General features: G+C 38.5%; 8 protein-coding genes and 1 pseudogene across 13 annotated transcripts; all 9 read right to left on the bottom strand.

Moving 5' to 3' along the window:
- Positions 1-8,320: 8,320 nt before the first annotated feature.
- On the bottom strand, positions 8,321-10,426 carry LOC116201823 (UPF0481 protein At3g47200-like). Of its 2 annotated transcripts, none has more exons than XM_031533251.1 (3): positions 10,299-10,426; positions 9,159-9,978; positions 8,321-9,055 (listed from the first exon to the last, which is right to left on the bottom strand). In XM_031533251.1, the coding sequence occupies exons 2-3, from the start codon at positions 9,902-9,904 to the stop codon at positions 8,527-8,529; spliced, it is 1,275 nt and encodes a 424-aa protein (XP_031389111.1). In that variant the 5' UTR covers positions 9,905-9,978; positions 10,299-10,426; the 3' UTR covers positions 8,321-8,526. The 2 variants fall into 2 exon arrangements, with proteins under 2 accessions (XP_031389111.1, XP_031389103.1); XM_031533243.1 differs by lacking the exon at positions 10,299-10,426 and adding an exon at positions 10,104-10,292.
- A 1,438-nt stretch (positions 10,427-11,864) lies between these two features.
- On the bottom strand, positions 11,865-17,002 carry LOC116201834 (annotated as a pseudogene).
- Positions 17,003-21,038: 4,036 nt separating this feature from the next.
- Positions 21,039-22,912, bottom strand: LOC116201842 (UPF0481 protein At3g47200-like). The gene is made up of 3 exons (XM_031533273.1): positions 22,766-22,912; positions 21,821-22,640; positions 21,039-21,717 (listed from the first exon to the last, which is right to left on the bottom strand). Exons 2-3 carry the CDS (start codon positions 22,564-22,566, stop codon positions 21,189-21,191), a joined length of 1,275 nt encoding a protein of 424 aa, XP_031389133.1. The 5' UTR covers positions 22,567-22,640; positions 22,766-22,912; the 3' UTR covers positions 21,039-21,188.
- A 989-nt stretch (positions 22,913-23,901) lies between these two features.
- LOC116201914 (probable trehalase) lies at positions 23,902-28,516 on the bottom strand. Its single transcript, XM_031533375.1, has 11 exons — positions 27,930-28,516; positions 27,665-27,784; positions 26,753-26,868; positions 26,534-26,634; positions 26,334-26,443; positions 25,574-25,646; positions 25,313-25,480; positions 25,141-25,225; positions 24,848-24,947; positions 24,528-24,741; positions 23,902-24,451 (listed from the first exon to the last, which is right to left on the bottom strand). Exons 1-11 carry the CDS (start codon positions 28,391-28,393, stop codon positions 24,362-24,364), a joined length of 1,641 nt encoding a protein of 546 aa, XP_031389235.1. The 5' UTR covers positions 28,394-28,516; the 3' UTR covers positions 23,902-24,361.
- Positions 28,517-32,431: 3,915 nt separating this feature from the next.
- LOC116201886 (UPF0481 protein At3g47200-like) lies at positions 32,432-34,610 on the bottom strand. Its single transcript, XM_031533340.1, has 3 exons — positions 34,270-34,610; positions 33,272-34,076; positions 32,432-33,168 (listed from the first exon to the last, which is right to left on the bottom strand). Exons 2-3 carry the CDS (start codon positions 34,039-34,041, stop codon positions 32,625-32,627), a joined length of 1,314 nt encoding a protein of 437 aa, XP_031389200.1. The 5' UTR covers positions 34,042-34,076; positions 34,270-34,610; the 3' UTR covers positions 32,432-32,624.
- Positions 34,611-35,546: 936 nt separating this feature from the next.
- On the bottom strand, positions 35,547-40,244 carry LOC116201874 (probable trehalase). Of its 2 annotated transcripts, XM_031533319.1 has the most exons (12): positions 39,617-40,244; positions 39,334-39,453; positions 38,415-38,545; positions 38,367-38,381; positions 38,178-38,278; positions 37,978-38,087; positions 37,260-37,332; positions 36,999-37,166; positions 36,827-36,914; positions 36,531-36,630; positions 36,211-36,424; positions 35,547-36,124 (listed from the first exon to the last, which is right to left on the bottom strand). In XM_031533319.1, the coding sequence occupies exons 1-12, from the start codon at positions 40,114-40,116 to the stop codon at positions 36,035-36,037; spliced, it is 1,710 nt and encodes a 569-aa protein (XP_031389179.1). In that variant the 5' UTR covers positions 40,117-40,244; the 3' UTR covers positions 35,547-36,034. The 2 variants fall into 2 exon arrangements, with proteins under 2 accessions (XP_031389179.1, XP_031389187.1); XM_031533327.1 differs by lacking the exon at positions 38,367-38,381 and having other exon boundaries at positions 35,671-36,124; positions 38,430-38,545; positions 39,617-40,243.
- Positions 40,245-44,091: 3,847 nt separating this feature from the next.
- LOC116201895 (UPF0481 protein At3g47200-like) lies at positions 44,092-46,239 on the bottom strand. The gene is made up of 3 exons (XM_031533352.1): positions 45,924-46,239; positions 44,924-45,728; positions 44,092-44,820 (listed from the first exon to the last, which is right to left on the bottom strand). The coding sequence occupies exons 2-3, from the start codon at positions 45,691-45,693 to the stop codon at positions 44,277-44,279; spliced, it is 1,314 nt and encodes a 437-aa protein (XP_031389212.1). The 5' UTR covers positions 45,694-45,728; positions 45,924-46,239; the 3' UTR covers positions 44,092-44,276.
- A 1,731-nt stretch (positions 46,240-47,970) lies between these two features.
- On the bottom strand, positions 47,971-48,829 carry LOC116201906 (trehalase-like). Its single transcript, XM_031533364.1, has 4 exons — positions 48,756-48,829; positions 48,495-48,662; positions 48,323-48,410; positions 47,971-48,128 (listed from the first exon to the last, which is right to left on the bottom strand). The coding sequence occupies exons 1-4, from the start codon at positions 48,804-48,806 to the stop codon at positions 47,986-47,988; spliced, it is 450 nt and encodes a 149-aa protein (XP_031389224.1). The 5' UTR covers positions 48,807-48,829; the 3' UTR covers positions 47,971-47,985.
- A 1,929-nt stretch (positions 48,830-50,758) lies between these two features.
- On the bottom strand, positions 50,759-56,009 carry LOC116201852 (vegetative incompatibility protein HET-E-1-like). 4 transcript variants are annotated; one of them, XM_031533293.1, is made up of 8 exons: positions 55,704-56,008; positions 54,201-55,419; positions 53,992-54,082; positions 53,718-53,875; positions 53,563-53,614; positions 52,727-52,806; positions 52,539-52,632; positions 50,759-51,649 (listed from the first exon to the last, which is right to left on the bottom strand). In XM_031533293.1, exons 2-8 carry the CDS (start codon positions 55,380-55,382, stop codon positions 51,102-51,104), a joined length of 2,205 nt encoding a protein of 734 aa, XP_031389153.1. In that variant the 5' UTR covers positions 55,383-55,419; positions 55,704-56,008; the 3' UTR covers positions 50,759-51,101. The 4 variants fall into 4 exon arrangements, with proteins under 4 accessions (XP_031389153.1, XP_031389145.1, XP_031389160.1 ...); XM_031533285.1 differs by having other exon boundaries at positions 55,573-56,008; XM_031533300.1 differs by having other exon boundaries at positions 55,530-56,008.
- Between the last annotated feature and the right edge of the window lie 7,797 nt (positions 56,010-63,806).

The raw sequence follows: 63,806 nt of genomic DNA on the forward strand, positions 1-63,806 counted from the left end.
AGACACACTATTGATTTGTTGCTGCCATCCACGATTATTAAACATATTCAAATAAATATGTTTTTTTCTTTTTCTAGAATTCGTGACTGAGTTGCTAGACACGTACTCATGAACATTTACAATATATTCAGATAAGATAAAATATATATTTAAAAATAAAATTTACTCCAAATGGGGTCCAATAGTTCATACTTGAGAGATTTTCGAGTCTATCGATTTCTTTGATAAAAGTTAATAAGATATATTGTGGTAAAAATTATAAAATTAAAAGGGGAAAAAAAAACAGAGAGAGCGGCATTCATATATAGGAAGAGAGAGAGCGAAATATGGATAGAGGAGAGAATGGGAGTGATGGAGAGAATCAAGGGTGATTTTTAATGCACATTGATCATTATAAGTCTACCTGAATAATTGTTATTAATAATTAGTATTTCATCAAGGATTTTTTTGAGAAACTAATGGTTATACCAAAGAAGTTTTCTCTTTTTATAATGGCAATAGATAAGAGTAGTAACCACTATATGAGGGGCCCTTTAATCTTTATTCTATTAATCATGTCTTATATTATATAATTTTTCAAAATATGGATACTGTATAAAGATTAGGATATTATTTTTACTTTAATAAATAAAAAAACTTAATAATGAAAGAAAGAAACTACAGCCGGGAGAGGAAAAGGAAAATGTGAAGAGAGAAACAATGAAATTAGCAAGAGAGGAGAAGAATGTGAAAGTATAATGTAATGGATAGTTATTTATATGATTTTACCAATATATAATCTCATTCTAATGATATGAGTATTTTTAGAAGGTAAAAGTTATATCAACAGAATTCGTCATCAATAAAACTTACACTAAAAGGATTCAACTAAAAAACTTGCACCAAAGGAATCTCCCTTTATAATAATATAGGTAGATAAATTGGAAACGATATAAATGCTAATTTACTTGTGTAAACAGATGATTTTTTTTGGGTAATTAGGTGATAGACGAATTTATTACTCATTGTTTATCTAACATGTATGTTCAATTGAAACAATATTCGATATCTCTATTATTGGAAAGGCCGAAAATCTCATTTCGTCTCACTTTTAGTTTTTATTTTTACCCCTAATATTACAAATTTATTAACTAACCACCTTCAAATTTAGGGCATGATGATAATTATGATCAAACAACTACTCCACTCGCCATATTTTTCTCCCTCTCTTCTCCTTCTCCTCCTTTTCTCTTCGACTAGCGCCATTCCTCCCTTAAGTTATGTTATTAATTTCATTTATTTTTATAATTTATCATTTAATATTACTATTTGTTATGCAAAATCAGTATTACTTTATTGTCAAATTAGTATTATTTTATTATATTCTCTTTATCATTTTTTTAATTGTCTAGCGAATGCGTCCGATCTAGTTATTCCTAGCTAGCTAGCTAGTTCAGAAGAATAACTGAACATTGGCATGAGGGAACGTGATGAGAACAAAAAAGACTAGAAACCGAAGCGTCCTATATACATATATGTGTGTATATTTTCGGTCAACACTCTGATATTTGGAAGTTCAATTGATTTCTCACTAATCTAGTTCGAGTCGGATTGGTCTACTAATTAGGGGTAAAACTCTCCCATAATGAATTTTCCTCATTCACGATAATCAAATCTGAGACTTTAAGGAGAACAAATATAAAACCACTTAAATCAACCTTCATTGGTTGATATATATATATATATATATATAAATCAATAAAAATCGTACTAAATGAAAATCGAATCTAGATATCCTAAAACTCTACGTTGGGTAGAGGGCTTTACGTTATTGAAAATTGTTGTGAATTTCCTGACAAATGTGGAGAGATCTAATATGGGACAGCCAACTTCTCGATTAGATGCCCTCAATAAGGGATGGATAATTTTAAATGCTAGAGTACAGAGATAAACTTATTGTTTCGTGTCCAGTTTATTGATTATTTTTTCCCAATTAGATCATGGGTGGCGGAGATTACACCTATATATTGGGACATCACCTTGACCCAGAGAAAATTATGTGTGTAACAGTAATTAGTTATATAGTATTGTGTCATAGGACTCAATAAAAAAATAATTTTTTTAAACACTATTATGTAACATATTTGTAACACGTGCACTAATGTGTTGAAAATCAATTTATCATAAATTACGTTGAGCCAGTTTATACTGCAAGTAAATTCAGTCTAATAGGAGCTCGATTTACCGTTAAGCCATGTATTTGTAATTTATTAATTTTACTTTTAATCACTCAAATATTATATCTTATTGGTTTGCGTACATAATCTATATTGTCTTCATTAATATAATTAAATTATTTTAGTATATATATATATGGTTTTATCCTTTGGCTGAAGGATCGGTAAGCTCGCGCCCATCGAACGTTCTCAACTCGTTTACCTGTCCTTCTTCCCTTTTCTTCTGTCGCTATATCTATATACATACATCGATCAACTCAAATCATTGACCATTACCATAACCCTTGCAATTGTCAAATTTATTTCATTTTCTCTTCCATTTTTCAGCAAAATCATGTCACTGGTAAACAGGACTAAATTGAATCACATAAACTACCGAAAAAAAAAATGAATCACATAAGAAAGCGGGTCGCGTAATATCATGTCAAATTAAATGAAATATATATATGTGCGTGTATATATATCCACATGCATAAAGCATAATTAAGGACTGAACAATCACCTCATATTTCAATCAAATTTTTTTTCAAAAGTTTTTTTTATAAGTGTTTTTTTTTCAAAAGATTAAACATAACATCATGTTCTCTCAGATTTATATTAATATCATATCGGATAAGAAACTAGTGGCTGAGACCTGAGAATTCAAAAAGTAAAAGTACAAAACGAAGCAGTTTAATCTCGTCAGTATAGTTTTCCATCATCAAATATATATGGAGATCAATATACGAGCAAAATTAATTAGTGGTTAGCTATGTGGAACCACAGAAATCAAAGGAGAAGAAATAATACGATATCGTTAGCAAGTATATATATGTACCGCAGCTGTAAACCTTCTTGGCAAGGTTTGGGATCAGTCATATAATTTATCGAGAAACCTAAAAGCGACATATCGTCGCAGCTGCGCCATTATAATAAACCAAATGATGCACATTCTCGGGTTCAAGCATGAACCGTACACGTTTCTGTTGGGGGTGACATAGGAGACCGTATCAATCATGTGATGCTATAAGCACGTGTACTTTTGTTAAAGCTATGTATCATTAGAACGTACTCGGATCATTGAATGACTTTAAATCTTTGGAGTCTCTTACTCTTAGGGATTAACGTATCGAGGGGTTGGGGAAGTTGACGCGTTATTTATACGTATATTGTACACTATCAAGTCCTACATTTTCTTCTGCCAGTAGTTGTTTTTTAATTGGGTTAATCGTTCCCAGCCTGTCAAACTCATCCGTACATTGGATTATATAATTGAGCTACGAGACAACTTAGAAATATATGCCCGGGGCATGTGTTCGAAATGAAATGGCCCCTCAAGTGTACGAGGGCCCGTGTAACAGTATCCTATCATACCGTAACTCCTGATTTATATGGGCGCACTCCTGATGTATATGGGCGCATATGCTACCGTATATGCTTTAAACATTACGTACGCTTCTCAGCATTGAGTAAGATTTTTTTGTTCGGGATAACTAATGAGTAGTCAGATGTAAATATTTGTTTTAAGATTCAATTACACATATATCAAATCTCTCAGTTAATGGAAATGCAAAACCAATGCATGAGTATAGAGACTCTAATCAAAGCATTATATTATATAAAGAGAATGAATAAAGGTCCAATTTGCACTTTTTTTTTCCTCACCCGGCGTGTCCGGTCTTCGCCAACGAATTCCCGAGTCTCTATGAATCAACGGCAGCTCATAAAGCGGATAATCACGCAAAAAACGCTTTGATAATGCTAAAAAGTGTCGAATTCATGATCGGATGGATATATGATTGCATCTTTAATCGTTATACTAAATTCATAGAGGTTAAATCCAACTTGAAATGTGATGTGACCTTACAGGTGAATTGTCATGGCGGGTGGGGTCATTTGTCCCACTCGCACCTTTTTTTTAAATTTTATTTAATTTTTTAAAACTTTTATATTTAAAAATACCACTTTATTTTTTAAATTTTTTTATTTAAAAATAAAAGTTTATTCTAACTTTTTACGAATTTAGATAAACTCTTTTTATTTATACCATCACAAATGTTTTCATTTTATCTTATTTTTGGTGAAACACAATGTTAAGCCAATTAGTTGCTTGAGGCTAATCCTTATTTTGGCTTTAACTTGACAATGACCAAACTTAATGAATTTCGAGCTATTGTGCCGTAAGTAAAATTCGCGCACTTAAAATTACCAGGACAATTTATTTATTTATTATTTATATAAATATTAATAATTTTTAATAATTTCTTACGTATAAAACATTTATTTTAATTTGTCACTAATTTAAATGACATTATGTGTTGTGGCATCGAAAATGTCCTAATTTTATTTTTGATGAAATGCCCAGATATGCTGTCCTATTGACTAAGTATAGGTCCCAATTTGAACTGTGATGGTGAGTTGGGTCATTTATCCCACTTGAACCATTTTCTTTTTTCTTTTTTAAATTTCTTTTATTTAAAATTATCACTTTATTTTTAAAATTTTAAGTTTTTTTATATTTCTTTATTAAAAAATAAGAGTTTATTCTAATTTTTTACAAATTTAAGTAAATTCTTTTTATTTGTAATGTCAAAATGTCTTCATTTTATCTTATTTTTGGTTGAATGAAATATTACTCCAATCAATTGCTTGATACTAATCCCTACTTAAGCTTTTACTTGGCTATGACCACTTAATGAATTTTGAGCTGTTGTGCTATAAGTAAAATTCGTGCACTTAAAACCGAGACAATGTATTCTATTTATTTGTTATTTATATTAAATTTCAATACATTTTAATAATTTATCACATATAAAATATCTATTTCAATTTATCACCAATTTAAATGGCTTTCTTTTATGTATTGTGGCATTAGAAGTGTCCTAATTTTATTTTTAATAAAACGCATGGATATGATAGCCCGTTGACTGATATTAATTTTTGCTTAGACGTTAACTTTATTATGACCACTTAATGAATTTGAATTCTTGCACTGAAAATAACTTTCTTCCACTTAAAGTTAGTGAGAGCAGTAATTATTTATGTATTTATATATTTTAAATTTTATCATTGTTTTCCGTAATTTCTTTATTTGCGTCAATCAATCACCAATGTAAGTAGCCTCTATTCATTTGCAATGCTAAGAGCATCCTAGCCTTTTTTTTTTTTAAGTAAAATGCAAGGTAATATGAGCTTATTGACTAAGACTAATCCTTAATTGACTTTTGACTAATTGGTCATGGCCTTGAGATGGTCTGAATGAATTTCAAATCCATGTATTACAAGTAAAATTCATCCATTTAAAATTAACGGAGTCATTTAAAGCCTATTATATTTTAATTGTGGTTTGTAATAGGAACATTGATGTATTTTTTGCACCCGCAACGAAGCGCGTGTAACATTGCATGGTATAATATAATGCTAGCAGTCGGACTTAACCCCATATATATTATAACATAATTCCATGTGATTATAGCAAATTGACATAAAATATACAATGATGACATGCTGCCTCTCTTAATTACATCATATATTAATCTAGAGGCGTATCATGGAAGCAAGTGAACAGACAATTTTGGGCAAACACACACACACATATATATATATATGCATATATATTGGGTGTGCGTTCTGACATCGGAAAGTCCAATGAGCCCCAACTAAATTCATTCGAGCTGGGTCTGTTCATTAAGATGTAAACTTTTACAGTGTAGATTTTATTCATTCATAAGACCTAATCCATAACCTTATTTATAAGGAGAATAAGTACCGAACTACTTGAAACAACTAACTTTTTAGCAAACATATATTTTATGTGGTTATTATCGAACAGCCACACATAGTCTAATTATTTCTATATATGATAAATGTGTCTTATCTCCTGATGCTGCCAAACATCCAAGGAGGTTTGGTGGATTTGTGACATATGTGGAATTTGTTCGGGGAGACCAGTAGCTCTAAAAGCATGCTTTGCTCTTTCATTCTTCTCCTCCCCCTTTCCTATCGTTTGTTAATGTTACTTTTCACGATTAGGTCAAACGAGATATGTCCCAACATAAAACAAATTGCGCGTGCCATGTGATAGGCAACAAGAGGAAAAGGACTATTTTATAATTTTCTTTCTTTTTTTTTTGTTTTTGTTTTTCTGTTACTTGCTTTTGTTTTTTTGTTTTTTTTTTTATGATTATGGAGATTTGTTTTGAATTGGACTTGAGCAAATTGGTAATCTTTGAGTGAACATAGTTGCCAATATTGGCAATATGCTTCGTATATATCTCTGTGTGGTTATCCTAAACCTTCATGAGTTCATGTTCACTTGAATACCGCAGACTGTCCTATCGAACAAATATAGCATTGGGGACCCCAAGCACAAGAGTTCAAGAACGTTTTTACGATAATCTTGTTTTTGTAGCACTCCGATGAGTGGGCAGTTAATCCCTGTGTACCCTAATAAGCATAAGCGGGAATGTTTGGTTTGAGAGATCGATGCTGATTCTTAGAGCTTATTACTAACTGTGTTGATTATCTTATAATGTGTTCGCAAATCACGGAAACCAACCCATATCCTTCTCTAATCAATTCTCTTTTTCTGAGTGATATAATTGACTTGTCAAAGTGTTAAAAGGACATTTGCAGATGAATCGCCCTATTACAGAAGGAGAAAAGGAGAGCTCGTAAAAATTTGGTCCCTCAAACGGATGAAAATTCATAAATTTAGATTTTGACATGACTGCCGGCTGCATCACCATCAACAATGGAGAAATAGACAAAATATTACCCTAGAATTTTACAAAGAATTTTTAAAGCACATGTTCTAGCTCCCGAAAAGGCTATGAAACCATATACGATTATCTTCTTCACTTTACTGATAAAGCGTTCCCGGCGCGAGGGGTTTGGTGTGAGGTACATAGAATTACATTTGGCTCACGGTTTTCCTCTATAAAGGTAAAATGTCATGTTGTTCCTGGGGAACTGAAGATGATGTGGACCAGATGTGTCATAACTTTTAAGAATGAGATCTTCCCATTAATCGGTAGAGCCTAACTCTGATTCCAACTTTCTGATTCTGGTAAGTGGGTCTTTCCTATGGAGAGGGAGACAAAGCATACCATCCAAAGAGTATAGTATAGTGTCGCATGCTTTCGTCTGATAACTAAAAGGTTTCAGATTCGATACTCATTGTGGGATTACGCATGCTCATTTATTAGTCGTTAAAATGTACTAGACCCATAGTATCACTTCCATATATTTGGATTTTGTTTAGTTGTCAGATTACATTAATGACTGTGCATGTTAGTTGCCTGCTCTAATCAGTTCCTGATCATGTGCTAGGCACCGAATAATAGCAGCTTTCTCATTTTATTTCGAAAACAAATACATGCATGATTGAAACGTCTCATAAGTAGGTTTCTCATTTATTCATTCCATCTGAAATTCCTGTGTAACTCACATCTTTCCATAAATATGCACTTATAACTGAATTTCCCCATCGTCCTTTATATTCGTTAATATCCCTTTATGTATCTTCAAGAATATCATACGGGAAGATCAGTTGGCCGATCTCAAATGATTATACGCATCAATTAGGCGATTTTGCCATTTATATGTTACCAGGCAGTTCCGTTTGGGCAGCCCAAGTAGAGGTCCAAGCCCATCGTAAAGCCCAAGAAAAATCATTAATTTGCTTTCAGTTAAACACCTTGGCCGCTGAGGTATTTTGGTTTGATCACTGATTCCATTCCATTCCTTCTCCGTAGTTTCGTATCAAATGTGATGGACTAGTCTGTATCCAATTCTGACCTCGATATAGCATCTTCAAAGAATGAGTAAGTGCATCTAAGATCAACAGCTCGCTTGCTTTAGGATACCAAAACATCAGGATTCAAGATTATATCTGCATATCCAATCAACTCATTGTTATAGTTAGCAGAGCAAATGACAAGCAGCATTCAAATGTTCTTTAGTTGCTAGTTCCGTTAAGCAGCATCAAAGAGGATGGAACTCAACTACCCAGGCTACCTTTCTCATCGAGCAAGCTAGTTATAGCAGCTCCAAGAATACCGAGCATGAATAACACCTAAAACTTATGCGAGCCAAAACGCCTTTGTTGGTGAACACTTGGGACGTAAGCAATGTCACACTTGCATTATAGATAACAATGTTATGATAAAATTAAGATACATTGTGCTTCAAAGATGTATGTACATGCTGAATAGATGCTATATGTACAGAAGGACAAGCTTGGTCACACATAGTGATCTTGCTTTCACCAAATCGGACTCCGACTAAGAAGCTATCAACAGCTTACAGCAATTAATTAAGCTGCTGTCCTCTAGGAGAGAACAGAGTACAGAGCCTGTAGGAGGTTAAGGAACAGGAAGAGAATGGCAGCGACAAACGATAAGATTGACCACGGGTTGTTAAAATAATCCCTCAGCAATGTAGCCCGCCATTTAGGCCACCGGGCCCTACAATAGAGGTTGACATCCTGAGAAAGCTTCGCATAAGTGTAGTACACCACATCAGCGTCGCTATAGAGCCTCCTGAAGAAGCTGCAGATCTCCTCGCAGCTCAGGTAGCAAGTCACGATTCCTTTCTGGCACAGGTAGTCGAGGTCCCTTCCCGACTCGATGAGGTTGTTTAGGAGGATGGCATAGGACGTGATCTTGTCCCTACAGGTGGCATCGCACTGCTCATACGCAATCAGGTTCCTGATCAGGGACTCGGCATTGTCAAGGATCATTATTGGAGGGATCCTCATAACACCATTTTCGAATCGGACGTCCATCATCTCGCTCGACTCGCCGCTCTCAAACCGAACTCCCGCTTGGAGAAGCTTTGTCACGCAGGGAATAGGGTACCTGTGAAAATAGAATAGTAAAAGGAAAACTAGTTACCATAAGCTTCATCCATAAGCTTTAAGCTTTAGATTAGCATTATAATGTTCGGGTTTTAGATTAGTACCAGGCTGTCTGTTCAGGGTCCACGCTCATATAAGAAGAGAGCAAGTTATTGCGCTGTAGATCGAGCAAGTGCTTGTTCACAGGGATTATGTTGGGATTGATCGCTCCACTTCTGATGGTGTTAAAGTCGAAGAAAATCAGGACCAACACCGCAAGAGAAATCTCAGCCCTTTCCCTGTGTGAAGCAGTGAGGTAGAATATCGACTCAAGGACGTACCACGGAAGCTGATTTTCGAGCAAGAGCAGATCACTCAAAAGTATCTTCCTCATGTAAGATGTTTTAAATATCGGGTCATCGGGGTGGTGAGGGACAATTCCCGCTTTCTTCCGGAAAAGCTCTAGGACGAAACACCCATCTAATATCATCATCTCGACAAACTCATCAGCACTGATAACATCTTTCTCCGCATAACAATCGAGGCAGTGCTGCACGTTAATTCCAATTACTTTGAAGAGGCACTCCAGCCTTGACTCGCGGGTCGAGGCTCGGTCAAGGAGACATCCCAAGTACCAGCGTTTGAACTTTTCCATCGGTTGGAATCTTTCGCGACCATGATGGTACGGACCTATCGAGGCCAATTGTGGTTCGTAGGCATATTCATTATGCCTCCGGATTGTGCTTGGAACTCTGAATATGCAACAATTGGACGGCCATGGAGGTTTCATCACCAATTTCTCCTGAAGTTTCTGTATTGCTTCACAGTTAACATCATCGACGGTTTTCCCTTCAACTTGCCCGCAGTCCATTAGATGATGACGAGCAGAGTCAATTTGTAATAGGATTAAGTCGGGAACTCGTGCATATGCTGCAGTAATTGGGACTGCGCAAACAAAGCTCATGACATTTAAGAAAATCCACAAAACAATAATTATGCTTATATACAAAAAATCCATGATATATTGGTAGAAGGTGCAAATGTGTTCTATATATGATACTACTTCTTACTTATGCAAGCTAACTCGCGAACAAATTGAAGGAGAAGGAGAATCGCCTGACTAGTTCTAAAATCACAAAGAAGGATTGTTCCAACAAAAGCAAAGCTTTCAATTTTAGATCTTTGAAAATCTGTATTGTCGTGAACTAGCCTATGGCGATGGAGAGGGCATATCCCGAGCATATATAGAGCAGAGATGCACTTACAAATTTAAAAGGAAACGTACGCCGTTCACTACCTCACAATCATATATTGGTTTGAAAAGAAGAAGAAGAAGAAGAAGATGAAGAAGAAGATGAAGATGAAGGGAACAAAAGAGACAAACAGATCCCCCCAATGGTCCCCCATATGTATATATATATATACACTAGTACAGTTGTCCGTGCAATACACGGAAAACTAACCAGTAAAATCATGCACAGTAAATATACATGGAAAACATATATTACTTGCTTTATAGTTAAATTTTACTTCAATTTAACATAATAATTATAAAACATTCGAAAATTTTTACAATTCAATATCCTTATTATGTCATTATATTGATGTATTTGATCCATAATATTGTTAGCTTACTTAAGTTCCATAAGGAACAATCCCTATTTAAATGCTTTATAAATCGACCTATAACAATGAATTAAGAACAATTATATTATATTATATTATATTATTATTTTATAATATTATTATTACTACTTATTTCATGGTTAAGTAAATGTCTTTATTTACATTAAAAAAATAGAAAAAAAACTCGAGAGTATAAAAAACGAATGTACTTTCCGCGGAACTTCTATAGTGCTTCCGATTTAGACATAGAAAATATAAATATAAATATTGATATGGATATGGATTATAATTTTATTTTATATTATTATTATTACTTACTTCATGATTAAGTAATGTCTATATTTACATTAATTTATTCACATTTTTAAAAAAATAAAAGAAAAACTTCAGAGTATGAAAATCGAGTACTCTTTGCACACAAGAACTTCCGAAATGCTTCCGATTTATATATATATATATATATATATATGAAGTGGAAACATATATAAAAAAAGAGTGTACTGCAATAGCGCACACTATCACCTAATAATCAAGAGATTCTAGATTCGATACTTTGTGGGATAATGCTTGGTATGCGTCTCATATATAGCACTAACTCGATAATTTTACCTAACATTTGTTTATGTATGCTCATATGAACATACCTATATTTGGAGTTGGTGGGACAACAACATGCACTTTCTCCTCTAACATGGTTCATCTTTATGTTCTTTTATTGTTGACTCAAAGTCAAGCAATAGAAAAAGAGCAAAACAATAATGAAGTAGGAATATGCAAAGAAATTCCTAGTCAATCATGTCCTAGTCACCATTCCATCATTGCATTTCCAAATGAGCTGGGCTTGATCAACGGTTCTTATTTGCCCTTTTATTTTTATTTTTTTTGCCACATTCTAAGGTTCCGTTTGGTACGCGGCAATGAAATATAATGTTCATTGCTTGATTCCACTTCATTTTCTTATTATTGTCTTTTATGTAAATTTGAAAGCATATTCCCTCGTATTATCATATTTTTCATTCATTTTGATAAAATGAGCATTGCCTCAAGATAGAAAAAGAATAGTCATTCCCTCCTTTCATGCTATATGTTTTGAACTATCATATATATTCTTTAAATTTATATATTTAAAGATGTATATAGCATGCTATCTTGGTAAAAGAATCTAATATTATAATTATATTCTTTTATTTTGTAATGATTATTAAAAAAATAACATTTTTCAACTCAACACCGTTACATTTCCCTATATAAAATTCATTCATTTCCATTCCATTCCACTCCCGCGTACCAAATGGGACCTTGTAATAGTGTTGCTACGAAATCACCGATGAACTCTTCGACTGCAGTCTCTCCAGGGAAAGCTTCCACTGAACCGTTGAGTTGAGTACCTGGAGCTACCATCACCGTCCATCAGGGGTTTAAAACACCGTAAGTATCGGTGCATGCAGTAGAGATTCCTGTTAATTTGATTAAATAAGATAAGGAAAGACAGCACCCATCTCTTCCTTAATTGCTCAGATAAACAATAGAACAGGTGAGGACTTACCCAACAAGTTGGCATCCGGTGCAAGAAATTTTATGAAGACTGGTGAAAGTGATCGGAATAATTAAATTTTTGGGCCAAGTAATTTTATGAAGAGTGGTGAAAATGATCGGAATAATTAAATTCTCGCCACTAGTGAAGAATATTTTATATTCAAACATCTCAATCAAAACATTTGGAGAGCACGAATACCGAATGTCGATCCGCAGTCACATTGCCAGCAAACTTTTCTGGAAGTTGTCGATACTTCTTTACGTGAAGCTTTTTCAACACTCATGCCAAAATGAACATGAAGTTGTATTCTTTCTTCTGCAGTCCTCGGTGGCGTGAAATACAATGAACACCCAATGGAATAAACTGGGCAAGAAACTGATGGAAATCACCAGGTCATGATTGAACCTTTTCCAGAGGTCGGAAGGCTGCCAAGCCAGATGCTCCGACCAAGAGGCTTCGACAAATGCTTCAGAAGCCAATATCTTCACCTTGCAAGGCCGACAATGGCCGCATTCCTCCCTCATCTGGTATCTTGTACAATTATTTAGCCATCAATAGTACAGAATCTGAGCAATCTGATGATGTTGAATAAGTATAGGTTGGAGAAAGATATTCATTATTCATAACCTTGAACTCACACAGGTTGGAGCTCACGGATAATTGACTCTAGAGCTTCTTGGAAGAGTTGAGACGAATATATATTCAACCTCCATCCAGCAGTGGCCGAGGAAGCTCACAGATCACTCCCGGTCTATTATTTTCCTGTCCTGAGGCCACCCGAACTCCTCCAAGAAAGCCAATACAACTGCATTGGACCAGCCAAAACCAGTCTGCGACCCATGAAAAGAAATAAACTCATATTCAGCACCCGAAACATAAGTGGCAGTGTAATTCGAATTGAAGGTAGATTTTATCCTACTTGAGGAACATATTCACCGCCGCCTCCAAATGCTCCACAATTCAGATGAATCACAATTCAGAAAATAATTATTTACTGCAACTGCTGTGACATTTTGAATGGGAACACGGAATATTCATTAAAAAAAAAAGAATAGAAACACGGAACACCGCCATAGTTAACACGTGAATGACACATACCTGAGTAGAATGGGTTAATCCACAAAGGAACGAAGTTTGATGCATATACATTCTGGTTCTGGTTTAATGTGTCCCATATGTAAGGCTCCAGAAGGTATATATGCAAATAAATCAGGGGAATATACACGATGACAAGTTAAAGACACTAATACAACTTTGGCCGAAATTCTACCGAGCATGAGTTGCTACAATTAAGCCAGTAGTCAAGCCATTGTCCCTTCTGCTCATTCCAAAATATTGAGGTTATCGCTTCTTTTCTTGCTTGAGAAGCCATGACAAAGCGCTCAAAAGTACTTTTATCTCCATTAACTTCAGCAAAAAAAGCTATATCATGTTCCATCTGCAACAATAACAGATATGCCCCGTCATTTTTTAGCTGTTCACGCACACATGATAGCCAATGACTCTCAAGGGAAGGTCTTCAAAATGGTACCCCCAGTATGAATGCATTTAAATCAACAGGTAGCACTGAAGTTGCTGCCATTGTCGTGAAATCTAGAGGATCCCTGTCAAGAATACATGATTCAATTGGAAGCATTAGGTTCAATATGGAAGAGCCGTTGGTACAAGTACAATATTCAAAAGGTAGGATTAGCAAGTCCTCTACTTGCTCCCCAAGAAAAATATATCTACGCCAAGGAGTTCTTCATAACTCTGGAAGGAAAGCCATAGACAATTGGTGCAGTCAATAAAAACTGTTGTTAAGGTAGAGCTCAAGCTTGCTAAGTGGTAAAAAAATCATCTCCCATTTTAATTTTCCTAACAAATTTATGAAAAATGTGCAAGAAGTCAGAGGGGTTTATGCTTTTAGATAAGTGGGTCAGTATCAGGTTCCTCTTCAAATATGATGTCCAATAATTACCATCACCTCATTAAAAGATAGAAATTCAGAGTGCACGTTGAATACTATGAGGTCCCCCTAGATTTCAGTAAGTGAGTGGATCACCATAATTCAAAAAACTAAGACAGTTTTCATCCAGATTCATCATTTTTCTTAATCAAACCTCTGTACAGTAATCTAATCTAACCACCTAATGAATTGATTTCACATCCTAGTTCTCACTGTAGATTGATGTAGCAGCTTCCGACAAGACATCTTAGTCATACTTCTCAGAACAAATTTTGGGCAGGGGAAATGCACAAACTCAGCAATAAGAAAAAACTATTGGATGCAGTAGCTCTCTTCAACTCTTACCTCATCCATCTCGCACTGAAATCCCATCCAGATTCAGCAGCTGAAGCAAGTTCCCAGTACAAATTCGCCTTTTCGGAAGCGCTCAAGAGCTTGGACGCATACTCCTTGTCCTGGAGAAAATTTGCATCATCCAAATATATGTTTGAAAATCTGCTTCAGAGTTTGATCATATCTGAGTTCTTGTGGGGTGGGGGACATACAGTGGTGGATGATTCGGGCCTAGGTTTGTCCCATTTTGCATAGTATCGACTTAAAGTATGAATACGACCTTCAGCATCTTGTATGGTCACCTTGTGTTTCCCTAACATGACAGAGATGCACTACTAAATGTTGGTCTCCAAGGAAATGAGCCATTCAATCAAGTAACGATACCCAGAAGCGCTCTGTACCAATGTTGCATGGATTTACATAAATGAAAATTGCTGAAACAGACAATTTCTGTACTTGATACCTGAATTCCAAAACTCATATTCATTGAGTAGTGCTTGCAGTGATATTTTAACCAATTCCAAATCGTGAGTTGCATCGTAAATTTCACGTACCATTGCACTCAATAGAGGAGGCTGGTTGCAAAAGTTACCCTCAAGATTAGGGCTATTATGGAGGACTAATAGGCTTAATTATAAAGAACTGATATAATCAGAGGGTACTCAAGACCGATGAACTTTTCACACAGTCAATTGGATACGGTTTACAGTAAGTTGGATGGAATAATGAAAAATGCACATACAGTTAGCACTGTCTCATGTCTGCATAAAACACAGTTTTAATTAACCATTAAAGCTACTCATCTGTGCACATCATATATTACACAGCAAACTTCGCATGGGTTATGTTGCAGATACACATAAAGTTTTGTTGTTATCATTACTTATTTGTCCAGACCTATGCAAATCAATCCGTTTGATTTCAGAGTTAAAAGTTTTGAATTTGTAACTGTAATTTTGATTATGGAAAAAGACAAATAAAAATTAGCGGTTGTGAACCCCACCTGTTTTGATTGTGTAGATAATTGATTATAATGAGATTATATATTTTATAATCTGTGGGGCCCACCTTTTTGACTTGGGAAGAGTGTGTTTTGTTGTGTAGTGTGTTCAGTTAAAGTTAAATTAAAATTTTGAAATTTAACTTTGAAATCAAACAAGTTGATGTCACATGATCATTGGGTTGTTCAGCTACTAATTAGCTGGACAATGGAAAATTGAACAATTAGCTGACACCCGTGCACTGACCCAGCATTTGCACTTCAGAAACTGAGAACGATAACCAGAAACAAAAGAGCAGCATGAATGCAAAGTATGAAAGATAGCCCAGAGAGATTTGTTGAACCATTTTTCTAGTAGTCCATATTGTGGTTGGGTCATGAGTGGACGTACAAGATCACATTCAAAATGATGGTTGAAACATTGAAACGGTCTTTTTCCATCAGCAGAACCACTCCGTTGTATGGTTATGTACATAATATAGATAGGCACCGCCAATCAAAACAGGAATCACTAGAAAAGGTAAAAGAAAAGGAAATGGAATGCATTCAACACTTATGCAGGATTAACAAGGGAAAAAAAAAAAAAGAATAGATAGCAACTGCACTTCCAAGCTAAACAATTATTTAGGAAAAATCCAAACTTTTTTTACCTCCTATTAGTGTAGTATGCCCTGGCACCATTTAGGACATAGCCATATCGATTTGCCAAATATATGAGATTCTTCACAGTAGCTTTCGCAGTCTCATACATTTTACTCGCCAACAGCCCCCTGCATCACTAATCAACCATAACCACAACTCTGACACTGGTAGATTAATGATCACAATTCAACAAATTCTCAGGTAGCCCGCAAGTAGTCAAGCACGACGAAATGCAGAAATGAAATAGGACTTGCCTAATCACCCAATAAGAATCCCAGTAATACGCTTTGCGGAACCTCGACCCCGGAATCACAAGAGGGTTCGGGACCGGTATCAACGTGTGGGACTCCGGGCGGGGCGGGCCCTGACTCCATCCGATATCTTCCTGCTCAGGCTCTTCCAGAGAGCGTGCGCCTCCAGCGCCCACTCCCTCACCTCCCTGCTCTTCACTGCCGGCAGGAACCCCTCCGGCTCCGGCGTGTAATCCGGGGGTTCGTAGTGCTCCAGGTCGCCGCCCGCGTCCTCGAAATAGCTCCGCATGAAGGTCTCCAAGTCCTGAGCGGTGGCCGAGGCTCGAAGCTCGTCGAAGGCGCGCTCCGCGGCCGGAAGGTCGGATTTGAGGGACAGGTTGACGTAGCGCTTGGGGTCGAAACCCGAGGCGCCGAAGATGCTGAGAGCGGCTTGTTGGACGTGCTCGAGGAAGGTGATCGGAGGGCGCCACCGGCCCTCTGGCGGAGGAGCAGCTGCTCATGGCGAGGGCGACGACGGCAACTCAGAGTGGAGTTGACGTAGAGGGTGAGTCAACGCAGAGTAACAGTTGAGTCAACGAACGGACATGAGAGAGAAGGATAGGAAAGACTAAAGATAGTCCAAAAACGGCCCTTCCCGCGGGCGCAAGGATGCGTTCATCAATCATCGGCAATTTGAGTTTTCACTTTTCAGTGATTACATTCGTAAATTGGCAAAAGAAAAAAAGCAAAAAAAACTCCGTATTGCATTTGATTTATCGTTTTTGGAATACAAATTTCGACTAGATGTTTTCGGAATTTATATTTCAGCTTGAACATCTGCATTTCTTGGAACTATCTATTTTCATGATAAATGGACCCGATCAAGACTGGCCGCAACTTGTAAGCATTCAGTTTGCAATGCCAGATCAACAGAGGAACTCTATGTATGTATGTGCAATAGCAAGAAGATCGATGATATCTACACATATGGTTGCCTGCGTTACCATTGCTATTGCAATTTGATGTGTTCTTGAAGATAAAAAGTATTGAGAGATGAGGTGATGAAGTAGGGGAAGATGACAGAGTTGACTGGATTCAATTGAACCGAGACTCTTAACTGATCAAGGCTTCCATCGAACATAACCCGACATGGCTCGATAGCTTCACGGGCACCCCCATCCAACAGTTTCAATCACATTCCATAAAAGATCTTATATAAACAAATTGCACATATATATATATAACTACAATTTTCTCATGACATTGAAAAAATAAAAGAATCATGTATGATTTAACCCTCATATGCACCACTGCACCCAATACAACTTAGTAGGGAAGAGTAAAATTGGGGGAGGGGAGAATGGTGTCGAATCACACCCCTGTGGATCTATACTAAACACATACAATGGCCACTCTAACTTCGCCGTGGCACGATTCATACATACTAAACCTTACTATCTCCTAGGGGTGATCGAATCTGGGTATCTAATTTTTTTCACGATATCCGAACCCTACCATGTAATGTACATGTTCCAAGATTTTGGAATCGAACCCTACCCTGTTGAATCCTGGAATCGAAACTTACACGGAATCTGTATTATACTACAAGTTCCTAATACCCGGTGGAACCTGTAATTTTTTTTTTCCAGTACCGAGAGTATCTAGAACGGGCTCTATTTTTGCTAACATTTCCCAATTCAAGAGTCCAAGACATGAACATTTGAGCACTTGTCGGAATACATGAACATGAACATTAGAGTTAAATGCCACCATCAAAGGAGCAAACAAGGAAAGCAAGTGACTGAGAAGTGAGAATATACCGAAGCTGGTATGTGGTCTTTCGTGCTCAACCTGAGCTGTCGAGGTGGAGACGGAGAAGCAGCAGCTCGTGCTCGCCGAGGACTCGAGGTGCCGAGGTGGAGTCTGGAGACGGAGGCCTGAGCGGAGCAACAGCCGGAGCCGGTCACCGACAGTCATAGCCTAGAGGTCCAGTTGTTCCTCAAGTCGAGGTGCATGAGGCTCGAGAGGTTTGTGAGGGACCGGGGGAGCTCACCGGTTGTGAGGTTTAATAAGATTCGTTTCGTTCTCCGATAATCAGAAGAGCATGGACTCGGAAGAATCGAGAAAACCTAAGTTGCAAAGGGAAGGAAAAAGAAGACGAACTGGGCGAGCAGAGGAGAAAGGAGAAGTGGAAGCTCACTGGGAAAGAGAGCTTGAAGGAGAGTTGGAGACAGAGGTGACTGCATAGCCTTCGGAGAGTCAAAGCCGAGAGTGGATGGAGACTGTCAAAGAGCGAAAGAAAGAGCAGAGGAGAATTAGGTTTACGAACTGGATAACAGAGTTAAGAGTCGGAGCCTAAAGTTTAGCTTTACTCTTCTTTCTTTCTTTTTTCTTTTTATAAATTATAGGGGAATTTACCTAAAATTACCTATGGTTTACCCTTTTTATCAAATCTATCATATGTTTTTTTTGTTAAATTTATCACATGGTTTACTTTTTATAGCAAATTTATCCCGGCATTATTTTTTCCGTCGACATCTAACGGTCGTGCTGACGTAGCGCTCACGTGGCAAGTGTGGCCCACTATCTCTCCACGTGCCACGTCAGCACGGTCGTTAGATGTTGACGGAAAAGATAATGCCGGGATAGATTTGATGCAAAAAGTAAACCATGAGATAGAGTTGACAAAAAAAAGCATATGATAGACTTAACAAAATGGGTAAACCATAAACCATTTTAGGTAAAAATCCCTAAATTATATCCAGTTTCGGTTCCGGTTTTGGATACCCTATAGATAGGAACCGAAACCGAAACTAATTTTCACCGGTTCCTTTTTTTAATATCTGAACCCTATCCGTTATGATAGGTTCCGATCGGTTCCAAGTATATCCGGTATTCGTGCATACCCCTACCATCTCTAACGGACACGTCATACGGAATATAAAGGTAAGAAACCTTACTTTAAATCGAATAGTGTAAGTCCTCGGATCATTTCAAGAACGCACTGGCAACCCATAGTTATGGTACGTTCTAATCCACCTGTCCAACTCGGCAGTGACAATTATGAGGCCCCACATGTGGGGAGAGTCCGATAGTGCGTTCTTCAAGAACTTGTATTTTGATTTGCACATGGAAGGGGAAACAATCACTGGGCTCGAATCCAATAGATTCTCCTCCGGCTAAGTCGCTGACCCTTTGGGCAGGAGCTCGATGAGGAACCCTCGGCCCAGAGAGAAGCAGTCAGGGGAAGAAGAAAAGGATAGCACCTTCTAGTCAAAGTAGTCGTCGAGGGTTTGACTTGTCGGACCACTCTCGATCTGCCCATCTTCTCTTGGCATGGAGTGCATGGGGCCACACTAGGGGATAGTAATGGACACGTTATCGGAGAAGAAACTCTCATACGATAGCACACTCTTTGCCCTTGATTGTGTCTTCTTGAATCTTCATTTGCCGAGATTACATGCTTTCCATCTGATATGAAGGATGCAATCGAATGGCATCTCGAGCTACCTAATAGTACCAAGAAGAGATTATCAACAGTCACATCTAAAACGTCGGCAACAATAGGACTACACTTCACTGTAAGCGCTTTGTGTGCGGATGATTAATACTTAATGCATTTGCTTATTTTACCAAAAAAGAAAGTCTAGAGTTTTTGGTGCACTACTCACATGCCAACCCACTATTTTCTTTCTTTTCACTTTTGGCCCTGATCTTTACTATTATTTTATTTTTATAATTTTTCAAAATATAAAAATAAAAATAAAAAGGGGACAACATACCAGTATCTGGGGAAGAGGCGATGTGTCGTCGATTCTGGCCAGCACCGCCCACAATCGCCCCTCTCTCTCTTTGGACTTCTCATTTTATTCCGAAAACAATACATGCATGATTGGACCGTCTCATAATTACGTTTCTAATTTATTCATTCCATCTTAAATTTCCATATAAATCACATCTGACCATAAATATGCACTTATAACTGAATTTCCCCATCGTCCTTTATATTCGTTCCAATCCCTTTATATATCTTCTAGAATATAATACGGGAAGATTAGTTGGCCAATCTCAAATGGTTATACGCATTGACTAGGCGATTTTGCCATTTATATGTTACCAGGCAGTTCCGTTTGGGCAGCCCAAGCAGAGGTCCAAAGCCCATCGTAAAGCCCAAGAAAAATCATTAATTTGCTTTCAGTTAAACACCTTGGCAGCTGAGGTATTTTGGTTTGATCACTGATTCCATTCCATTCCTTCTCCGTGGTTTCGTATCAAATGTGATGGACTAGTCCATATCCAATTCCGAGCTCGATATAGCATCTTCAAAGAATACGTAAGTGCATCTAAGATCAACAGCTCGCTTGCTTTAGGATACCAAAACATCGGGATTCAAGATTATATCTGCATATCCAATCGACTCACTGGTATAGTTAGCAGAGCAAATGACAAGCAGCATTCAAATGTTCTTTATTTGCTAGTTCCGTTAAGCAGCATCAAAGAGGACGGAACTCGACTACCCAGGCTACCTCTCTCATCGAGCAAGCTAGTTATAGCAGCTCCAAGAATCCCGAGCATGAATAACGCCTAAAACTTATGCGAGCCAAAACGCCTCCGTTGGTAAATACTTGGGACGTAAGCAATGTCACGCTTGCATTAGAGATAACAATGTTATGATAAAATTACGACACATTGTGCTTCAAAGATGTATGGACATGCTGAATAGATGATATATGTACAGAAGGACAAGCTTGTTTACACATAGTGATCTTGCTTTCACCAAATCGGACTTCGACTAAGAAGCTATCAACAGCTTACAGCAATTAATTAAGCTGCTGTCCTCTAGGAAAGAATAGAGAACAAAACCTGTAGGAAGTTAAGGAAAAGGAAGAGAATGGCAGCGACAAACGATAAGATTGACCACGGGTTGTTAAAATAATCCCTCAGCAATGTAGCCCGCCATTTAGGCCACCGGGCCCTACAATAGAGGTTGACATCCTGAGAAAGCTTCGCGTAAGTGTAGTACACCACATCAGCATCACTGTAGAGCCTCCTAAAGAAGCTGCTGACCTCCTCGGAGCTCAGGTAGCAAGTCACGATTCCTTTCTGGCACAGGTAGTCGAGGTCCCTTCCCGACTCAATGAGGTTGTTTAGGAGGATGGCATAGGACGTGATCTTGTCCCTACAGGTGGCATCGCACTGCTCATACGCAATCAGGTTCCTGATCAGGGACTCGGCATTGTCAAGGATCATTATTGGAGGGATCCTCATAACACCATTTTCGAATCGGACGTCCATCATCTCGCTCGACTCGCCGCTTTCAAACCGAACTCCCGCTTGGAGAAGCTTTGTCACGCAGGGAATAGGGTACCTGTGAAAATAGAATAGTAAAAGGAAAAATAGTTACCATAAGCTTCTTTCATAAGCTTTAAGCTTTAGATTAGCATTATAATGTTCGGGTTTTAGATTAGTACCAGGCTGTCTGTTCAGGGTCCACGCTCATATAAGAAGAGAGCAAGTTATTGCGCTGTAGATCGAGCAAGTGCTTGTTCACAGGGATTATGTTGGGGTTGATCGCTCCACTTCTGATGGTGTTGAAGTCGAAGAAAATCAGGACCAACACCGCAAGAGAAATCTCAGCCCTTTCCCTGTGTGAAGCAGTGAGGTAGAATATCGACTCAAGGACGGACCAGGGAAGCTGATTTTCGAGCAAGAGCAGATCACTCAAAAGTATCTTCCTCATATAAGATGTTTTAAATATCGGGTCATCGGGGTGTTGAGGGACAATTCCCGCTTTCTTCCGGAAAAGCTCTAGGATGAAACACCCATCCAATATCATCATCTCGACAAACTCATCGACACTGATGACATCTTTCTCCGCATAACAATCGAGGCAGTGCTGCACGTTACTTCCAATTACTTTGACGAGGCACTCCAGCCTTGACTCACGGGTCGAGGCTCGGTCAAGGAGACATCCCAAGTACCAGCGTTTGAACTTTTCCATCGGTTGGAATCTTTCGCGACCATGATGGTACGGACCTATCGAGGCCAATTGTGGTTCGTAGGCATATTCATTATGCCTCCGGATTGTGCTTGGAACTCTGAATATGCAACAATTGGACGGCCATGGAGGTTTCATCACCAATTTCTCCTGAAGTTTCTGTATTGCTTCACAGTTAACATCATCGACGGTTTTCCCTTCAACTTGCCCGCAGTCCATTAGATGATGACGAGCAGAGTCAATTTGTAATAGGATTAAGTCGGGAACTCGTGCATATGCTGCAGTAATTGGGACTGCGCAAACAAAGCTCATGACATTTAAGAAAATCCACAAAACAATAATTATGCTTATATACAAAAAATCCATGATATATTGGTAGAAGGTGCAAATGTGTTCTATATATGATACTACTTCTTACTTATGCAAGCTAACTCGCGAACAAATTGAAGGAGAAGGAGAATCGCCTGACTAGTTCTAAAATCACAAAGAAGGATTGTTCCAACAAAAGCAAAGCTTTCAATTTTAGATCTTCGAAAATCTGTATTGTCAAGATGATGATATTGGTTGCAGAGATGCACTTACAAATTTAAAAGGAAACGTACGCCATTCACTACCTCACAATCATATATTGGTTTGAAAAGTTTAATAAATTAAGGAAAATAAGACGAAGAAGAAGAAGAAGACGATGATGATGAAGAAGATGAAGGGAACAAATAATGAAATTAAATGCGGGAAAGTGTCATGTTGTATGGGACATGTATATATATAATAGAAGGATTTCCATTGCACGGAAAACTAACGAATAAAATTATGCACAGTAAGTAAGTATATATATATATATATATATATATATATATGATAGAAAACATATATTACTTGTTTCATAGTTAAATTCTACTTCAATTCAATACAATCATTACAAAACATTTCCAAATTTTGACAATTCAATATCCTTATTAAAAATACATATGCATTTTTAAATCGACCCTTATTATGCCATTATATTAATACATCTTATTTATAATATTATTAGCTTATTCTAGTTCCATAAGGAACAATCCCGATTTAAATACTTTATAAATCAACCTACAATATTAAATTAAGAACAATTACATTATATTATATTATTATTTTATATTATTATGGTTATTACTTAATTTATGATTAAGTAAATGTCTATATTTACATTAATTTTATTCATATTTTTTAAAAAGATAAAAGAGAAACTCGATAGTATGAAAAACAAATATACACTCCGCGAGAACTTCCAAAATACTTACGGTTTAAATATAGGAAATATAGATATAGATTATAATATAATTTTCTATTATTACTATTACTTACTTACTTGCCTACTTACTTCTTGGTTAAGTAATGTTATGTTTATTATTCTTCCTTAATTGCTCACATAAACAATAGAGCAGGTGAGGACTTACTCAACAACTTGGAATAATTAAATTCTTGGACACTAGGGAAGAATATTCGAACATCTCAATCAAAACATTTGGAGAACACAAATACCGAATGTCAATCCGCAAACACATCGCAAGCAAATTTCCTGGAAGTTGTCGATCTTTTTTTACGTGAAGCTTTTTCAACGCCCATGCCAATATGAACATGACGTTGTATTTTTAATAAGGATACAATAGAATACGATGAACACACAATAGAACAGACCGGGCAAGAAACTGACGGAAATCACCAGGTCATGATTGAAACTTTTCCAGAGGTCGGAAGGCTGCCAAGCCAGATGCAACGACCAAGAGGCTTCGAATATCTTCACCTTGCGAGGCCAACAATGGCCGCACTCCTCCCTCATCAATAGTATCTTGTACAATTATTTAGCAATCTGATGATGTTCAGTGAGTATAGGTTGGAGAAAGATATTCATTATTCATAACCTTGAACTCACACATGTTGGAGCTCACGGATAATTAACTCTAGAGCTTCTTGGAAGAGTTGAGACGAATATATATTCAAACTCCATCCAGCAGTGGCCAACGAAGCTCACTGATCACTCCCGATCTATTATTTCCCTGTCCTGAGGCCACCCGAACTCCTCCAAGAAAGCCAATACAACTCCATTCGACCAGCCAAAACCAGTCTGCAACCCATGAAAAGAAATAAACTCATATTCAGCACCCAAAACATATTCGAATTGAAGGTAGATTTTATCCTACTTGAGGAACATATTCACCACCGCCTCCGAATTCCCCACAATTCACGACATTGTATTTCTCGTGCATTTTTCCGGTTTGCTTGTATGCTGCATAGTTTGTCCTGATCCACCTCACAGCTATGTCTTCAGCCATTTGCCTAGCATCTGTTGAACTGGATTTCACCAGGCCTTCGACGATCATGTGCTGGAGGGGAGCCCACCCATTAGGGAAGTCCCTAACCAGTGAAATGAGGCCAGCTCAGTTATGTCTGCGCCAAGCTGATGAGATTTTGTAAATATCATAGATTCAAATAAGGTCCATGCAAAAATGCAACTACAAACCACTGCTGCCCTGAATTCTGCAAGGGAGTTGCAATCCCCGATGCCTGAAGTAAACCTGAATGCTTGAGACTGTTCACGACTTTATGTACCATTGAAGCATCTTCACATCAACGTGAAAGAAGAAGCTATGAGCATGGCAATACAGGAGTAGCAAAAGATGAATCACAATTCAGAAAATGATTATTTACTGGAACTGATGTGATGTTTTGAATGGGAACATGGAATATTCATTTAAAAAAAAAAAGATTAGAAACACCGAACACCGCCATAGTGACCACGTGACTGACACATACCTGAGTAGAATGGGTTAATCCACAAAGGAACGAAGTTTGATGCATATACATTCTGGTTCTGGTTTAATGTGTCCCATATGTAAGGCTCCAGAAGGTATATATGCAAATAAATCAAAGGAATATACACGATGACAAGTTAAAGACTCTAATACAACTTTGGCCGAAATTCTACCGAGCATGAGTTGCTACAATTAAGCCAGTAGTCAAGCCATTGTCCCTTCTGTTCATTCCAAAATATTGAGGTTATCGCTTCTTTTCTTGCTTCAGAAGCCATGACAAAGCGCTCAAAAGTACTTTTATCTCCAATAACTTCAGCAAAAAGAGCTATATCATGTTCCATCTGAAACAATAACAGACATGCCTCGTCATTTTTTAGCAGTTCACGCACACATGATAGCCAATGACTTTCAAGGGAAGGTCTTCAAAATGGTACCCCCAGTATGAATGCATTTAAATCAACAGGTAGCACTGAAGTTGCTGCCATTGTCGTGAGATCTAGAGGATCCCTGTGAAGAATACATGATTCAATTGGAAGCATTAGGTTAAATATGGAAGAGCCGTTAGTACAAGTACAATATTCAAAAGGTAGGATTAGCAAGTCCTCTACTTGCTCCCCAAGAAAAATATATCTACGCCAAGGGGTTCTTCATAACTCTGGAAGGAAAGCCATAGACAATTGGTGCAGTCAATAAAAATTGTTGTTAAGGTAGAGCTCAAGCTTGCTAAGTGGTACAAAAATCATCTCCCATTTTAATTTTCCTAACAAATTCATGAAAATAGTGCAAGTCAGAGGGGTTTATGCTTTTAGATAAGTGGGTCAGTATCAGGTTCCTCTTCAAATATGATGTCCAATAATTACCATCACCTCATTCAAAGATAGCAATTCAGAGTGCACGTTGAATACTATGAGGTCCCTCTAGATTTCAGTAAGTGAGTAGATCACCATAATTCAAAAAACTAAGACAGTTTTCATCCAGATTCATCATTTTTCTTAATCAAACCTCTGGACAGTAATCTAATCTAACCACCTAATGAATTGATTTTACATCCTAGTTCTCACTGTAGATTGATGTAGCAGCTTCCGACAAGACATCTTAGTTATACTTCTCAGAACAAATTTTGGGGCAGGGGAAATGCACAAACTCAGCAATAAGAGAAAACTATTGGATGCAGTAGCTCTCTTCAACTCTTACCTCATCCATCTCGCACTGAAATCCCATCCAGATTCAGCAGCTGAAGCAAGTTCCCAGTACAAATTCGCCTTTTCGGAAGCACTCAAGAGCTTGGACGCAGACTCCTTGTCCTGGAGAAAATTTGCAACATCCAAATATATGTTTGAAAATCTGCTTCAGAGTTTGATCATATCTGAGTTCTTGTGGGGTGGGGGACATACAGTGGTGGATGATTCGGGCCTAGGTTTGTCCCATTTTGCATAGTATCGACTTAAAGTATGAATACGACCTTCAGCATCTTGTATGGTCACCTTGTGTTTCCCTAACATGACAGAGATGCACTACTAAATATTGGTCTCCAAGGAAATGAGCCATTCAATCAAGTAACGATACCCAGAAGCGCTCTGTACCAAGGTTGCATGGATTTCTGTACTTGATACCTGAATTCCAAAACTCATATTCATTGAGTAGTGCCTGCAGCGATATTTTAACCAATTCCAAATCGTGAGTAGCATCGTAAATTTCACTTACCATTGCACTCAATAGAGGAGGCTGGCTGCAAAAGTTACCCTCAAGATTAGGGCTATAATGGAGGACTAATAGGCTTAATTATAAAGAACTGATATAATCAGAGGGAACTCAAGACCGACGAACTTTTCAAACAGCAAACTTTTTAAAATTTCATAATTCACACAGTCAATTGGATACGGTTTACAGTAAGTTGGATGGAATAATGAAAAAGGCACACACAGTTAGCACTGTCTCATGTCTGCATAAAACACAGTTCTAATTAACCATTAACACTACTCATCTGTGGACATCATACATAGCAAACTTCACATGGGTTATGTTGCACATACGCATAAAGTTTTGTTGTTATCATTACTTATTTGTCCAGACCTACGCAAAACACTATACATCACATGATCATTGGGTTGTTCGGCTACTAATTAGCTGGACAATGGAAAATTGACCAATTCAGCTGACACCCGTGCACTGACCCAGCATTTGCACTTCAGTGACTGAGAACAATAACCAGAAACAAAAGAGCAACATGAATGCAAAATATAAAAGGTAGCCCTAGAGAGATTCGTTGAACCAATTTTCTAGTAGTCCATATTGTGGTTGCGTTATGAATGGACGTACAATATCACATTCAAAATGATGATTGAAACATTAAAACGGTCTTTTTACATCAGCAGAACCACTCCGTTGTATGGTTATGTACATAATATAGATAGACACCGCCAATCAAAACAGGAATCGCTTGAAAAGGTAAAAGAAACAAAACTAGATAGCAACTGCACTTCCATGCTAAACAATTATTGAGGAAAAATCCAAACTTTTTTTACCTCCTGTTAGTGTAGTATGCCCTGGCACCATTTAGGACATAGCCATATCGATTTGCCAAATATATGAGATTCTTCACAACAGCTTTCGCAGTCTCAAACATTTTACTCGCCAACAGTCCCCTGCATCACTAATCAACCATAACTACAACTCTGACACAGGCAGATTAATGATCTCAATTCAACAAATTCTCAGGTAGCCCAGAATGCAAAATGCTAAGGCAGCAAAGTTCAGAGCTTGCAAGTGCAGAAATGAAATAGGACTTGCCTAATCACCCAATAAGAATCCCAGTAATAAGCTTCGCGGAACCTCAACGTGTGGGAATCCGGGCGGGTCCTGACTCCATCCGATATCTTCCTGCTCAGGCTCTTCCAGAGAGCGTGCACCTCGAGCGCCCACTCCCTCACCTCCCTGCTCTTCACTGCCGGCAGGAACCCCTCCGGCTCCGGCGTGTAATCCGGGGGTTCGTAGTGCTCCAGGTCGCCGCCCGCGTCCTCGAAGTAGCTCCGCATGAAAGTCTCCAAGTCCAGAGCGGTGGCCGAGGCCCGAAGCTCGTCGAAGGCGCGCTCCGCGGCCGGGAGGTCGGATTTGAGGGACAGGTCGACGTAGCGCTTCGGGTCGAAGCCCGAGGCGCCGAAGATGCTGAGAGCGGCTTCTTGGACGCGCTCGAGGAAGGCGATCAGAGGAACAGGGGGCGCCACCGGCCCTCTGGCGGAGGAGCAGCTGCTCATGGCGAGGGCGACGACGACAACTCAGAGTGGAGTTGTCTTAGAGAGTGAGTCAACGCAGAGTAACGGTTGAGTGAACCAACGGAAATTAGCAAAAAGAGAGTTTTCACTTTTCAGTGATTACATTCGTAAATTGGCAAAAGAAAAAAAGGCAAAAAAACTGGCATTTGATTTATCATTTTTGGAATACAAATTTCGACTAGGTGTTTTCGGAATTTATATTTCAGCTTGAACATCTGCATTTCTTGGAACTATCCATTTTCATGATAAATGGACCCGATCAAGACTGGCCGCAACTTGTAAGCATTCGGTTTGCGATGCCAGATCAACAGAGGAACTCTATGTATGTATGTGCAATCGCAAGAAGATCGATAAAAAGTATTGAGAGATGAGGTGATGAAGTAGGGGAAGATGACAGAGTCGACTGGATTCAATTGAACCGAGACTCTTAACTGATCAAGGCTTCCATCGAACATAACCCGACATGGCTCGATAGCTTCACGGGCACCCCCATCCAGCAGCTTCAATCACATTCCATAAAAGATCTTATATAAACAAATTGCACATGTATATATATAACTACAATTTTCTCATGACATTGAAAAAATAAAAGAATCTTGTATGATTTAACCCTCATATGCACCACTGCACCCAATACAACTGAGTAGGGAAGAGTAAAATTGGGGGAGGGGAGAATGGTGTCGAATCACACCCCTGTGGATCTATACTAAACACATACAATGGCCACTCTAACTTCGCCGTGGCACGATTCATACATACATACATACTAAACCTTACTATCTCCTAGGGGTGATCGATTCTGGGTATCTAATTTTTTTCACGATATCTGGACCCTACCATGTAATGTACATGTTCCAAGATTTTGGAATCGGACCCTACCCTGTTGAATCCTTGAACTGAAACTTACTCGGAATCTGTATTATACCACAGGTTCCTGATACCCGGTGGAACCTGTAATTTTTTTTTCCAGTACCGAGAGTATCTAGAACGGTCTTTATTTGTGCTAATATTTCCCAATTCAAGAGTCCATGACATGAACATTTGAGTACTTGTCGAAATACATGAACATGAACATTAGAGTTAAATGCCACTATCAAAGGAGCAGACAAGGAAAGTAAGTGACTGAGAAGTAAGAATATACCAAAGCTAGTCTGTGGTCTTTCGTGCTCGACCTGAGCTGTCGAGGTGGAGACGGAGAAACAGCAGCTCGTGCTCGCCGAGGACTCGAGGTGCCAAGGTGGAGTCTGGAGACGAAGGCCTGAGCGGAGCAACAGTCGGAGCCGATCACCGACAGTCACAGCCTAAAGATCCAGTTGTTCCTCAAGTCGAGGTGCATGAGGCTCGAGAGGTTTGTGAGGGACCAGGGGAGATCACCGGTTGTGAGGTTTAATAAGATTCGTTTCGTTTTCCGATAATCGGAGGAGCATGGACTCGGAAGAATCGAGAAAACCTAAGTTGAAAAGGGAAGGAAAAGGAAGACGAACTGGGCGAGCAGAGCAGAAGGGAGAAGCAGAAGCTCACTGGGGAAAGAGAGCTTGAAGGAGAGTTGGAGACAGAGGTGACTGCAGAGCCTTCGGAGAGTCAAAGCCGAGAGTGGATGGAGACTGTGAGAGAGCGAAAGAGAGAGCAGAGGAGAATTAGGTTTACAAACTGGATAACAGTTGAGAGTCAGAGCCTAGAGTTCAACTTTACTCTTCTTTCTTTTTTCTTTTTTTTTCTTTTTATAAATTATAGGGGAATTTACCTAAAATGGTCCATAGTTTACCCGTTTTGTCAAATCTATCATATGCTTTTTTTGGTCAAATCTATCTCATGGTTTACTTTTTGCATCAAATCTATTCCGGCGTTATTTTTTCCGTCGACATCTAACAGTCGTGTCGTACTGACGTAGCGCCCACGTGGCAAGTGTGGCCCACTATCTCTTCACGTGCCACGTCAGCCCGGCCGTTAGACGTTAACGGAAAAGATATTGCCGGGATAGATTTGATGCAAAAAGTAAACCATATGATAGATTTGACAAAAAAAAAACATACGATAGATTTGACAAAATGGGTAAATCATAAGTCATTTTAGGTAAAAACCTCTAAATTATATATGGTTTCGGTTCTGGATACCCTATAGATAGGAACCGAAACCGAAATCGATTTTCACTGGTTCCTTTTTTTAATATCCGAACCATATCCGTTATAGTAGATTCCAAACGGTTTCGGGTATATCCGGTATCCGTGCACACCCCTATTATCTCCGACGGACACGTCATATGGAATATAAAGGTAAGAAACCTTACTTTGAATCGAATAGTGTAAGTCCTCGGATCATTTCAAGAACGCACCCGCAACCCATAGTTGTGGTACGTTCTGATCCACCTGTCCAACCCGGCAGTGACAATTATGAGGCCCCACATGTGGGGAGAGTCCGATAGTGCGTTCTTCAAGGACTTGTATTTTGATCTGCACATCGAAGGCGAAACAATCACTGGGCTCGAATCTGATAGATTCTCCTCCGGCTAAGTCGCTGACCCTTTGGGCAGGAGCTCGATGAGGAACCCTCGGCCCAGAGAAAAGCAGTCAAGGGAAGAAGAAAAGGGTAGCACCTTCTAGTCAAAGTAGTCGTCGAGGGTTTGACTTGTCGGACCACTCTCAATCTACCCTTCTCTTTGCATGGAGTGCATGGGGCCACACCAGGGGATAGCAATGGATACGTTATCGGAGAAGAAACTCTCACACGATAGCACACTCTTTGCCCTTGATTGTGTCTTCTCGAATCTTCATTTGCCGAGATTACGTGCTTTCCATCTGATATGAAGGATGCAATCGAATGGCATCCCGAGCTACCTAATAGTACCAAGAAGAGATTATCAACAGTCACATCTAAAACGTCGACAACAATAGGACTACACTTCACTGTAAGCGCTTTGTGTGCGGATGATTAATACTTAATGCATTTGCTTATTTTACCAAAAAAAAAAGTCTAGAGTTTTTAGTGCACTACTCACATGCCAACCCACTATTTTCTTTCTTTTCATTTTTGGCCCCGATCTTTACTATTATTTTATTTTTATAATTTTTCAAAATATAAAAATAAAAATAAAAAGGGGACAACATATCAGTATCTAGGGAAGAGGCGATGTGTCGTCGATTCTGACCACCACTGCCCTAATCGAGGTCGTCGGCGACCTCAATTGGGCAGTGCTTGCAAGGATCGGGGCCAGCACCGCCCACAATCGCCCCTCTCTCTCTCTTTGGACTTCTCATTTTATTCCGAAAATAGATACATGCATGATTGGACCGTCTCATAATTACGTTTCTAATTTATTCATTCCATCTCAAATTCCCATACAACTCACATCTTACCATAAATATGCACTTATAACTGAATTTCCTCATCGTCCTTTATATTCGTTCCAATCCCTTTATATATCTTCAATAATATAATACGGGAAGATCAGTTGACCATTCTCAAATGGTTATACGCATCGATTAGGCGATTTTGCCATTTATATGTTACCAGGCAGTTCCGTTTGGGCAGCCCAAGTAGAGGTCCAAGCCCATTCATAAAGCCCAAGAAAAATCATTAATTTGCTTTCATTTAAACACCTTGGCAGCTGAGGTATTTTGGTTTGATCACTGATTCCATTCCATTCCTTCTCCGTAGTTTCGTATCAAATGTGATAGACTAGTCCGTATCCAATTCCGAGCTCGACATAGCCTCTTCAAAGAATACGTAAGTGCATCTAAAATCAACAGCTCGCTTGATTTAGGAAACCAAAATATCAGGATTCAAGATTATATCTGCATATCCAATCGACTCATTATTATAGTTGGCAGAGCAAATGACAAGCAGCATTCAAATGTTCTTTAGTTGCAAGTTCCGTTAAGCAGCATCAAGAGGACAGAACTCGACTGCCCAGGCTACCTTTCTCATCGAGCAAGCTAGTTATAGCAGCTCCAAGAATACCGAGCATGAATAACGCCTAAAACTAATGCGAGCCAAAACGCCTCCGTTGGTAAATACTTGGGATGTAAGCAATGTCACACTTGCATTAGAGATAACAATGTTATGATAAAATTAAGATACATTGTGCTTCAAAGATGTATGTACATGCTGAATAGATGATATATGTACAGAAGGACAAGCTTGTTTACACATAGTGATCTTGCTTTCACCAAATCAGACTCCGACTAAGAAGCTATCAACAGCTTACAGCAATTAATTAAGCTGCTGTCCTGTAGGAAAGAATAGAGAACAAAACCTGTAGGAAGTTAAGGAACAGGAAGAGAATGGCAGCGACAAACGATAAGATTGACCAAGGGTTGTCAAAATAATCCCTCAGCAATGTAGCCCGCCATTTAGGCCACCGGGCCCTACAATAGAGGTTGACATCCTGAGAAAGCTTCGCGTAAGTGTAGTACACCACATCAGCATCGCTGTAGAGCCTCCTGAAGAAGCTGCTGACCTCCTCGGAGCTCAGGTAGCAAGTCACGATTCCTTTCTGGCACAGGTAGTCGAGGTCCCTTCCCGACTCGATGAGGTTGTTTAGGAGGATGGCATAGGACGTGATCTTGTCCCTACAGGTGGCATCACACTGCTCATACGCGATCAGGTTCCTGATCAGGGACTCGGCATTTTCAAGGATCATTATTGGAGGGATCCTCATAACACCATTTTTGAATTGGACGTCCATCATCTCGCTTGACTCGCCGCTCTCAAACCAAACTCCCGCTTGGAGAAGCTTTGTCACGCAGGGAATAGGGTGCCTGTGAAAATAGAATAGTAAAAGGAAAAATAGTTACCATGAGCTTCATCCATATGCTTTAAGCTTTAGATTAGCATTATAATGTTCGGGTTTTAGATTAGTACCAGGCTGTCTGTTCAGGGTCCACGCTCACATAAGAAGTGAGCAAGTTGTTGCGCTGTAGATCGAGCAAGTGCTTGTTCACAGGGATTATGTTGGGGTTGATCGCTCCACTTCTGATGGTGTTGAAGTCGAAGAAATTGAGGGCCAACACCGCAAGAGAATTCTCAGCCCTTTCCCTGTGTGCAGCGGTGAGGTAGAATATCGACTCAAGGACGTACCACGGAAGCTGATTTTCGAGCAAGAGCAGATCACTCAAAAGTATCTTCCTCATGTAAGATGTTTTAAATATCGGGTCATCGGGGTGTTGAGGGACAATTCCCGCTTTCTTCCGGAAAAGCTCTAGGACGAAACACCCATCCAATATCATCATCTCGACAAACTCATCAGCACTGATAACATCTTTCTCCGCATAACAATCGAGGCAGTGCTGCACGTTACTTCCAATTACTTTGAAAAGGCACTCCAGCCTTGACTCGCAGGTCGAGGCTCGGTCAAGGAGACATCCCAAGTACCAGCATTTGAACTTTTCCATCGGTTGGAATCTTTCGCGACCATGATGGTACGGACCTATCGAGACCAATTGTGGTTCGTAAGCATATTTATTATGCCTCCGGATCGTGCTTGGAACTCTGAATATGCAACAATTGGACGGCCATGGAGGTTTCCTCACCAATTTCTTCTGAAGTTCCTGTATTGCTTCACAGTAAACATCATCGACGGTTTCCCCTTCAACTTGCCCGCAATCCATTAGACGATGACGAGCAGAGTCCATTTTAAATAGGATTAAGTCGGGAACTCGTGCATATGCTGCAGTAATCAGGATTGCACAAATCATGCTCATGACATTTAAGAAAATCCACAAAATAATAATTATGCCCAAAAAAAAAGAAGAGAAAATCCATGATATATTAGCAGAAGGTGCAAATGTGTTCTATATATGATACTCCTTCTTACTTGTGCAAGCTAACTCGAGAACAAATTAAAGGGGAGAGAGAATCACCTGACTAGTTGTAAAATCACAAAGAAGGATCGTTCCAACAACAGCAAAGCTTTCAATTAGATCTTCGAAAATCTGTATTGTCGAGAACTCGCTTATGGCGATTGAGAGGGCATATCCTGAGCATATATAGAGCAGAGATGCACTTGCAAATTTAAAAGGAAACGTACGCCGTTGACTACCTCACAATCATATATTAGTTTGAAAAGTTTAATAAATTAAGGAAAAAAAGATGAAGAAGAAGAAGAAGATGAAGAAGAAGAAGAAGAAGATGATGGAGATGAAGAGAACAAAAGAGACAAACAGCCCCCCTCATGGTTAACCCAGACACATACTAATAAAGAAATTAAAGGCGGGAAAGTGACATGATGTAGGGGACATGTATATATATAAAAGTAGGGTTGCCGTGCAATGCACGGAAAACTAACCAGTACGCACAGTATATATATATAGAAAACATAATATCCCTTGTTTCATAGTTCAATTCTATTCACGGAAAACTAACCAATAAAATTACGCACAGTATATATATATATATATATATATATATATATATATGATAGAAAACATATATTATTTATTTCATAGTTCAATTCTACTTCAATTGAATACAATTATTATAAAATATCTCAAAATTTTGACAATTCAATATCCTTATTAAAAATAAATATACATTTTTAAACCGACCCTTATTATGTCATTATATGGATGTACATTATCCATAATATTGTTGACTTATTCAAGTATCATAAGGAACAATCCATATTTAAATACTTTATAAATCGACCTACAATATTGAATTAAAAACAATTACATTATATTATATTATTATTTTATGATATTATTTTATATTATTATGGTTATTACTTAATTCATGATTAAATAAATGTCTATATTTACATTAATTTTATTCGTACTTTTTAAAAAGATAAAAGAGAAACTCAATAGTATGAAAAACAAATGTACACTCTGCAAAAACTTCCAAAATACTTCCGATTTAAATATATAAAATATAGATATAGATATAGATTATAATATTATTTTATGAAATTATTTTATATTATTATTATTATTATTACTTACTTACTTACCTACATCTTGGTTAAGTAATGTTTATGTTTATTATTCTTTCTTAATTGCTCACATAAACAATAGAACAGGTGAGGACTTACTCAACAACTTGGAATAATTAAATTCTCCGACACTAATGAAGAATATTCAAACATCTCAATCAAAACATTTGGAGAACGAATACCGAATGTCAATCCACAAACACATCGCAAGCAAACTTTCCTGGAAGTTGTCGATCTTTTTTTACGTGAAGCTTTTTCAACGCTCATGCCAATATGAACATGAAGTTGTATTTTTAATAAGGATACAATAGAATACAATGAACACGCAATAGAACAGACCGGGCAAGAAACTGATGGATATCACCAGGTCATGAAACTTTTCCAGAGGTCGGAAGGCTGCCAAGCCAGATGCAACGACCAAGAGGCTTCGAATATCTTCACCTTGCGAGGCCGACAATGGCCGCACTCCTCCCTCATCAATAGTATCTTATACAATTATTTAGCCATCAATAGTACAGAATCTGAGCAATCTGATGATGTTGAGTGAGTATAGGTTGGAGAAAGATATTCATTATTCATAACCTTGAGCTCACACATGTTGGAGCTCACGGATAATTAACTCCAGAGCTTCTTGGAAGAGTTGAGACGAATATATATTCAAACTCCATCCAGCAGTGGCCAACGAAGCTCACTGATCACTCCCGATCTATTATTTCCCTGTCCTGAGGCCACCCGAACTCCTCCAAGAAAGCCAATACAACTCCATTCGACCAGCCAAAACCAGTCTGCAACCCATGAAAAGAAATAAACACATATTCAGCACCCAAATAAGTAACAGTGTAATTCGAATTGAAGGAAGATTTTATCCTACTTGAGGAACATATTCACCGCCGCCTCCGAACTCTCCACAATTCACGACATTGTATTTCTCGTGCATTTTTCCGGTCTGCTTGTATGCTGCATAGTTTGTCCTGATCCACCTCGCAGCAATGTCTTCAGCCATTTGCCTAGCATCTGTTGAACCGGATTTCACCAGGCCTTCGACAATCATGTGCTGGAGTGGAGCCCACCCATTAGGGAAGTCCCTAATCAGTGAAATGAGGCCGGCTCAGTTATGTCTGCGCCAAGCTGATGAGATTTTGTAAATATCATAGATTCAAATAAGGTCCACGCAAAAATGCAACTACAAACCACTGCTGCCCTGAATTCTGCAAGGAAGTTGCAATCCCCGATGCCTGAAGTAAACCTGAATGCTTGAGACTGTTCACGACTTTATGTACCATTGAAGCATCTTCACATCAACGTGAAAGAAGAAGCTATGAGCATGGCAATACAGGAGTAGCAAAAGATGAATCACAATTCAGAAAATGATTATTTACTGGAACTGATGTGATGTTTTGAATGGGAACACGGAATATTCATTTTAAAAAAAAAAAAAGAATAGAAACACCGAACACTGCCATAGTGACCATGTGAATGACACATACCTGAGTAGAATGGGTTAATCCACAAAGGAACAAAGTTTGATGCATATACATTCTGGTTCTGGTTTAATGTGTCCCATATGTAAGGCTCCTGAAGGTATATATGCAAATGAATCAGGGGAATATACACGATGACAAGTTAAAGACACTAATACAACTTTGGCCGAAATTCTACCGAGCATGAGTTGCTATAATTAAGCCAGTAGTCAAGCCATTGTCCCTTCTGTTCATTCCAAAATATTGAGGTTATCGCTTCTTTTCTTGCTTCAGAAGCCATGACAAAGCGCTCAAAAGTACTTTTATCTCCAATAACTTCAGCAAAAAAAGCTATATCATGTTCCATCTGCAACAATAACAGACATGCCTCGTCATTTTTTAGCAGTTCACGCACACATGATAGCCAATGACTCTCAAGGGAAGGTCTTCAAAATGGTACCCCCAGTATGAATGCATTTAAATCAACAGGTAGCACTGAAGTTGCTGCCATTGTCGTGAAATCTAGAGGATCCCTGTGAAGAATACATGATTCAATTGGAAGCATTAGGTTCAATATGGAAGAGCCGTTGGTACAAGTACAATACTCAAAAGGTAGGATTAGCAAGTCCTCTACTTGCTCCCCAAGAAAAATATATCTACGCCAACGAGTTCTTCATAACTCTGGAAGGAAAGCCATAGACAATTGGTGCAGTCAATAAAAATTGTTGTTAAGGTAGAGCTCAAGCTTGCTAAGTGGTAAAAAAATCATCTCCCATTTTAATTTTTCTAACAAATTCATGAAAAAAGTGCAAGAAGTCAGAGGGGTTCATGCTTTTAGATAAGTGGGTCAGTATCAGGTTCCTCTTCAAATATGATGTCCAATAATTACCATCACCTCATTCAAAGATTTCAGTAAGGGAGTGGATCACCATAATTCAAAAAACTAAGACAGTTTTCATCCAGATTCATCATTTTTCTTAATCAAACCTCTGTACAGTAATCTAATCCAACCACCTAATGAATTGATTTTACATCCTAGTTCTCACTGTAGATTGATGTAGCAGCTTCCGACAAGACATCTTAGTTATACTTCTCAGAACAAATTTTGGGCAGGGGAAATGCACAAACTCAGCAATAAGAGAAAACTATTGGATGCAGTAGCTCTCTTCAACTCTTACCTCATCCATCTCGCACTGAAATCCCATCCAGATTCAGCAGCTGAAGCAAGTTCCCAGTACAAATTCGCCTTTTCGGAAGCGCTCGAGAGCTTGGACGCGGACTCCTTGTCCTGGAGAAAATTTGCAACATCCAAATATATGTTTGAAAATCTGCTTCAGAATTTGATCATATCTGAGTTCTTGTGGGGTGGGGGACATACAGTGGTGGATGATTCGGGCCTAGGTTTGTCCCATTTTGCATAGTATCGACTTAAAGTATGAATACGACCTTCAGCATCTTGTATGGTCACCTTGTGTTTCCCTAACATGACAGAGATGCACTACTAAATATTGGTCTCCAAGGAAATGAGCCATTCAATCAAGTAACGATACCCAGAAGCGCTCTGTACCAAGGTTGCATGGATTTACATAAATGAAAATTGCTGAAACAGACAAATTTCTGTACTTGATACCTGAATTCCAAAACTCATATTCATTGAGTAGTGCTTGCAGCGATATTTTAACCAATTCCAAATCGTGAGTTGCATCGTAAATTTCGCGTACCATTGCACTCAATAGAGGAGGCTGGCTGCAAAAGTTACCCTCAAGATTAGGGCTATAATGGAGGACTAATAGGCTTAATTATAAAGAACTGATATAATCAGAGGTAACTCAAGACCAATGAACTTTTGAAACAGCAAACTTTTTAAAATTTCATAATTCACACAGTCAATTGGATACGGTTTACAGTAAGTAGGAGGGAATAATGAAAAAGGCACATGCAGTTAGCACTGTCTCAAGTCTGCATAAAACACAGTTCTAATTAACCATTAACGCTACTCATCTGTGCACATCATAAATTACATAGCAAACGTCGCATGGGTTATGTTGCATATACGCATAAAGTTTTGTTGTTATCATTACTTATTTGTCCAGACCTACGCACAACACTATATTGGGTTGTTCGCCTACTAATTAGCTGGACAATGGAAAATTGAACAATTCAGCTGACACCCGTGCACTGACCCGGCATTTGCACTTCAGTGACTGAGAACAATAACCAGAAACAAAAGAGCAACATGAATGCAAAATATAAAAGGTAGCCCTAGAGAGATTTGTTGAACCATTTTTCTAGTAGTCCATATTGTGGTTGCGTCATGAATGGACGTACAAGATCACATTCAAAATGATGGTTGAAACATTGAAACGGTCTTTTTACATCAGCAGAACCACTCCGTTGTATGGTTATGTACATAAGATAGATAGACACCGCCAATCAAAACAGGAATCACTAGAAAAGGTAAAAGAAACAAAACTAGATAGCAATGCACTTCCATGCTAAACAATTATTGAGGAAAAATCCAAACTTTTTTTTACCTCCTGTTAGTGTAGTATGCCCTGGCACCATTTAGGACATAGCCATATCGATTTGCCAAATATATGAGATTCTTCACAACAGCTTTCGCAGTCTCATACATTTTACTCGCCAACAGCCCCCTGCATCACTAATCAACCATAACTACAACTCTGACACAGGCAGATTAATGATCTCAATTCAACAAATTCTCAGGTAGCCCAGAATACAAAATGCTAAGGCAGCAAAGTTCAGAGCTTGCAAGTAGTCAAGCACGACGATATGCGGAAAGGAAATAGGACTTGCCTAATCACCCAATAAGAATCCCAGTAATAAGCTTCGCGGAACCTCGACCCCGGAATCACAAGAGGGTTCGGGACCGGTATCAACGTGTGGGAATCCGGGCGGGTCCTGACTCCATCCGATATCTTCCTGCTCAGGCTCTTCCAGAGAGCGTGCACCTCCAGCGCCCACTCCCTCATCTCCCTGCTCTTAACTGCCGGCAGGAACCCCTCCGGCTCCGGCGTGTAATCCGGGGGTTCGTAGTGCTCCAGGTCGCCGCCCGCGTCCTCGAAATAGCTCCGTATGAAAGTCTCCCAGTCCTGAGCGGTGGCCGAGGCCCGTAGCTCGTCGAAGGCGCGCTCCGCGGCCGGGAGGTCGGATTTGAGGGACAGGTCGACGTAGCGCTTCGGGTCGAAGCCCGAGGCGCCGAAGATGCTGAGAGCGGCTTCTTGGACGCGCTCGAGGAAGGCGATCAGAGGAACAGAGGGCGCCACCGGCCCTCTGGCGGAGGAGCAGCTGCTCATGGCGAGGGCGACGACGGCAACTCGGAGCGGAGTTGACCTAGAGAGTGAGTCAACGCAGAGTAACAGTTGAGTCAACGAACGGACATGAGAGAGAAGGATAGGAAAGAGTAAAACGCATTGTCTGAACCGATCGATCGAGATATGAATTCACGAATTTATGGGTTCAACCGGGTTTGATGGATCAGATAAGGCATCCAATCAAATAATAAATAATGCATATAAAATTAAGAAAGATAATGATATATTAAATAAATAGACAATAATTCATATAATTGAAATAATGAATGAAAGAAAATTTTTTTTATTGACTCCCTTTGTTATGCTTAAAAGAAAGAATGATCAAAAGAAAACAAATATGGGTTCGTAAAATTCAGTCAAAATCGCCCAATTTAATGGGATCACTTATCTAAAGGTGCAACTTCGATCTTTAAGAGAATCGGACCTGACAAGGTGTCGGTTTCCAGTCGATCGGTCAGATTGGCTAGTCCAATCCGGTTTTAATAACATTGGTAAAGAGAGTCCAAAAACGGCCCTTCTTACGAGCGCAAGGATGTGGTCATTGGCTACTTGAATTTTCACTTTTTCAGTGATTACATTCGTAAATTAGCAAAAGAAAAAAATACAAAAATACTGCGGATGGCATTTGATTTATCGTTTTCGGAATACATATTTCGACAAGATGTTTTTGGAATTTATATTTCGGTTTGAAGCTATGCATTTCTTGAAACTATCCATTTTTGTGATATATGGACTTGATCAAGACTGGCCGCAACTCGTAAGCATTCTGTTTGCGATGCCAGATCAACAGATGAACTCCATGTATGTACATGCAATCACAAGAAGATCGATGATATCTACACTTACGGTTGCCTGCGCTACCATTGGTATTGCAATTTGATGTGCTCTTTCGGTCATACAAAGGAGGAAGTTCCGTTCGCCATCTCTCTGTCTTCAGCCCCTCAGCGCTCTCTGTCTCTGCCATTGTTTCTAACAGGATCGAGCTCCCACGGTCGTCATTGTAAGCATTTGCCCGCCTCAAATAGATACACTTGGCTATCGCTGCAGCCACGGTCAAAGCCGATGGACCGATGGATGACACTAGGGAACCCATACCAACCACGCTTCCGGCACCTCTATGCCTCAACCCCACTTGGGATCCATTAACCATGGATTCATTATACACCGAGCTCGCCGGATAATACGGGTAGAATCTGCTAGGATAATATTAGATTGAGAATTTATTATTCGATAATGGTAAATGATCGGCCATGCACGGAGGCGAAGGCAGAGGGACGAAGGGGCCGGGCTGTTTTCGTGCTTTGGCAATGCATACGGGTGTGAGTTCGGCATTAGTTGTGGTGGCGGTGGCGGCAACAGGAAGAAGCATAAGTGATCTGCTTTGTCACGGACGGACTAAACTTGAACCCAAGGCTAAATGAAGATGCGAGCCGTCTTAGACAACTCTCTCTAAGTCGATTATCCTTTTATAATATGCATGGTTAAGTAGATCAAGGCTTGTGTAATCATATAAAGTCGAAGTGAGAAAACCTGAATACTAATCAGAGTTATATATATATTGACATATATCCGACCTTTTTCTTGAATATATAACTCTAAATTTAATTGGCTCCCGACTAAGAATGATTGGATTCAATTGAACCAAAGACTCTCAACTGATCAAGACTTCCATCGAACTAGCCCAACATGGCTCGATAGCTTCACGGCCACCTCCCATCCAACAGCTTCAATCACATTCCATAATAGATATTATATAGACAAATTGCACATATATATAGCTACAATTTTCTCATGACATTGAAAAAATAAAAGAATCATGTATGATTTAACCCTCATATGCACCATTGCACCCAATACAACTGAGTAGGGGAGAGTAAAATTGGAAAAAAAAAATGGTGTCGGTTCACACCCCTGTGGATCTATACTAAACACATACAATGGCCACTCTAACTTCGCTGCGGCACGATTCATACATACATACATACTATACCTTTCTATCTCCGACGGACACGTCTTATGGAATACAAAGGTAAGAAACCTTACTTTGAATCGAATAGTGTAAGTCCTCAGATCGTTTCAAGAACGAACCGGCAACCCATAGTTGTGATACGTTCTGATCCGCCCATCCCACCCAGTAGTGACAATTATGAGGCCCCACATGTGGGGAGAGTCTGATAGTGCGTTCTTCAAGAACTTGTATTCTGATCTGCACATCGAAGGGGAAACAATCACTGGGCTCGAATCTGATAGCTTCTCCTCCGGCCAAGTCGCTGACCCTTTGGGCAGGAGCTCGAGGAGGAACCCTCGGCCCAGAGAGAAGCAGTCAGGGGAAGAAGAAAAGGGCAGCATCTTCTGGCCAAAGTAGTCGTCGAGGGTTTGACTTGTCGGACCACTCTCGATCTGCCCATCTTCTCTTCGCATGGAGTGCATTGGGCCACCCCACAGGATAGCAATGGACACGTTATCGAAGAAGAAACTCTCTCATGATAGCACGCTCTTTGCTCTTGATCGTTTCTTCTCCTGATTGGTGTAGTTCCAGATGCAGACGCTCGAATCTTCATTTGTCGATATCACGTGCTTTCCATTTGACGTGAAAGATGCAATCGAATGGCATCCCGAACTACCTAACAGTACCGAGAAGAGATTATGAACAGTCACATCTAAAACGTCCGCAACAATAGGACTTCCTAATTTCATCAAGCAAATTCAAATTCATCGAGTAAATTCAAAATACAAAATGAATTGAGCAGTTTTATTACGAAAAAATGAAAAACAAAAATAAACATTCAGATGTCTCAACACTCTTGCTTCCCTAACTCCCTCCCAACCATACTTCTCCCATATACAACTGAGGTTATGTTCATTTGGACTTAATTTTAAGTGCTGAAATTATAAGTGCTTAATTGATTAAGTAAAAATTGTTTGATAAAGGTAGGTGTTGAAAATCTAGAGTTTTTGGTGCAGTACTCACATGTCAGTCCACTATTTTCTTTATTTTCACTTTTGGCCCATATCTTTACTATTATTTTATTTTTATAATTTCTCAAAATAATAAAAATCGAAAATTTAAAAAAATAGAGATAGAGAGAGACGGCAGATCGGGATCTGGGGATGGGGCGGTGGTGCTGTCGACTCTGGCCAGCACCGCCCACAATCGCTCCTCTCTCTCTTCGGACTTCTCATTTTATTCCGAAAACATATACAGACATGATTGGACCGTCTCATAATTACATTTCCAATTTATTCATACTATCTGAAATTCCTGTGTAACTCACATCTTTCCATAAATATGCACTTATAACTGAATTTCCTGATCGTGCTTTATATTCGTTCCAATCCCTTTATATATCTTCAAGAATATAATATGGGAAGATCAGTTGGCCGATCTCAAATGGTTATATGCATCGATTAGGCGATTTGCCACATATATATGTTACCGGGCAGTTCCGTTTGGGCAGCCCAAGTAGAGGTCCCAGCCCATCGTAAAGCCTAAGAAAAATCATTAATTTGCTTTCAGTTAAACACCTTGGCAGCTGAGTCTGTTGGTTCGATCGCTGATTCCATTCCATTCCTCCTCTATAGTTTCATATCAAATGTGACGGACTAGTCCGTATCCAATTCCGAGCTCAATATAGCATCTTCAAAGAATACGTAAGTGCATCTAAGATCAACAGCTCTCTTGCTTTAGGATACCTAAACATCGGGATTAAAGAATATATCTGCATATCCAATCAACTAATTGTTATATTTAGCATAGCAAATAACAAGCAGCATTCAAATGTTCTTTAATTGCTAGTTCCGTTAAGCAGCATCAAAGAGGACTGACCTCGACTACCCAGGCTACCTTTGTCATCAAGCAAGCTAGTTATAGCAGCTCCAAGAATGCCGAGCATGAATAACACCTAAAACTTATGCGAGCCAAAACGCCTCCGTTAGTAAATACTTGGGACGTAAGCAGTGTCACATTTGCGTTACAGATAACAATGTTACAATAAAATTGAGATACATTGTGCTTCAAAGATGTATGTACATGTTGAACAGATGACATATGTACAGAAAGACAAGCTTGTTTACACATAGTGATCTTGCTTTCACCAGATCGGACTCCAACTAAGAAGCTATCAACAGCTTACAGCAATTAATTAAGCTGCGGTCCTGTAGGAGAGAATAGAGAACACAACCTGTAGGAAGTTAAGGAAAAGGAAGAGAATGGCAGCGACAAACGATAAGATTGACCACGGGTTGTTAAAATAATCCCTCAGCAATGTAGCCCGCCATGTAGGCCACCGGGCCATACAATAGAGGTTGACATCCTGAGAAAGCTTCGCGTAAGTGTAGTACACCACATCAGCATCGCTGTAGAGCCTCCTGAAGAAGCTGCAGATCTCCTCGCTGTTCAGGTAGCAATCCACGATTCCTTTCTGGCATAGGTAGTCGAGGTCCCTTTCCGACTCGATGAGGTTGTTTAGGAGGATGGCATAGGACGTGATCTTGTCCCTACAGGTGGCATCGCACTGCTCATATGCGATCAGGTTCCTGATCAGGGACTCGGCATTGTCAAGGATCATTATTGGAGGGATCCTCATAACACCATTTTTGAATTGGACGTCCATCATCTCGCTCGACTCGCCGCTCTCAAACCGAACTCCCGCTTGGAGAAGCTTTGTCACGCAGGGAATAGGGTGCCTGTGAAAATAGAATAGTAAAAGGAAAAGTAGTTACCATGAGCTTCATCCATAAGCTTTAAGCTTTAGATTAGCATTATAATGTTCGGGTTTTAGATTAGTACCAGGCTGTCTGTTCAGGGACCACGCTTGCATAAGAAGAGAGCAAGTTATTGCGCTGTAGATCAAGCAAGTGCTTGTTCACAGGGATTATGTTGGGGTTGATCGCTCCACTTCTGATGGTGCTGAAGCCAAAGAACTTGAGGGCCAAAGCCACAAGAGAAGTATCAGCCCTTTCCCTGTGTGAAGCAGTGAGGTAGAATATCGACTCGAGGACGTACCACGGAAGCTGATTTTCGAGCAAGAGCAGATCACTCAAAAGTATCTTCTTCATGTAAGATGTTTTAAATATCGGGTCATCGGGGTGTTGAGGGACAATTCCTGCTTTCTTCCGGAAAAGCTCTAGGACGAAACACCCATCCAATATCATCATCTCGACAAAATCATCAGCACATTTAACATCTTTCTCCGCATAACAATCGAGGCAGTGCTGCACGTTACTTCCAATTACTTTGAAGAGGCACTCCAGCCTTGACTCGCGGGTTGAGGCTCGGTCAAGGAGACATCCCAAGTACCAGAGTTTGAACGTTTCCATCGGTTGGAATCTTTCTTGACCATGATAGTACGGACCTATCGAGACCAATTGTGGTTCGAAAGCATATACATTATGCCTCCGGATTGTGCTTGGAACTCTGAATATGCAACAATTGGACGGCCATGGAGGTTCCCTCACCAATTTCCCCTGAAGTTCCTGTATTGCTTCACAGTAAACATCATCGACGGTTTCCCCTTTAACTTGCCCGCAATCCATTAGATGATGACGAGCAGAGTCCATTTTAAATAGGATTAAGTCGGGAACTCGTGCATATGCTGCAGTAATCAGGATTGCACAAATCATGCTCATGACATTTAAGAAAATCCACAAAATAATAATTATGCCCAAAAATAAAAAGAAGAGAAAATCCATGATATATTAGCAGAAGGTGCAAATGTGTTCTATATATGATACTCCTTCTTACTTGTGCAAGCTAACTCGAGAACAAATTAAAGGGGAGAGAGAATCACCTGACTAGTTGTAAAATCACAAAGAAGGATCGTTCCAACAACAGCAAAGCTTTCAATTAGATCTTCGAAAATCTGTATTGTCGAGAACTCGCTTATGGCGATGGAGAGGGCATATCCTGAGCATATATAGAGCAGAGATGCACTTGCAAATTTAAAAGGAAACGTACGCCGTTGACGACCTCACAATCATATATTAGTTTGAAAAGTTTAATAAATTAAGGAAAAAAAGATGAAGAAGAAGAAGAAGATGATGATGAAGATGAAGAGAACAAAAGAGACAAACAGCGCCCCTCATGGTTTACCCAGACACATACTAATAAAGAAATTAAAGGCGGGAAAGTGTCATGACGTAGGGGACATGTGTATATATAATAGTAATTCAATTCAATACAATTATTATAAAATATCTCAAAATTTTGACAATTCAATATTCTTATTAAAAATACATATGCATTTTTAGACCGACCATTATTATGTCATTATATTGATGTATATTATCCATAATATTGTTGGCTTATTCAAGTTTTATAAAGAACCATCCATATTTAAATACTTTATAAATCGGCCTACAATATTGAATTAAAAACATATAGTGCACAGTATATATATATATATATATATATTAGTAGGTTGCTCGTGCACAGCACGAAAAACTAACAAGTAAAATAGTGCACAGTATATATATCATGGAAAACATATATTACTCGCTTTATAGTTAAATTATACTTCAATTTAATACAATCATTGTAAAGCATCTCCAAATTTTGACAATTTAATATCCTTATTAAATATACATGATGTATTCTTCGATCGACCCTTATTATGCCATTATATTGATGCATCTTATCCATAAAATTGTTAGCTTATTCAAACTCCATAAGGAACAATCCCTAATTAAATATCTTAAAAATCGGCCTACAATATTAAGTTAAGAACAATTACATTATATTATTATTATTATTATTATTGCTTAATTCATGGTTAAGTAAATGTCTATATTTGTAATAATTTATTCGCATTTTTTAAAAAGATAAAAGAGAATCTCGAGAGTATGAAAATGAATTTATACTCTGCGAGAACTTTCGAAATGCTTCCGGTTTAGATATAAAAAAAATATAAATATAGATATAGATTATAATATTATTTTATGATATTATTTTATATTATTATTATTCCTTACTTACTTCTTGGTTGAGTAATGTCGATGTTTATTATTATTCCTTAATTGCTCACATAAACAATAGAACAGGGGGAGGACTTACTCAACAACTTGGCGTCCGGGGCAAGTAATTTTATGAAGAGTGGTGAAAGTGATCAGAATAATTCAATTCTTGGCCAGTAGGGAAGAATATTTTATATTCAAACATCCCAATCAAAACATTTGGAGAATCTGGTATCTTGTACAATTATTTAGCCATCAATAGTACAGAATCTGAGCAATCGGATGATGTCGAATGAATATAGGTTGGAGAAAGATATTCATTATTCATAACCTTGAACTCACACAGGTTGGAGCTCACGGACAATTGACTCTAGAGCTTCTTGGAAGAGGTGAGACGAATATATATTCAACCTCCATCCAGCAGTGGCCGAGGAAGCTCACTGATCACTGCCGGTCTATTATTTTCCTGTCCTGAGGCCACCCGAACTCCTCCGAGAAAGCCAGTACAACTCCATTCGACCAGCCAAAACCAGTCTGCGACCCATGAAAAGAGATAAACTCATATTCAGCACCCGAAACATAAGTGGCAGTGTAATTCGAATTGAAGGTACATTTTATCCTGCTTGAGGAACATATTCACCGCCGCCTCCGAATTCTCCACAATTCGCAACATTGTACTTCTCGTGCATTTGTCCGATTTGCTTGTATGCTGCATAGTTTGTCCTGATCCACCTCACAGCTAAGTCTTCAGCCATTTGCTTAGCATCTGTTGAACCAGATCTCACCAGGCCTTTGACGATCATGTGCCGGAGTGGAGCCCGCCCATTGGGGAAGTCCCTAATCAGTGAAAAGAGATTGGCTCAGTTATGTCTGCGCCAAGCTGATGAGATTTTGTAAATATCATAGATTCAAATAAGGTCCACGCAAAAATGCAACTACAAACCGCTGCTGTCCTGAATTCTGCAAGGAAGTTGCAATCCCCGATGCCTGAAGTAAACCTGAATGCTTGTGACTGTTCACGACTTTACGTACCATTGAAGCATCTTCACATCAACGTGAAAGAAGAAGCTATGAGCATGGCAATACAGGAGTAGCAAAAGATGAATCACAATTCAGAAAATGATTATTTACTGGAACTGATGTGATGTTTTGAATGGGAACACGGAATATTCATTTAAAAAAAAAAAAGAATAGAAACACCGAACACTGCCATAGTGACCATGTGAATGACACATACCTGAGTAGAATGGGTTAATCCACAAAGGAACAAAGTTTGATGCATATACATTCTGGTTCTGGTTTAATGTGTCCCATATGTAAGGCTCCTGAAGGTATATATGCAAATGAATCAGGGGAATATACACGATGACAAGTTAAAGACACTAATACAACTTTGGCCGAAATTCTACCGAGCATGAGTTGCTATAATTAAGCCAGTAGTCAAGCCATTGTCCCTTCTGTTCATTCCAAAATATTGAGGTTATCGCTTCTTTTCTTGCTTCAGAAGCCATGACAAAGCGCTCAAAAGTACTTTTATCTCCAATAACTTCAGCAAAAAAAGCTATATCATGTTCCATCTGCAACAATAACAGACATGCCTCGTCATTTTTTAGCAGTTCACGCACACATGATAGCCAATGACTCTCAAGGGAAGGTCTTCAAAATGGTACCCCCAGTATGAATGCATTTAAATCAACAGGTAGCACTGAAGTTGCTGCCATTGCCGTGAAATCTAGAGGTTCCCTGTGATGCATACATGATTCAATTGGAAGCATTAGGTTCAATATGGAAGAGCCGTTGGTACAAGTACAATATTCAAAAGGTAGGATTAGCAAGTCCCCCACTTGCTCCCCAAGAAAAATATATCTACGCCAAGGAGTTCATAACTCTGGAAGGAAAGCCATAGACAATTGGTGCAGTCAATAAAAACTGTTGTTAAGGTAGAGCTCAAGCTTGCTAAGTGGTAAAAAAATCATCTCCCATTTTTAACTTTCCTAACAAATTCATGAAAAAAGTGCAAGAAGTCAGAGGGGTTTATGCTTTTAGATAAGCGGGTCAGTATCAGGTTCCTCTTCAAATATGATGTCCAATAATTACCATCACGTCATTTAAAGATAGAAATTCAGAGTGCATGTTGAATACTATGAGGTCACTCTAGATTTTAATAAGTGAGTGGATCACCATAATTAAAAAAACTAAGACAGTTTTCATCCAGATTCATCATTTTTCTCAATCAAACCTCTGGACAGTAATCTAATCTAACCACCTAATGAATTGATTTCACATCCTAGTTCTCACTGTAGATTGATGTAGCAGCTTCCGAATACCGATTTCGATTTCGGTTCTGAGTACCCAATATGTAGGAACTCGTCCCAGAACCTGTTTTTACCGGTTCTTAATTTTAATATTCGGACCCTGCCCTATTTTCAATACGAGTTACCCGGATCTTACCCTAACGGGTAGGTTTCGATCGGTTCCGGATATACCCAGTATCCGTGCGCAACCCTTCCATTAACGCTCCTCATCTGTGCGCATCATATATTACATAGCAAACTTCGCATCGGTTATATTGCATATATGCATAAAGTTTTGTTGTTATCATTACTTATTTGTCCAGGACCTACGCAAAACACTACATGTCACATGATCATTGGGTTGTTCGGCTACTAATTAGCTGGACAATGGAAAATTGAACAATTCAGCTGACACCCGTGCACTGACCCGGCATTTGCACTTCAGTGACTGCGAACAATAACCACAAACAAAAGAGCAACATGAATACAAAAATATAAAAGGTCGCCGCCCGCGTCCTCGAAATAGCTCCGGATGAAAGTCTCCAAGTCCTGAGTGGTGGCTGAGGCCTGAAGCTTGCCGAAGGAGCGCTCCGCGGCCGGGAGGTCGGATTTGAGGGACAGGTTGACGTAGCACTTGGGGTCGAAGCCCGGGGCGCTGAAGATGCTGAGAGCGGCTTCTTGGACGAGCTCGAGGAAGGCAATCAGAGGAACAGGGGGCGCCACCGGCCCTCTGGCGGAGGAGCAGCTGCTCATGGCGAGGGCGACGACGGCAACTCAGAGGGGAGTTGTCTTAGAGAGTGAGTCAACGCAGAGCAACAGTTGAGTCAACGAACGGACATGGGAGAGAAGGATAGGAAAGAAAAAAGAGAGTCCAAAAACGGCCCTGCGCGCGGGCGCAAGTATGCGTTCATTGGCAAATTGAGTTTTCACTTGTCAGTGATTACATTCGTAAATTGGAAAAAGAAGAAAAAGCAAAAATATTGTGAATGGCATTTGATTGGCAAATTGAGTTTTCACTTGTCAGTGATTACATTCGTAAATTGGAAAAAGAAGAAAAAGCAAAAATATTGTGAATGGCATTTGATTTATCGTTTTTGGAATACATATTTCGACTAAATTTTTTCGGAATATATATTTCGGCTTGAAGCTCTATATGTCTCGGAACTATCCATTTTCGGAATATGTACATGCTATCGCAAGAAGACGATGATATCTACACTTATGATCGCCTGGATTGAGAGATGAGGTGAGAGAAGGTGACACAGTTGACTGGATTCAATTGAACCAAAGACTCTTTAACTGATCAAGGCTTCCATCGAACATAACCCGACATGGCTCGATAGCTTCACGGGCACCCCCATCCAACAGCTTCGGTCACATTCCATAAAAGATATTATGTAAACAAATTGCACATATATATAGCTACAATTTTCTCATGACATTGAAAAAATAAAAGAATCATGTATGATTTAACCCTCATATGCACCATTGCACCCAATACAACTGAGTAGGGGAGAGTAAAATTGGAAAAAAAAAAAATGGTGTCGGTTCACACCCCTGTGGATCTATACTAAACACATACAATGGCCACTCTAACTTCGCTGTGGCACGATTCATACATACATACATACTAAACCTTACTATCTCCGACGGATATGTCTTATGGAATACAAAGGTAAGAAACCTTACTTTGAATCGAATAGTGTAAGTCCTCGGATCGTTTCAAGAATGCACCGGCAACCCATAGTTGTGATACGTTCTGATCCGCCCATCCCACCCGGCAGTGACAATTATGAGGCCCCACATGTGGGGAGAGTCTGATAGTGCGTTCTTCAAGAACTTGTATTCTGATCTGCACATCGAAGGGGAAACAATCACTGGGCTCGAATCTGATAGCTTCTCCTCCGGCCAAGTCGCTGACCCTTTGGGCAGGAGCTCGAGGAGGAACCCTCGGCCCAGAGAGAAGCAGTCAGGGGAAGAAGAAAAGGGCAGCATCTTCTGGTCAAAGTAGTCGTCGAGGGTTTGACTTGTCGGACCACTCTCAATCTGCCCATCTTCTCTTTGCATGGAGTGCATGGGGCCACACCAGGGGATAGCAATGGACACGTTATCGGAGAAGAAACTCTCGCACGATAGCACGCTCTTTGCTCTTGATCGTGTCTTCTCCTGATTGGTGTAGTTCCAGATGCAGACGCTCGAATCTTCATTTGCCGATATCACGTGCTTTCCATCTGACGTGAAGGATGCAATCGAATGGCATCCCGAACTACCTAACAGTACCAAGAAGAGATTATGAACAGTCACATCTAAAACGTCGGCAACAATAGGACTACATTCACTCGCTTCCTAATTTCATCAAGCAAATTCAAAATACAAAATGAATTGAGCAGTTATATATTTTTTTTTTTTTTAAAAAAACATTCATTCAGCTGTCTCAACACTCTTGCTCCCCTAACTCCCTCCCAACCATATTTCTCCCATATACAACTAAGGTTATGTACATTAGGACTTAATTTTAAGTGATGAAATTATAAGTGCTTAATTGATAGTAAAAATTGTTTCATAAAGTCGAGTGCTGAAAGTCCAGAGTTTTTGGTGCAGTACTCACATGCCAGCCCACTATTTTTTTTCTTTTCACTTTTGGCCCCTATCTTTACTATTATTTTATTTTTATAATTTTACAAAATAATAAAAATCTTTAAAAAAAAATGGAGACACCAGATCGGGATCTGGGGAAGGGGCGGTGGTGCTGTCGCGACCTCGATTAGGGCGGTGGTGGCCGGGATCGAGGACTGCTGCCGCCCTCCTCCCTCACCGTCACCCTTCTTCCCGCCCCCCCCCCCCCAAAAAAAAAAAACCCCTTTCTCTCTATCCTCTCTATCCAAAACAGCATGGACTGATTTGCAAACTCTGTAAAAGTTGTGGGGCACCGCTGCAAATATCCTAAAGTGAACCCCAGCTCAGCGAATTAAGTAGAAATTTTCTACTTAATTGATTAAGTCATGATCCATAGAATTTTTTTAATCAACTTAATCAATTATGTCAACTTGAATTGCATTTACCAAACAAGCTGAATTGAAACACTTCATTTTGGCTATCAAACACACCCACTCTCAAGCACTTATTAAGGCTTCTGAAATGGCCCCTAAAGATACTTACCTCGAAATTTGCAGATGACGTCAAGCCCGCTTAATATTCGCACTGTGGAATCAGCAGAAGTGACCATTACTTTGCTCGGATCACTCGGAGTAAACTGGACAAGAGCAATGAGCATTTTGAAGTCAGCTTAAAAGGAGGAAAAATGGACGGCTGCGGTAATAATCAGAAAAGCCTTTTTAACAATCCACCTGAAATCCAGTTATTCTTTTGCCTGGAGATTTCTTTCCGCTGTGCACGCATATTTGAGCATCCAAGTGCAAGTGATTATCTGGATCAAACCCAACAGCAAAAAAGATGAGTTGATATCCAAAAACAACCCCCCATAAAGGAAGGGAAGACACAAAAGCAAAGCAAGCACGCCAAATGGTTCAAGAGAAGATAAATATTGGTGATACAGGAACCAGCAATGAACCTGATCTTCATACGGCAGAGGCTAAAAACTATTAAGATGCGTCTTTGTCATTAATTAAAAAGAAAATGATCTTATGGTTTGTGGACAACGCACAATTGAAGGTCCTATTCCTGACCAGAGCCAATCTATTTTTTTCATACTACTGTAGCTCAATAAGCATGTCTCATTGTGCACTCACGATATCCACATTGACCAGGGGATAGGGGGAACTGATTAAAGTAACTCGAAAGTATTCCTCTGGTCAGCTCCTAAGACCATTTTGTGTAGACACACTACTCGCTCCAAGCTCATCCTAATACAGTTCTCTGTTGCAGGTAGAGTTGATGGTGGATATTCCTCATTCTTATTCACTCTGTTAAGTTACATCTATTCAACTTGGATTGCACAAGCACAAATCATCATGAGGGCTATTCTGAATCATGTCTATATAAAGATTGCGCGCTGCTTAATGCCATAAAAAACAGCAAAAGTAGTTCCTAGTCTTCTCGCTTTCGACATTTAAGTGGGTCAAACAGACTGAGCAGAACATGAACACCAATGAAAATCAAAGAAACATGACTCTTTCTTTTCACAACATACATAAATTCTTCAAAATGACAAAATATTCCATACCTTCAATACTATAGAAACAACAGTTGCCATTCATTGTACCCACAATTGCTCCCTGCATGACCAAACAAGAAATGCTTTCATATAAAATTCCGCCTAAAAGATATTTCTTGAAGAGGTCATTATTCATTAGAAAAGGGTCAAAATTGGCTCCAAACCTTTCCATCAGACTGGTAAGACACAGCAGAGACAATCTCTCTCATACTAATATAATCAACAACCTTTCCAGAAAGCACCTCCCAGATACGAACTTTTCCATCTATTGATCCACTTATGAAGAAATTTTCATCAACAGGGTTGAAATTTATCGATGTCACTGCATACATAAAACACAAATGTATAAGATAAAAGTAAAACAACTCAGAACAAAACCTGGGATTCAACCCACCATAATGATGAATTATGTGCTAAAAGAGAAGTATAGTGATTCACCATAGTTATTGTGCGAAAAGACTCTCAGGCATCTGTCCGTTCCCACTTGCCACAAGCGAACCGTTTTATCCACAGAAGACGAGAGCAAATACTACAGCAACAAGCGAACAATATCACTCAGCCTATTTGTCCCTAAGAACAAATATACAATATCATTAAACAAAGAGTGAAAACAAGAAAACCGCAAGTGAGATGTGACTTCTACTGACCCCTTTCTTCGACCAGGTAAGGTCCAAGACCTCGCCCAAGTGTCCATAAAACTCATGCAAGGGCTTCTCCAATATATGGAAGACCTTTGAAGGCAAGACGACACAGCAGGACTCTGACTGCCTCCCGATCCTTTTCGCCCTACCCAGATAATGCTCTTTATCCACATTAAGGGAGGCCAACTCTGAGGACTCATTTATAGCAAAATAAAGGCACGAGGAGTCCAAATCAGAGACATCAATCCTCTCCAATCTTTCTTCCTCGATCACCCTCCAAACCCGAACGACAGCATCTTCTCCCGAGCTTGCCAAGTATCTCCCATCGACACTAAACTTCATGGCAGAAATGGAGCCCTCATGTGCAAGAAACTCCTGTCCTGCATAGAGGGAAGACAGTTCTTTGTACTTCTTCTTACGGGAATGGGTTCGAACCTTGCGCATCTTCAACCCCGCAACTAATTCGAGATCATCGGGCTTAGAAATAGCATCAATGTTTCCACCACTAACACAAGCTGCCACACCAAGCTTCCTCAACCAACCCATCTTCATCTTCTGTTTGGGGTCCCCCAACTCCTTTGCGTGGTCTAATTTTCCATGGAAGTACGGACGAATCAAAGGGGAAGAAGAACCGACTACTCTCCTCAGTTCTTCAATGCTTCCAGAATGACTTAAACCGTTTTCCTTTACTCTCATAAGCACCCTGCTTCGTCTTACGAATTCACCCACTACGACCTCAACTCCATCGTCAGAATCCTTACACCTAGCCCCAAAACTCCCGTCCCGAGAATCATAGCAGGTTGATTCCAGTGCCCAATTCGATCTAGAAGAATGGATGCAAGAAAAAGAATAATCAAAATCCCTAAGTATAGCCCCACTGTCTGCAGCGATTCTCCCTTTATCGACTTCGATTTCATCCTGAAACGAAGGCCAAGACTCCTCCCTCTCGATTAGACTCCAATCGTAGTTCAAACCGGTCCAGTTCAGGAACCGATTCCGTCTCTCCCTCACGCTCTCCGGGCACTTAGTCCAAATTTCATGTCTCAAAACCTCCAAGATGTCGTCTACAACCCTGGGACTTGAACTACAGCCGTCAGAGGAATCTATGCTCCAATCAGACACAGAAGATGTCTCCTCGCGAGCATCGAAGAACCGCTCATCACCATCCTGCCCGCAATATTCCCCCATGGCTTCCTTCCCTTTATGGGTATCAGCCCATTAGATCCTGATCCAGAAAAACCCAAAAAATAAGATCGAAACCAAGAAACAAGAAGCAACCCAGGATCTAAAATCAAGTAAAGGACAAGTCAATGAACTTCAAATCACAGATCTTACAAGGGGAAAATGAAAGGACCGGAACTAAACTGCGGCTGCTCACCTACCGGAAGCGCATAAAATCCAAGGGACAGGGAAAACCCACCACAAGATCGAACACCATCGCAGCAGCGGAGGTGAAGGGGACCAAAAAAAAAAAAAGAGACAAGGTAGTAAAAGAGGGAATTTTGTAACCTGGGTCAGCAAGAGAATCCGGTCGGATGCCCCAGAAATCGACACGGGCCTGGGGATTTCCACTCTCTAGAACTGAAACCCACTTGGGAAGGCAAAGAATCCAGTGGTTTTGATGAAGAAACTAACAAATATAAGTTGGATTTTCAGAAGAAATTACAATTAAAAATAAAAAGAAGAGAAAAAACAAAGAAAATAAATTAACAAAAAAGGCAAAAAATTTGCCTCGGTTTGAGCGTTTATTGATAAGCAGAAGAGGAATGGAGGGAGGGAAGGTCCCAGAGGAGCAACTGCAAAGGTGGTTCTTGTGGATTTCAACTGCGACTACTTCTTTTCTTCGATTTTTCTTTCTTTTTTCTTTTTCTTTTTATTTTCTCCTCCCCTTATTTTTCTGAAAATTAAATTAATTAATTAATTTAACAAGGGCCCAAGTTAGATCAGTGCAGTGGTGGCGCTTCAAAGGAATCAATACAAGTGACTTTTGATGCGTTTGATTTCAGAGTTAAAAGTAATTTTGATTTTGATTGTGGACAAATAATTGTGTAATGTGTTGAGTTAAAGTTAAAGTTCAAATTTTTGATTTGGAAAATGTGTATTTTTGTTGCGTAGTATGTTGAGTTAAAATTAAAATTTTTATGATTTTAACTGCGAAACGAAACGGATCATTTGTGTTTTACAAAACTAAGATGTCTCATTGCCTTGTTAGGTAAGACGCTGCGTACTATAAGCCCAAAATTCTAGCTGGCATATATATCCGGTCCAGTCGCGCAATAATTTTTCCATAGAAGATAATGATCTCAAGATGAACTATCGGTAAAATATGATACGAGTATATAATCAAATATTATTGAGCTTCTCTTCTTCTTCTTTTCCCTTATAGTACATGCGAATATATCAGATTATTAATAGAACTAAAAATAATCTATGTGAATTTCACGAAATATATTTTTAATGTAAAATTCAGGAATGCACTTTTAGTTCTAAGTTCTAACAATTCCGGACAATTGATATATTCTTTTTTTTTTCGGTAATTGTGCAGAACTTTTGAGAGTATAGAGTCTATAGACCCTTTAGCCCTAGAGGTGAACTGAACTAAAACCCGTGGATTAGGAGTTGCTTATTCTTAATTTGAATCAAAGTGACTTTACATCAACTTAATTTCAATGGTCGAGTTCTGAGATTAAATGGTGCTTTAGTTTTCAACTCAATAATGTAGATTTGAGAATATCTGCCTTTTTCAAAATGTGATATTAATGGATAATATCTACCTTTGGATACGTTAGTAATAAAATTTAGATTTGATATTAAATGGACATTAATTCTTAAGCATGAGATACCTAAATTGATTGAGGAAAGATGTATAATCGCAAAAGCAGAATCCAACGTTTGGACAGTATATATGGATACATATATACATACATATTGTATATGCTAAGCCTACTCTCTTGTTTCTTTTTTTCTCCTTTAATTGGGTCAAATATATGCACTAATCAAAGCAGAAAATCTTATTAAAGAACACTGATACGAATTTGACCGAGTGGCACGTCCCTCATGTTGATTTTATAATTTGCTCAAAATATGTATAAATTAGTGTTTTAGTTTATTTGCAAAAGGACAAGAAGAAACGACTTTATTGATTGGTTTGACTTTTTTTTATTGAAATTTCGCGTGGATTCTCGATATAATATATAAAATAGTTGTTTCATCAAATGATGTAAGAACATTTTTCTCATATATATAATTTAAGTTTTCATGTACGGAATTCTTCAATTCAGGGACAGAAAATATGGTGATGAAAATTGAAAATCTCGAACCAAATTTTATTAGTTTTAATAGGTTATATCTTTTCTGACTAATTCAATGGTGCAGCTTTTTCTATATATATTTGAACGTACATTTCTCTTTCTTTTACCATTATACACACTTTTCCTTTACATTTTGTAAATAAATATTTTACCGGTCTCAATTATTTCATTTAGAAGATTATATATGTCACGCCCACGAATCTCGTATTGACTGTGCAAGGGAGGAATCTAGAATTTTTATGTAAGGTCCAATAATTTTACTAGCAATTAGCACTTTTGAGTGACGGTCCCGTAATTATTACATATAAATCATATATCACTCATTTACACAACTGATGTGAAATTTATGGGGCATGACAATATATACATGTACATCCTTAGCTCATACTTGTAGCATTGGAAATTTCATGAATAACATATCATTACCGTGTAAAATTTTAAATAATCATTATTCTTCAACTACTACAAATTCTTAATACCTTAGAGTTTCAAATTAGGCAAAGAAAAAAATTACTAGCATTTTTTGCAACAAAAACCCATTGATTAATTGATGTATATCATATTTAATTTTGGCTTATCAATAAAATTTTCCCAATTTTAATTTGCTGATCACATGAATTTTTTTTTCTCGATTTTTTTTCTCAATTTCAATTTTTCTCGATTTACCAGTTTTTTTGAACAAAAACTGTTAGTCTTAATTTTCTGTATATAAAGTTATGTACACATATGAAAGTACTATCTATTCACACACACACACACACTGTCCTCAAACCCCTAATTAAATCAACGTTTTGACTTAAACCAAATCCTACATATGCCGATTATAGTAATCCTGAAAAGCTATTGACGTCACTTGACCAAAAGGGGAAAAAAAACTCAATAAAGATTTTATTCAAGTAATTTGAGATTTTTTTTTAGTAAGATTTCGATTCGAGTCTTGTAATTATAATTAAAAAAAATTATGATCGAAAGAATTTTATTCATTAATAAATCGAAAGAAGGAAAATGGATAAAAAGAAAGAGGTATATATATCAACTATATCAACTGTACTCAAAATCATACATTTGTGTATATATATATATATTTATCAATAAATATATGTACATATATTGCTTATGATATTTATTTACACACTATTTCCAAGATGTGAGCCTAACGACAAATATCGATTGTCTAAATTGCCTGTCAACTAGAGAAAATTTTTTGGTCGGGAGGATGATAGCCTGTTTCAACTAACTCTTCCCAAACAAATAAAAAAAAACGTTTAGCAATAATTAATATTTAATCAAAATGATTAATTAATATATAAGAGATGTATCTATATATATATATATATATATATATATAACATTAAGAGGAAGAATATAGAGGATGAGAAGAAACAGAGATTTCGTCGGCATTTTGTGGCTTGTGATCGTGTCAACACTCAAACCCCATATTAGGAGTTTGACTTTGAATAATCTCCTTTTCTGTGTCTGACCAATTAATACGTAGTCGCCATTTACGAATATATGATTCATTAAAATCTCCTTCCACCGACGGCTCGGGGCCGGTCACTGTCGCTTCCCCTCCCATTTCTTTCACGATAGTTGAAATGTCAACTTCTCCCTTTTTAGCTTATCTTCCTTCCTTACTCTGCTTTCCCTAGAGGAACAACCTCATTTGCAGTAGAAGGGTATATAAATTTTACCATCCCATTAGACTGCTCGATGCAGTGGCGCGGCTACGTATTGATCGATGTTAATTAATTAGCTGGAAATCCTCATACTCGCCTCTCGATGGAACATATTATTTTGACCGATGACACGAACCATGCGTTTGGCTTATATCTGTACAGGGACTTGGAACTCGCGTCATGGATAATTAAGGCCGAAGCTGCCAGCTATATACTAATTATATTTCAATGCAGATAGGGTATGGGATGGGCGATGATGTGATACAAATACTATGATTCATGAACCGGTCGGGCAGTACGTAATGTGTGATGATTAATTAGACCAGACATCTGGCAAGTCATCAAACGGGGATCAACTTCACCCATACTCACACACACACACACACACACACACACACATATATATATATATATATATTTCACTTCACCAAACAGTCCAATATGGATAGCAAACATGTTGTTCCATTCAAACGCTAAATTTATAAGCACGTCGTTGGTTTTGCTATGATCAAACATTTGTCTCAGATACCATATTTGAATTTTTGATATTTAATATATATAGTATATATTTATATCTATCTGGCATCTGGACGATGATCTTACTGAAAATCGATAAATGTCCCTGTCCCCTTTTCTTCAAACATTCATTCATGATACATAACAGACAAACACCCCCAACGCTCACCTCCTCATCGATCAACAAGCTCCTGTTAGGCAAAAGTTTGCCACGTTTCTCGATGTAATACATACAAATCATGTCAACAAGTCAATATTTATGTGAGAATGGAGATCATGATTAATGGAGCAAACATTTTCTCGGTCAGACCACGATTGAGTTATCATTATCAAATAACTTAAAGTTAATTCTGGCTCGAATATCGATTTGACCTGCGCAGTTTTAGTTTGCAAATAAAGTTTGCTCATCTCGTGTTTAATGGAGTAAAAAATTTGCATTAGTCGCACTCCGTGTATATATATATATATATATATATATATTCTTTTCTTGGTGAAGGACCAAATACTTGTTGAGGAGATTTGGACGTAAAAAGCTTGCGAGAGAAATAAACGTAGTTTAAGGAATAGGATCGTTGATTCATCAAATTAGATAGCGGGCCCAGATTAAGAAATCTAGGTATTAATCAGTGCCCTAATTTTAGGAGCGGTTTGGTTAGAAATAGGCTTGAATTGTTTTGAAAATTGGATATTGATAATTGATGTGATAAACGCGATTAGGGCTATGACGTTAAGTCAGTCTCTCTCTCTCTCTCTCTCTCTCTCTCTCTATCCACGTACATCGTTTAATGAATTCAATTTATATTTCTATAAAATCAGTAAAAAACGTACACATATCTATATCTATCCATATATATAAGTAAAACTCACTTGAATAGTAGTAAATGCTATTATATAAATGTAATTAAATATTTTGAAAAAATAACTATATTTTCATAACTAAAAAATACTTATAGATAGAGCAAATGCTTTGTAAATACAAATATTTACGCAATTAAAAATTAAAAATAATTAATTTTAACTTTCGCACTTTTCAAAGAAAGTTTTAAATTTTTGAAATTGAAAATTACTTAAAATATACCAAAATAAAAGTTGGTATTTTCTGGTAAATTTGTGTTTTTAAAAATTCTATATATAGTCACTTTATGTAGCATTCAAAGAACATTACGTAATACCATCAATCTAAAAAATGTAGGAGAGGTTACTAATTTGATAAACTTATGGTTATATATAAGAAGAAAATTTTTGAAAAATCACATATGATCATATCAAATTTTATTCGCCTAAAAACCATGTAATAATCCCAAAACAACAAATTAGCTCAATAAAAAAATACAATAGATATTAGAATATTTTAGGCTAAAAAAATAATTAGTTATGTTTACATGTAAAGAATGTACCATATGTTAACAATGCCTAATTATTAAGATTATTATTTGAAATTATTAATTCTTCTAATTATAAGAAGTAAATTCATTTTTAAAAATTGTGAAGAGTAATTATTAAAAATAAACCGTGCGGGTTTGAACGCTAATATATATATATATATATATATATATATGGGTGTGTGTAAAACCATATTAATTTTTCCAATTATCTAGCTAAGGTATTTATTATAAATTGACCTTTCAAGCCTACTGAAAGTATGGAACCCAATGTATAGGTTGGGCCATCCATCTATGCTGTCCTAATTAATTTACATCAAAATTTATTGCCTGACGCTTATGAGAGCACGGGATGCCTCTCGTCATCAATAACTCTTATATATATTTATATGTGTGTGTATTGCATATGCTCATCATTTTCTGCGATAGGCATGGACATTTTAATATATGTGGCAAGATATGATAATATACATTATATATATGTGTATATCTAGTTTTGTAAACTATAACACTCATGATATATAGACAACCTTATCTAATTAGGAAAAGGAAAAGAAGAAGAAAGTCTATGCTCGACACTATGCTTGACACATTGAAACCGATAAACTCTACTATTTCAATTAGGACCAATTAATGATACGTACGTCCTGTGGCTATGGGCGTGTTTTAGGTTTTCTATTTTTTCGTCTTAGGTATATTTAAATATATAGGATTTGACTAATTCACTTTGCCTAAATCAGCATACATGGTTAAACACTTGAACTGATAATAACGTAACTCTTGTTTTTTCGATGAAAAAGTGCACGTTCTTGTGGATAAGTGGTCATAGTAGTTTACATAAATAGAAAAATGAAAACCACATAAAAAAAAATGGAGTGTGTATATATATATATGGACATGCCTGCAAGATCATATGGGAATACTGCAAATGAAGGAAATAAAAATAGGAGGAATGCTCACTTGGACGGTAAAGCAAAAGGTAAACAGAATTCATGCGGTGCGGAGACGGCCATGCACGTGAATTCCGCAAAAAGAACACCAACGATGGTTAAATTTGCTCTCTCATTTTCGATTACAAATGAGGCACAAGGCTTACTATAATGAAAAACTAATCATAAATAACTAATAAAGAAGCACATGTAGTCCAATTAAGTATCGAACCTGCAATCTCTGAATCAACAGGCAAGAACATGCGTCACCGTATTACACCCCCTTTTCTTGTTCTCTTATTTTCAATTACACATATATTGCACCTCTATATATATATATATATATATATGTATTTCCAAAAATAAATGAATAAGTAAAAATGACCCAATGAATAATAATTAATTAGTGGTAATTTCTCATATGGCAAATCAAGAAGAACTAGCTTTATCTTTTCTTTTCCTTTTTTGTTTTTGTTTGGCCGTGCAATTGGTGAGTGCGTGTTCTCTACGGAAAAAAGATTGTTCAACTACGTAGTTATTAAGCATGGGCGGTTGATATATATGATGCCCCGCTGCCATATATATATATATATATACACACCTTGCTTGGACCACATCGCTAGAGTTTTCTCTCTGGCTGGTGTTCGCATTACCTTTTCGTTTCGTTTTTATTTTTATTTTTTCCGGATTCATCATTTTCTTTTTTGCTCTTTATTCTTGTAAATGATTTTTCTGATTTGATTTTTAGTATCAATCAACGACGCGAGGCCAAAAAGAAGAAGCATATATGACTTTCCTCATTTGATTTTTAGTAACGCGGAACCACCGAGGACAATTTAAAAAAAAAAAAAAAAAAAAGAGCATCAATTGGAACCACTCATTTTCGTTACATTATAAGACAACGGAACTCATGTTTCCATCGTTTAATTCATTGAACGTTAGGAATTTTGTCGAGCGAGGGTTTGAAGTCTTTCCTTGCTATTATACGTACGCTAAGAAGTTCTGATCATGTGAGCAGCATGCATGCATTTTAATGAATGGAGGTCGTTTCTCTTGGAAACTGATACGGACCTCTTTCTTTTTCTTTCTTTTTATTTTTGTTAATCCGGGGTGTTTGGGCTTCGCCCGACTAATTCTCAAGGTTCCGTGAACCCCCGGCGACGCACGGAACGGGTAATCACGCCAAAAGCGCTCCAGTGGTTCTAAGGGGTTTCGAACCTGAAATCGAGTGGATACTTAAATTTTTCCTTACCACTAGGCCAAACTCCTTGAAGTTTGGTACGGAGCTCTTGTACGTGCCATGTTTGGCTTAATAAGAAAGCATTGAAGCATATTCTAAAATAAGTATGTGGCTTTGATTCCATTACATTTTATGCCCCAACAGATTCTAAACCTTTCCCAAAAAAAGCATATACGGGGCTTTTATATTTTTTATGGTTGTCGATATTTTCTGAGCGATGTTCTGCATATAGTGATTCGTGTTGACGGTCCATATATACAATCAAACCACAAAGGCCTGTGGGCTTAAGAGGTGGACCAGCTTACAAGATTGAGCCTATCAATAAAAACCATTATAAGATTCGGCATAACGATATTTTAGTACTCTTCTTTTATCTCAATATATATTTGTCATATACCAAAGCCTCACTGTCATCAAACCGATCGAGCATATCAAAGATCCCTATTAACATTCATAAACATCAAAATCCGTCAAGTTTTGCAGGAGAATTTCCCTTCCTTTGTCGCAGGTTGGAGTCAATAGCTCGCATGTATGTGCCTGAAATGAAACATTAATTGG

This window comes from Punica granatum, chromosome 1, assembly GCF_007655135.1.
Source record: "Punica granatum isolate Tunisia-2019 chromosome 1, ASM765513v2, whole genome shotgun sequence".
Classification (NCBI taxonomy): domain Eukaryota; kingdom Viridiplantae; phylum Streptophyta; class Magnoliopsida; order Myrtales; family Lythraceae; genus Punica; species Punica granatum.

What these genes read in the sequence shown, in the direction of transcription:
- LOC116201823 (XM_031533243.1), bottom strand. Translation starts at nt 10,275, where the DNA reads ATGCTCGGGATATGCCCTCTCCATCGCCATAGGCTAGTTCACGACAAT. An exon ending in TCGCGAGTTAGCTTGCATAA is followed by an intron (nt 9,979 to 10,103) that starts GTAAGAAGTAGT and finishes TTGTTTGCGCAG; the next exon opens with TCCCAATTACTGCAGCATAT. An exon ending in GACCCTGAACAGACAGCCTG is followed by an intron (nt 9,056 to 9,158) that starts GTACTAATCTAA and finishes CTATTTTCACAG; the next exon opens with GTACCCTATTCCCTGCGTGA.
- LOC116201852 (XM_031533293.1), bottom strand. Translation starts at nt 55,382, where the DNA reads ATGGGGGAATATTGCGGGCAGGATGGTGATGAGCGGTTCTTCGATGCT. An exon ending in CTTTTCGCACAATAACTATG is followed by an intron (nt 53,876 to 53,991) that starts GTGAATCACTAT and finishes TTATGTATGCAG; the next exon opens with TGACATCGATAAATTTCAAC. An exon ending in CGTCATCTGCAAATTTCGAG is followed by an intron (nt 51,650 to 52,538) that starts GTAAGTATCTTT and finishes TGGTACTGTTAG; the next exon opens with GTAGTTCGGGATGCCATTCG.
- LOC116201874 (XM_031533319.1), bottom strand. Translation starts at nt 40,116, where the DNA reads ATGAGCAGCTGCTCCTCCGCCAGAGGGCCGGTGGCGCCCTCTGTTCCT. An exon ending in ATTATAGCAACTCATGCTCG is followed by an intron (nt 36,915 to 36,998) that starts GTAGAATTTCGG and finishes ATATACCTTCAG; the next exon opens with GAGCCTTACATATGGGACAC. An exon ending in GCGGTGAATATGTTCCTCAA is followed by an intron (nt 36,125 to 36,210) that starts GTAGGATAAAAT and finishes CATGGGTTGCAG; the next exon opens with ACTGGTTTTGGCTGGTCGAA.
- LOC116201842 (XM_031533273.1), bottom strand. Translation starts at nt 22,566, where the DNA reads ATGGACTGCGGGCAAGTTGAAGGGAAAACCGTCGATGATGTTAACTGT. An exon ending in GACCCTGAACAGACAGCCTG is followed by an intron (nt 21,718 to 21,820) that starts GTACTAATCTAA and finishes CTATTTTCACAG; the next exon opens with GTACCCTATTCCCTGCGTGA.
- LOC116201914 (XM_031533375.1), bottom strand. Translation starts at nt 28,393, where the DNA reads ATGAGCAGCTGCTCCTCCGCCAGAGGGCCGGTGGCGCCCCCTGTTCCT. An exon ending in TTCAGTGCGAGATGGATGAG is followed by an intron (nt 25,647 to 26,333) that starts GTAAGAGTTGAA and finishes TATTCTTCACAG; the next exon opens with GGATCCTCTAGATCTCACGA. An exon ending in GATTAACCCATTCTACTCAG is followed by an intron (nt 24,948 to 25,140) that starts GTATGTGTCAGT and finishes GTTGATGTGAAG; the next exon opens with ATGCTTCAATGGTACATAAA.
- LOC116201886 (XM_031533340.1), bottom strand. Translation starts at nt 34,041, where the DNA reads ATGGACTCTGCTCGTCATCGTCTAATGGATTGCGGGCAAGTTGAAGGG. An exon ending in GACCCTGAACAGACAGCCTG is followed by an intron (nt 33,169 to 33,271) that starts GTACTAATCTAA and finishes CTATTTTCACAG; the next exon opens with GCACCCTATTCCCTGCGTGA.
- LOC116201906 (XM_031533364.1), bottom strand. Translation starts at nt 48,806, where the DNA reads ATGGCAGCAACTTCAGTGCTACCTGTTGATTTAAATGCATTCATACTG. An exon ending in TAAATGCATTCATACTGGGG is followed by an intron (nt 48,663 to 48,755) that starts GTACCATTTTGA and finishes TTATTGTTGCAG; the next exon opens with ATGGAACATGATATAGCTTT. An exon ending in ATTATAGCAACTCATGCTCG is followed by an intron (nt 48,411 to 48,494) that starts GTAGAATTTCGG and finishes ATATACCTTCAG; the next exon opens with GAGCCTTACATATGGGACAC.
- LOC116201895 (XM_031533352.1), bottom strand. Translation starts at nt 45,693, where the DNA reads ATGGACTCTGCTCGTCATCATCTAATGGATTGCGGGCAAGTTAAAGGG. An exon ending in GTCCCTGAACAGACAGCCTG is followed by an intron (nt 44,821 to 44,923) that starts GTACTAATCTAA and finishes CTATTTTCACAG; the next exon opens with GCACCCTATTCCCTGCGTGA.